This window comes from Artibeus jamaicensis, unplaced genomic scaffold (assembly GCF_021234435.1).
Source record: "Artibeus jamaicensis isolate MK-2021 breed Jamaican fruit bat unplaced genomic scaffold, CSHL_Jam_final contig_2377, whole genome shotgun sequence".
Lineage (NCBI taxonomy): Eukaryota > Metazoa > Chordata > Mammalia > Chiroptera > Phyllostomidae > Artibeus > Artibeus jamaicensis.
Window position 1 is genome coordinate 319,211 of NW_026521496.1, and position 50,666 is coordinate 369,876.

At 41.9% G+C, this 50,666-nt stretch overlaps 2 protein-coding genes and 1 non-coding gene across 3 annotated transcripts; 2 read left to right on the forward strand and 1 right to left on the reverse strand.

Moving 5' to 3' along the window:
• Positions 1-4,430: 4,430 nt before the first annotated feature.
• On the forward strand, positions 4,431-9,689 carry PIN4 (peptidylprolyl cis/trans isomerase, NIMA-interacting 4). The gene is made up of 4 exons (XM_037145451.2): positions 4,431-4,568; positions 7,853-7,926; positions 8,286-8,405; positions 8,777-9,689. Exons 1-4 carry the CDS (start codon positions 4,526-4,528, stop codon positions 8,933-8,935), a joined length of 396 nt encoding a protein of 131 aa, XP_037001346.1. The 5' UTR covers positions 4,431-4,525; the 3' UTR covers positions 8,936-9,689.
• On the forward strand, positions 7,581-7,687 carry LOC119049466 (U6 spliceosomal RNA). Its single transcript, XR_005082523.2, has one exon. It is a non-coding gene; the product is annotated as a U6 spliceosomal RNA (small nuclear RNA).
• Positions 9,690-15,574: 5,885 nt separating the features above from the next.
• ERCC6L (ERCC excision repair 6 like, spindle assembly checkpoint helicase) lies at positions 15,575-41,722 on the reverse strand. Its single transcript, XM_037145450.2, has 2 exons — positions 41,588-41,722; positions 15,575-19,586 (listed from the first exon to the last, which is right to left on the reverse strand). The coding sequence occupies exons 1-2, from the start codon at positions 41,653-41,655 to the stop codon at positions 15,920-15,922; spliced, it is 3,735 nt and encodes a 1,244-aa protein (XP_037001345.2). The 5' UTR covers positions 41,656-41,722; the 3' UTR covers positions 15,575-15,919.
• Between the last annotated feature and the right edge of the window lie 8,944 nt (positions 41,723-50,666).

Genomic DNA, 50,666 nt, shown 5'->3' on the forward strand with positions numbered 1-50,666 from the left:
GTCCCAATTTTTTTCTCCCCTTTATCCCTCTCCATCCTGTATACCCTTCAGCACTCCCGCCCCCTTAGCTCATGTCCATGGGTTGTACATATAAGTTCTTTGGTAAATCCCTTTCTTAAAAATCAGTTGTTCAAAGCTCCATTATCCCATGGAGGGCATGTAACAACATCATGGAGGGCATTTAACAACATCATGAAGGACAGAAAGTTCTTCAGCCACTGACTAGGCTCAGGAGCTGCATCTATCCAATCAGCAATATACCCAAATCCATTTGCCATAATGGGTGGCTACTTTTGCAGGTGGCTAATCTCATCCACCATGTACTTATTTTTCCTGGTTTCAATTTCCAAAGGGTGGCCTTTTTCTATCCCTGTCCCCAGAGTCTGGGACCTAGAGCTCCCCATACATTGACTACCTCTGAATGAGATCAACTAGATTGCTGTTTTGTTGCTTCAAGCAACCTTTTCAGAATAAGCTCTGTTGGGATCTCAAACGGAAAAGACACTACAGCCCTTTGGTTGTAGAGCAGATTGGGCAGAACAGTAACTCTGGGTGAAGGTCTGTGAACTTCTCTCCTGAGAAGAGAGCTGCCAGCTTCCCTTCCTGCTTTTGCTTGTTTAAGAAATGCATGGAAGAATCAGTTTGAGGAGATAATTAATAGAAAATACAACTGGCAGCCATTCCTGGCTCTGACTCATTGTGCACACTCCTGCAGTCGTTACCATGGTTTCAAGGCTGAAGTCTTCTCCTCTCTGCCCCCTTCCTGTTCTTCTGTTCATTTGTCACTCTGTTCCACAGACTCCTCCACAGTTGGCCTCCACAGACTGGTTCAGACTTAAACCTGTATAGAAGCTAGCTTCTTTGTGTTTCACAAATAACATTTATTGCCTTTTTTCTTGGTAGTAAAAAAATATGCCAGTTGACATAAACAGAATATGAACAGGAAAAAATGAAAATTAGCCACAAACTCATATTCCAGAACACAAGATTTTATGATATTTCCCTCCTCATATTTTTATGACATACACTGCATAGTTGATATCGAACATGATTTTGTGTCTGTCCCTAAAGTGATTTTAACCCCAAAACCCCTCCCACAGATTTGTGGCTATCTTTTTCTACTTTGAGTTTTGGTCCTTTAAGCACTATTTTGGGCAAATTCAGCCTCTTGCACAGGCTTGCTTATTATTGTTGCTGCTGTTGTCTACTGTACTGCACGGAGCTCTCACAATGTTCCCTACGCTAAGCACATCAGCCATTAAACACCGGCTCTTCACTGGGACCTGAACTCTGCTTCACTCCCATACCAAGACTACAGAGCCAGTGGTCTCAAAAAAGGCTGTTTCGTATGAACACCCACAAGTAAAGGGGCCTCCTAGGTGTCCTGGCTGTGGGTGAGCCGATGAACATCAGGCCACACTGCCATTGTCAAAGCCCACCCCACATCTCCCAGTTGGACTTGGCAGGTCAGTATGTGGCTTCTATGGGATCTACCTCAGAAGTGGGGGAGCAATGATCCCTTTTGCTCTAGGTATGCTCCCCACAGTTGATCACTCCCAATCTGAAATAAGGTGTACCCAAGATGTGCTTTGTCCGGAAATCACAGCAGCACAAAACGAGGGGGCTGTCTCTTATGTATGAGATGGAGGTGGGCATGGTCTCAGAAATACCTGACGCACTGGTGTCAGCACAAAACATCCCAGTCCATCAAGGCTGTTTCCAAAATCTAAACTCTGAGCTGAACCACCTATAGGTTCTGGGTGGCAGTGGAAGCTGGCACAGCTATCTTGTGGAGTAGAGGAAAAGCCCTGACCTTATATATAAATTGGGGGGAAGGGGTTGCAGGTTAGGGGAGAAAGTGTGAGGACACAAATTGAAAACTCATTTATCTTAAGCTAATACTCTATGAACTAGTCATTGTTTTATGTGCTTTATAAATATGAACTTATTTAATTCTCATAACATCTTGTAAGTAGGTACTATTGTTACCGAACAAGAGGAGGTCCGAGGGAGGGGCAATACAATATTTGGCCCACCTAGGGATGCCCAAAACTGCTATACAACAGGGGCCCCTCCCAAAAACAGAATACTAAAATCTACTGGGCCCTTCTGTCCGCCGCCAATTGGAAAGACATCTCTTAATGCCAGAGATTTGTGAAAAGGAAACAAAATGTTTATTTAATGCTACTCAGGCCTAATGCCACCACTAAAATATCAAAGTATTTTAGGGTATACACCTACACCCACACAGCGCTCCCTTCTCCCACTGTCCCAACTCCGGGTACCGTAAATCAGGAAAAGAGCACACGTCCCTTTTTCAGGCTGCTGGTGTCATCAGCTGTGTCACTGTGCAGGATCTCGAGTTAATCCAAAGTACTGTGGTACCCTCTCATGGTCCACTGGCAAGAGTTCTTTGTACCCAGTTCCAGTCAAAGTCTCTCTTGCTTTTTCAGGCCACGCGGCCAAAGGGGGCACCCCAAAGCTGCGTGGGCCTCTTCTACCAAAGCTGCAGGAGTCCGCACTCCACCAAAAGCATGTGGCTTTCTTCTTCACCTGGCTGCAGGGATCTCCATTCTGGCAAAGCTGCGTGGTTTTTCCCTTTCACCTGGGAAAGAGGGGTCCGCACCCTGCCAAAACCACGTGGCTCCCTCTTTCACCTCACCAAGAGGGGGTCCTCACTCCGCTGAAACCGCGTGGCTCTCCCTCTTCTGGCCAAGCGGGGACCCTTCATGTCCTGGAGCCAGTCTTTTCCAAGCTCCCACACAGGCCTTCTCACTCCGGAGCCCAGACCCTAGTTTCCATCTTGAGTTCCCCAAGTTCCATCCTCAGTCCCTAAGCCCTTCTCACTCAGGAGTCCAGACTTTAGTTACATCCTTCTGAGTCCCAGTCCACTCACTCAGGAGAGCAGCCCTTAGTTACATTCTGAGTCTCTGCTAGTTCCATCTTGAGTCCCCATCCACAACCTTCCCCCTCAGGAGTGCAGCTCCTAGTTTTCATCCTGAGTTTCTGCCACAACCTTCTCACTCAGGAGAGCAGCCTCTCAGTTCCCATCTTGAGTCCTCCTGCTACTTCCATCTTGAGTCCCTGCCACCACCTTCTCCCTTCTCAGGAGCGCCGACCCTAGTTACATTCTCCTGAGTCCCAGTCCACTCACTCAGGAGAGCAGCCCTTAGTTACATTCTCCTGAGTCCCCGCCACAACCTTCTCCCTTCTGCCTCCAAACTTGGCCACAGCTATTTAACATATCTATGAAACCAGTTAAAGGTTATAGATATGTTAAATAATCATTCCAGAGGTTAGCTGCAAAACTGTTGCTATGCAAAACAGCTCTCAATGGCCTGGCTCCATTCATCCCTTCCCCCTGGGGGTGGGGGCGGTGAGGACATCTTATATGTCTCTCCAATATTTCTATACACTTTGAATTCTGGACACCTTTCTAAATCTTTTTTTGGGGGGCCCCCCTGGCTGCACCCTGTATTACTATTATCAAGTCCATTTTACAGATGATGAAACTGAGCCAAAGAGACTGAAGTAACTTCACCGTCACAGAGCTAGTGGCCAGATGGTACAGAAGGGATTTGAAACCAGGCATCTGGCTCAAGAATCCATGGTTTTAACTACTATACTATGCTGCACCATTATGGCAATTTTGGAAAATACACAGGAACATACACAAGAACCTGTGCTTGCACCACTGGTCATATTTTGCTAAGTAGCCTTCCTGTCCTTTATATGCATAATTATATAGTACACTGTATACTTTAAAAAAAGGGAATATTCTATAGCTTGGTTAGTAATCTTCCTTAAAGTCATTTCCCATGTCTATACAGACAGTGTTACTCTCATTATTGTAAATGGCACACATCTTTTTCTGTGGTTGAAACATTATTTTTTTAAGCAATGTTCTACAGCTTCCAATTTTTCTTCATGAGAGTTCTGCAAGAGGAAGAGGGGTGAGAGCCTTTTTTAAAAACTATCCTTTGAACCCAATCAGCTACAGCTGCAAAATAAAACTTAGACATGAAAAATTGCAAGGGTGGGCGGGCTAGTATGTAGCGATGGCAGGAGGAGGGGCAGCCACAGAGGCTCTTCCCGCTTTCCCCTTTGTCTGGGGACCACGCGGGATTGGCTAGAGTTGGCGCCAAGAGATTGCAGAGGTCTTCGGCTTTCACTACGCAGGCGTACAGGGTGTAGGGTTGGGGAAGCCGGGAAATAGGAGAGCGGGGTTCGCGCAAATAAGGGAGTGTGAAAGATGGAACAAAAAGCGCAGAGGCGGGGTTTCCTGCCTCGCATAACTTGGGCCCCGCCCCAGCCCAAGCTTCTTATTGGTCAGACACCTTCAGCCAAGTTTGTCCAAGTGCCAAAGGTCTGGGCCTGCCCCAAGATATGCCTGCTTCCGGAGCCGCAGCAAAAAGGGTCCATTTTAATGCCGCTTTCAGGCATTTGTGTGGGACAAGCCCGGGGGGCTTGAAGGGGCTTTGTTCGGCAACTTTTACTGTGGGGAATTCTATGTCAAGTTTCGCAGATGCCGCCTAAAGGGAAAAGCGGTTCTGGAAAAGGAGGGAAAGGTAGAGTCGCCAGAGCAACCAGGGAGAAAGGGGTCGGGTAATAGGGATGGGACCCGAGTGGTGATCCCCGGGGTCCGGGACGGAGGCAGCGGGTGGTCAGTGACCCGGAAGTGATTGTTGTGGGCTTCGCCGGAAAGCTTTAATTTAAAAAACATGGAGCAGCCTGGCGTGGCTCAGTGGATTGAGCGCTGGCCTGCAAACCAGGGGGTTGGCGGTTGATTCCCGTCAGGGTGCATGCCTGGGTTTCCGGCCGGTCCCCGGTGGGGGGCGTGTGAGAGGCGGCCGCGCATTGATGTTTCTCTCCCTCTCTTTCTCCTTCCTTTCACCTCTCTCTAAAAATAAATAAAATCTTTTCTTTTAAAAAGCATAGGAATTACGTGGTAGGTAGAAGAGGACAAAGGACTAAGGGAAAATTTTGTTTGGGGAAAACTTAGGAGTGAGGCTGACGTGAAGGATCCAGTAGAGTTTCAGAGGTGAAGTTACAGAGGAGTGAGATTTAGGAGAAAACGGGGTCGGGGCAGAGATGAATCAGTTGAGCTTTGAAGAGTCCTGATGCTTGAGGCCACAAGGACAAAGATGGGGATGGGTGTGGTTGTAAAAATTGGGGCCGGAGAGTGAGGAAGGGGTGGAGTTCGTAGGAGATTGTACTTAATGGCCTCAGTTTCCTTTTTTAAAGACTTTGTTTATTTTTAGAGGAGAAGGGAGGGAGAGAAACATCCATCAGTTGCTCTCGAACACCCCTAGCTGGGGATCTGGCCCCTCAACCCAGGCATGTGCCCTGACCAGAATCCATCTGGCGACCTTTGGGTCTGTGGGATGATGACCAACCTATGAGCCACATCAGTGGCCTCAAGTTATTAATCTTAATAAAGTGGAAGGCAAGGGTAATTTTTAAGGCTGAGGGCCAGGGACTCAGTAGGAGTCTTGAAAGTGGTAAATATTTGGAATAGTCTCTGAAGGTGATGTGAGGAGGGATGAAGGACTAATAAAAGGATTGCCCTGAGGGCTGACAGCCAAAGATTGAAGGCCATGAATTTGTAGAGGACACTTTCTGCACAGTCGTGATTTACCTACTTCCAGGCAATTGGCACAATATGGGATTGAAAAGAGTTAGGTATAGCCTTGAGCCAAGGTTGAGGTTTTGTTGGGCAATGATACTAGAAGGGTAGCAACCCAAGGGAATTAATGGTGCTAGTGGGAAGGGATGAAGTTCAGACGATCAAGCATGGATTCCAGACTGGGAAGGGAAGGAGAAGTCTGAAATCGTAGGGGAACATAGCTGGATAAAGGGACTGAAGGTCGGGGTGGTTTCTGTAAAGTCAAAGAGCCAGTGTTGTGGGAATGAGGCATAAGAAAGCTGGAAGAACAGGAAGTTGGAGCCAGAGACTGAACTACTAGTTGTGAGCAGCACGGTTTCATCATGTGCCTCTGGGAGCAAGTGGCCTGGAGTAGAAACACATTTGGGAAGGAGGTCCAGAAATATGCAGTTAGGTTGTTGGATGACTCCTCAGTGTAGATAGTGAGCTCATCTAAGATGATGGCAGGAGTGAGAGTGGAAAGGAAGCCTGAAGCTGATGCCAAAGTCTTCAGTCAAAGAGAGTGAGGTGACAGTCAGAAGATGACAGCATCCAGTTGGGGAGAGGATAGGATAACCATAAGGCATCATCATTCAATGTGACTATGCAACAGATCCACTTAAGAGTTTGATGTAGACCTGGCTGGTGTGGCTCAGTGGATTGAGCCTCAGCCTTCTAACTGAAAGGTCACCGCTTTGATTGCCAGTCAGCAGACAAGCCTGGGTTGTGGACTGTGTGGTCGGGCTGTGTGAGATGCAACAGATGAATGTTTCTCTCACACACCAGTGTTTCTCTCCCTCTCTCCCTGCCTTCCCTGGTCTTTAAATTTTAAAGAGGAGTTTGATGTGGTGAAAATCCTTCAACAGTAATACATACTTCAGCATTTGGTGGTCAGTACAGTATTTTGTTTTTCAGTTTAGTTGAAATTTATTGAACAAGTGTTGTGTGCCAGGCACTGTGCTAGCCTTTGGAGCTACATGTATGTTGGAGTGTCCTGATTAAAACTTTTCAATGGCTCCCTATTACTTCAAGGATAAATTCCAAGTTCCTTAATGGGACCTAAAGGCCTTCATGCCCTAACCCTCAGCCACATCCCCTGGGCTCATCTCACAGCACTCCCACCTCAGATTATGTTTTGTCCATAGTTCTCAACACATACCTTCCTGTTCTTCCACCATAGAGAATCCCCTCATCCTTGCTTTTTCTTTACCTGGTCAGTACCCATACATCCAGGAAGCCTTCCCTGACTGGCTGAAATGTCCCTTTGTGCTTCCACAGCCCCGTGTTCATAGGTCATAGATCATTCTCCTGAAACGATCTGTTTGCATATCTGAGAGCAAATGAGCCCTGTGAAGAAAGGTACCATGGTTTATTCATCTTTATATTCCCAGTGCCTGGACCTTAGTACTTATTTAGAAAATGTTTATTGACCTGAACATTTAATCCAGCAATAGTTCTTAGGAAAATCAGCCTCTAACAGTAAGTATATTGCCATCAGCACAGAAGTAGACAATGTAGTAAAATGATATACTAGTAAAACGTAAGTTTCTGCCAGTGGTCTCTGCCAGTGGTCGTTAATCTGAATACTGATAACTTAGGAAGCTATCAATTAGCAATGTAGCAGACTCTGGGAATTTGGACATAAATGTATTCTTTAGCCAGTTATGGGTGGTAGGGAATTTGATCTTTATTTAAAATATATTCCTAGAGATTTTACATATTAGAATTTTGAGTACTCTAATATGTAGTTGCAGTGCTTATTAGAAATTTTACAAGAGATCAGGGGTTTTCACTTAGAAGGCAGGACATCAAACTGGATCCAGACAACTGTACCCGGCTTCTGGGACTGATTCAGTCACCAGCACACTCACCTATGTACGTATTTTCCAGTAAAGGATTTATGTGGGGCACAAATTTCCCATTTTAAGAGAAATAAGTGCTTGTTTCAGCAACACATACACTAAAATTGGAACGTTACAGAGAAGATCAGCATGGCCCCTGCACAAGGATGACACGCAAATTCGTGAAGTGTTCCATATTTTTGTAAAAATGGGAGTGAGTCGTACATAATTTAGCTTGGTGTAGTTAAGTGTCTGGCAGAGTTCCTTTTTGAAACTTGGTGCTGTGACAAGTATCAACTCCTGTTATTTGGACCTTTCTGTAATCAAGGTGCAGTTTAAATGAGTACTTGTCATCTCTTCTCTAAAGGGGGAGCAGCATCTGGGAGTGACAGTTCTGACAAGAAGTCTCAGGGTCCCAAAGGTGGTGGCAATGCAGTAAAGGTGAGTTACTAGTTCCTTTTTTCCCTGTTAAATGTAAATAACATATGTGCATGTGTTACTTTGGTGCACATAAAAGGCAAAGACAGTTTGCTTAACTCATTCTAAGGAAACAGGCCAACATTGATAGAAAAATCAAGATAACATACAATTGGAAATTATAGACCAATCTCACTTACGAAAAGTAATTCCTTTTAAAAATGTGCTCTGGCTGGTGCAGCTCAGTGGACTGAACACCGGCCTGTGAACCAAAGGGTCGCTGGTTGGATTCTCAGTCTACTGTGTACTGACTACTGTACTGTGAATAAATGATTCATTTGGATCTCCAGGTATTATTATACAAACATATTTTTTCCTTGTAGGTCCGGCATATTCTGTGTGAGAAACATGGAAAAATCATGGAAGCCTTGGAAAAGTTAAAGTCTGGAATGAGATTCAATGAAGTGGCCACACAATATAGTGAAGATAAAGCCAGGCAGGGGGTATGTTATTCTTATCATTTAATATAATCTGTCCTCCAACACTCAGGATTATTTCTACATTTTGCCATCAATTTTAGCCATATCTTGGTTTAAAGATCGTAAAAACAGAAATGTCCAACTTGTAAATAGTTGAATGTGGGTCACTTATATCTAAACTTAGGTATGACCAAAATCGCACAGCTCACAGATACCCAGCAACATTGTGACTGCTTGTGGATTCAGTGCAGAGTAGGACTTCTGTCCGTTTGTCCTGTCTAGCCTACTTCTTTACAGCCCAAATGAAGAAACGTAGGAACCTTAGCATTCAAGCTACAGTAGAACTGTTCCCTCTGCAGAGCCATTTGACATTACGTATCTTTTGGGTTTTTCAGGGTGACCTGGGTTGGATGACCAGAGGGTCCATGGTGGGACCATTTCAAGAAGCAGCATTTGCTTTACCTGTAAGCGGCCTGGACAAACCTGTGTTTACAGACCCTCCAGTTAAGACAAAATTTGGATATCATATCATTATGGTTGAAGGGAGAAAATAAAATTGTGTGGAATACAGAATGTATTTTATACATTCTGTTTATTTCTTTAAAAGATGTTAAATAATCCTTATATTTTATGAACTCTGTTATTGTGGTTTTGTAAGTGCAAAATTGGGTGGGTAGAGGTTGCTATACACTACAGTAGGTATTCAGTCAGTGGTTCTCAAAGATGGATCAAGCAGACTCCTTTTAACCTGTCATTCTTTTCCTCCCAGAACTAATTTATCTGATTCTCAGTATATCCATAAGTTAATGTAGAAACCATCTCTAGGGGAGTCAGGTATCAGCTCCCACTATTCACACATTGAATTGGGCAGCAAAAAGACAGATTAGCATATGAAAATCATAACATGGGTTCCTAGACAACACTTCTTTTATATGTTAGTCAACTGTGATCTGCCAGGACAATTATTAGCTCCACTGTCTTAACATAGTACATGGAACACAAATGGCCATTCAACATTAACTCCTGTGTTTTAAAATAAATGTTTATTGGGGGGAGGGGAGGCACTCAGTTCTTATACTGGGTGTTTGTACTAGACTGAGCAGCCATTCACCAAGTGTTGGTTAAAGGGAGCAAATGAGAAACATTTGCTCATCTTCAAATGTACAGTTTATATATGACCATCCTTCCCAGGACTAATGTTTTGTGTGTCTACATTTTTTAAATTTATAATTCCATATTTATATCCTCAGGCGAAGACTTAAATGAATTAATAGATAAATAAAATGAAACTTCACCAACACAACTATGTGATTCTTGATACTCATTTGACATTCCCACATTATGCTACATAGTTGCAACTTCACCTCCAGACTTAAGTTTCCCATTTTGGAAGGGTTTCTGAGCACCCCAGCAGGCTATACCTTCTTATTTTTCCCCACCGAGCAGACTAAAGGGTGCCCCTGGGATCCAGATATATCAGTATGATAGACGTATTCAAAATAGTAGGTATAAGATGAAACTGCATTAAAAACCACATTTGAAACAATGTCTCTAAATAAGTGCTATCAGCCCTGGCTGGTATGGCTCAGTGGATTGAGTGCTGGCCTGCAAATCGAAAGGTTGCCAGTTTGATTCCTGGTCAGAGTACGTGCTTGTGTTGTGGGTCAGATCCCGGGTTGGGGGTGTGCAACAGGCAACCAATAGATGTTTCTCTCCCCTTATTTCTCCCTCCCTGTCCCTCTCTAAAAATAAATAAACAGAATCTTTTTTAAAAAGATATAAGCCCTGGCTGGTGTAGCTCAGTGGGTTGAGCATGGGCTGCAAATCAAAGGGCCGCTGCTTTGATTCCCAGTCAGGACACATGCCTGAGTTTTGGGCCAGGTCCCCGTGGGGGGCCACATGAGAGGCAACCCCACATTGATGTTTCTCTCCCTCTCTTTCTCCCTCCCTTCCCCTGTCTCTAAATATAAATAAATAAGATCTTTAAAATATATATATAAATAAGGGCCATCAATTCTGAAAATCTTCAATGAAATTCTGATAAGCTGTATATGCAGGAGATGCTCCCAAGCTAAAGTCCTACCCAGGATACTAAGTGCATGCCTTTTGCATGTATGTCACCCACAAAGGAAGGAAGTTGGATTGCTAAAAAAAGCAAAGTAATTTTTGTGGCATGACAGTTACAGCTAGCTTGTGAGGAAGTGGGGTAGGAATGGGCCTCTGACACCAAGTAAACCTTTGGGAAGTTAACTTTTGACTGACAAGGTTCTGAAGAAGTTGGTAAGTGAAAAAATTAAGGATTTATACACATGGCATAAGCATTCAGTTCTGCTTTGAAACTGCATCTTTTTCATTAAGTTCAATGCTTAAAGAGTAAAACATTAAAAAACCTCATTTGTAGTAAAATAATTACAAATTGAAACCAACATGAGATCCCATTTTTAACCTATTTAATGTTGGTGAAGGTATGGGGAAACAGGTATTCGTTCATTAATAGTGCAAATGTATACTGTTATAACCTCTATGGAGAACATTTTGTCAGTACCCATCTAATTATAGTTATGGCCAGTGTGGCTCAGTTGGTTAGAGCATTGTCCTGTGCACAGAAAGGTTGCACAGGTTTGAGTCCAGGTCAGGGCACATACCTAGGTTGCAGGTGTGATTCCCAGTTGAGGCATGTACAGAAGGCAACTGATCAATGTTTCTCACATCAATGTTTCCCTCTCTCCTCTTTCCTTCCCCTCTCTAAAATCAATAAATGTACCCCTGGGTGAGGATTTAAAAAACTTTAAAACATTATGAATATACCTTTTGACCTAGCAACTCCATTTCTTGGAATTTATCCTATGGATGTAATCACATGTATAAAAGGTACAAGGATATTTGTTACAGCATCATCTGGAAAAAAACTGAATGTCCATCAATAGATAATAAATGTGGTATGTCCATTCAATAGAATAGTATGCAGCTGTGTAAAAAAAAAAAAACTAAGGCGCAAACTGTATACAGTATACTACCATTTCAGTAAAAATATAAAAACATACTAATGCTTACACATAGACTGTCTCTGGAAATGGCAATACAGAACTGGGGAAGGGACAGGTCAGAGACTTTTTGCCTCATGCCGAAGCCTGTGGATCCCTTCTCAGAAAGATTTTAAATGAATAAAATACATAAGATTACAAAGGACGCCAATTATACTGAAATATAGTAATCAAAAGTTTTAAAATTGCTTTATATATAAATATAAAAATATACATGTTACTATATTAAGTAGGATCTAGTGGTGATTTCTATCAGTGACAAAGTCATGGGTACTGCTAATACTTGTGCAGTTTGTTGTCTGCATTCAGACATCTGAATTCTATCCATGAAGCCAGTTTAAAAATTCCTGCCTTCCTTAGAGTTTGAATAGTTTACTGTGTGCAGGCATTTCCCCCACCAAAATTGTCATAATACACAAACAAGAACCATTTTGTTTTCCAGTAAGAAAGTCATTCGCCTCCATATGACGGGGAAACATCCTGAGAAATGTGTTGTCAGGCAGTTTCATTGTTGCATGAACATCACAGTACACTTGCACAAACCTAGATGGTACAGCCTACTACATACCTAGGGTCTATGGTGCAGAGTACTGCTCCTAGGCTACAAACCTGGACAACATGTCACAGAACTGAATACTGTAGATAACACATGGTTACAGTAAAATTATGGTATAAAAGATATAGAATGTTCCTGACCAGCTGGGTGCTGTGTTACAAGGCTGGGGCACATGTCTGGGTATCAGCTTCAGTCCTCAGTCGGGGTGCACGTGAGAGGCATCCAATCAATATTTCTCGCTCACATCAGTCTCTCCCTCTCTTCCCCTCTCTTTAAAAATAAACAAATAAAATCTTTTAAAAAAGATATACAGTGGTACACCTGTATGTGGCACTTAGCATGATGGAGGTTGCAGGACTGGAAGTTGCTCTGGGTGAGTCAGTGGTGAGCGAGTGTGAAGGCCCAGGGTATTACTGTGCAGGACTGTAGACTTTATCAACACTGTGCACTTAGGCTACACTAAATGTATAAAACAAAGCAGGATTAAGTCAAGCCCAAGAGAACATGATACAATCAAAACATGTAAACATGAGGTGTACGAGGCTGCTCCCAGCCTAACAACATGCTGTTTTATAGCAAGCTTTTTTTATAAGTAGCAAGAGTGCACTTTAAGATAATGGCAAATAGTGCCCTGGCTGGTGTGAGTCAGTGGATGGAATGCTGGCCTGCAAACCAAAAGGTCACCGGTTCGATTCCCAGTCAGGGCACCAGCCTGGGTTGCAGGCCAGGTCTTCAGTAGGGGGGCGTGAGAGGTAACCACACATTGATGTTTCTCTCTCCTCCCTCTCTAAAAAAATTAATAAAATCAAAAATAAATACATAAAATAATAGTTAATAGGAAATACATAAAGCAGTAACCTAATTATTAATATCAATAATTATTTACTACATATAATTGTATGTGCTATATGTTTTTATAGGACTAGCAGCATAGTAGTTTTGTTTACACCAGCATTACCACAAACGCCTCAGTAATGTTTTAGGCTAGCTGTGACTATACAATAGGGATTTTTCAGTTCCATTACAATCTTTTATTTTTTTTAAAGATTTTATTTATCTTTAGAGGGGAAGGGAAGGAGAGAGGGAGAGAAACATCAATGTATGGTTGCCTCTCATGCATCCCCTGCTGGGAACTGGCCTGCAACCCCAGTATGTGCCCTGACTGGGAATCGAACCGCAATTGTCTGGTTCGCAAGCCTGCACGCAATCCACTGAGCTACACCAGCCAGGCAGTTCCATTACAATCTTATGGTGCCATGTCATATATGCAGTCTGTCATTGAATAAAACATGCAGTGCATGACTGTACATCTAGGACTTATGCCTCAATTCCAGTCAAATGTATACAGGCCCCTAAAGTTTCCTGGCAGGCAAATAAATTGTATGAGGCTGAGGCCTTTTTTTAAACATCAGCTGATTTCAAAAAACATTCCTATGCTTGATGGAAGGAACTGATAAAGTCTACATAGGGAAAGGGGGAGCTGGATTTAGATGCCAAGTATGAATTGCTGAATCAATGTTACCACCAAGATTTTTTAATAATAGATATTCAAGCACATTACCCACCTTAAAATATTAGTAATAATTTATTTTGGTAAGAGCAAAAGTTTGCATTTTCAATATGTAACCTATTATTTAAATTTCAGCTCCTTTTCAATCTTCTGTGTATTAATATACAACATATGAGAATAGTAGTGTCAACTGATAAAGAAAAAACCATAGGCCCAAAATGGCATCACTTGTCCTAATGCCCATGATACTAAACCTAGAGTTATTAACTTACCAAACTGAAGTTTTGACTTTACCAGAAATGTAATCTTAACCACTCTGGAATTTTCTGGTCAATGCCAATGACATAATCTGTCACATGGGCCCTCTCCCTTCCCCACCCCCAGAGAAAGAAAAGGCAATCTACATAAAAACCCTTGCCTTCCTGTTTTTTAAGATTTTATATACTTCTTTTTAGAGAGGGCAAGGGAGTTAGAAAGGGAGAGAAACCCAGGAATCAAACTGGTGACCCTTCACATTGTGGGGTGATGCCCAACAAATTGAGCCACGCTGGTCAGGGCACCTTCCCCTTTCTTTTGCTAATAATTCTCCTGCCCCACTCTTCTTCCTATAAAAATCTTCCATTTTGTACAACCTGAGTACCCTTCTTGCTGGATGGGATCCTGCTCAATTCATGAATCACTTAACAAAGCAAATTAAATCTTCAAATTTCCCTGGTTGAATTCTGTGGTTTTTTAAAAGTTTATGCATATAGTTAACAAATAACTCATATATGTGTGATATAATAAAAAATAAGTGGTCTTTGTTCCTTGTACACAGCTCCTAAAACCCTTGGAATCTCAGTGGTCTTTTGTATGCTGATGACTGGTGGCCAGAGGGTCCTAAATAGCTTCACATACAAACTGGCCACAACAAAGGCCAAGACAAAATTAGAGGGTTGTAACTTTTAGCCCCACCCCCTGGCCTCTGGGGACTAGAGATTGAGTTAATTGGCAATGGCCAATGGCTTAAATAATCATGGCTAAGTAATGAGCCTTCCATAAACCCTACAGTTGAGGGCTGGTGAACACATCAAGATGCTGGGTATGGCAATTCCAGAGGGCATGGGCTCTTCACCCACCACCCCAACCCCCATATTTTGCCCCATACATCTCTTCCATTTGGCTGTTTTACAGTTGTATTCTTTATTTAAAAATTAGTGATAATAGTTCTGTAAGGTATTCTAGTAAATTCTTGAACCTGAAAGGGCAGACATGGGAGCCCTCTGTTTGTAGCCAAGGTGGACACAAGTGAGGATAATGTGAAGACCCAATACCAGCAAATGGCATCTGAAGTAAGGGCAGTTTTATGGGAATGTACCCTGACACCTGTGGAGCCTGACCCTACTCCAGGCAGTGTCAGAACTGAGTTGAATGGTAGGATACCCAGTTGACTATTTGCAGAGAACTGGGGAACTGCTTGGTGTGAAAACTCCTATATATTTGATGTCAGATGTGAGCAAAAATAGCTCACATTATAGTGGCTATAATATATAGGGAAGACACGCTGTTCACTAGGTAACACAGTTAAAAATCTATTTCATCCCTTACTATGTGATCCTGGACAAGCCACAGCTCATTGAGTCTTAGTTTCTTCAACTAAAAAAATGGAAATGCCACCCTTGACCTCAAAAGATTATGCTAAGGATTAAACAGGAAACCTATATACGGTAGCCAATATACAGTAGGTACTTGATGAATGCGAGCATTCCTGCTCTAATGACCAAGTGCAGAGTATGCTCTATTGTACTTTGTTCCTGAGAAGGAACCACATTCCTTTTCAGTCCATAACCCAAAGGTGGAATGTGCTAGCATACATCAGAACACGGTGGTGAGGGAAGAATGGCTAAGTGGTTGGCAAAGTGACTTTAGGGTACAGTACCAATGATAAAGAAGCCTAGCATCCAGCCTTATAGCAGTAAGCTGACAGCATAAAAGAGCAGGTCTTAGATTTGGAATACTAATGACAACTCCCTGACTAACTAATGAGTTTCTACAAGCATTCGTGTCTGTATCATCTCAGTGAAAGAAAGTGAATGAAAAACACTTGAGAAAAGTAACTTTAATAATCGTATCTGAACTGTGATATACAAAAGTGATCATTTTCAGAATAAATTTTAAAATGGTCAGAGTAATTTCACAGAAAAATTTTCTAGAAATAACATAGTTCTATTAGATTTATAGAGTATGCCTAAAACAATATCAGAATATATGTATGGGGGGGGCAGAAACAGTGGGTGAAGGCAGAATTTACAAAAGTTAGAAACAAAACTTGCCTTTTGAGATCTCTCTCACCTTAAGCCTGAATGCTTCATGATCCCAAAGAATCCAACTACAACAAATTACCTCATAACTCAGTTTTTCTTTGAAATACAATACACAGGTTATATTCTCAAGTTGTATTAAGTTGCTTATACAAACTTAAAGTCATGAGCATGACTTCGGGATCTGCACTTTTTATGTCAAGTGCCTTAACTAAGCAGTTTAAGGCCTCCTGTATTTTTCCACACTCTTTCAATGCTTTTCCACGCATTACAAGAGTCTCATAGTCATTCATAGCCTCTCCTGCCTTATCTTTATCCTGAGGAGAATCCACCAACTGTCCACCAGACAAAAGCCCAGGGTCACCAGGAGAGGTCTCCTGAGCTAGAGCACCAGACTTAGGTGTAGTTACACAGCTGGACTTACTTTCTGAAGACAGGGTTTCTCTGGAAGGTTCCTCTTCTGTACAATCTGAGGCTTCGCCACTGCTTTCCTCCAGATAATCTTCAGCTACCTTTGCTTTACTGCTGGTTTCAAGTTTTTCCTCCATATCTTCCACATGGTCTAAAACAACATTAATAAGAGACCTCCTAGAAGCCAGGGATCTTCTAGAGTTTAGAGACTTATTTATACTATCAGCTATTTTAGGTGAAAAGAACCTTCCAGGTGGACTGATGTCACTTTTGGGAGTTGAAGCATCAAATCGTTTCACAGGTAAGAACTGAAGGGGAGATGTGTTGAATGGATTTGTGCTTGAAGTATCTTTAAAAGTATCATGTTCATCTTCACCATCTGAAACGATCCTTCTTGTTTTACTTCTGACCTTTACATTTACTACTTCTGACTCATCATTTTCCTCAGAAAGATCCATACTGAGCCCTGCTTTGCTATGCACAAACCTTGCTCTAGAATTTGCCTCAGAGTCACACAAGCTATTTTCTTTCTCAACATGCTCCAAAGACTGACTAGCAAGATTTTGTCCGTTGTCTGCAGAGTCTTCCAAGAAAAGATTGAAATCACACATATACTGTAGTGAAGATGCTAAAGGTTCCTCTTGCAAGTTGGTCTCATTTGCTTGAGCATCCTGCAGTGCACTGTGGGATACTGACAAGTCACCATCAGTTATTTCAATAACAGATGCATTTGATTTTATATCTTGATTTTCATTTGTTATGGGATTAGTGAGCCCGGGATTACACTGATGTAAAATCTCATCGTCCTTTTGTTCATCTAGATTTGGCCCAAGATCAGCTCTAATAGATTCGCTAAGCAAATAATTAAAACTTCCCAGAGTATTGTCTTGCATTACCTCCTGTGTAGGCCCCTCTTGTGATGCTTCTTTTTGTAGGGTCATTCCCAATAAAGAGTTGGTACAGATTTCTTCTACACTTGCACACTCCTTGGGTAAAGAAGCTACAAAGTCAGCATCAAATGTCCTTTCATGTGGGTGCCTACCATCTTGTCCGATGGTAACATTCATCTTTATATTTGAAAGGTAGTGTTTCTCACTCTCTTCAGGCAGATCATCAATGATTACACTTGCCATTTGGGAACTGATTTCTTCCTCCTGGGTATGATGAGTAGTTAAAAGAAGTGAAGGCTGGGGTTGTGGTTTATTCACTTCAGGGTATTTCTCCCTTTTTTTAGAAGTAAATACAGGTTGTCTCAACAAGATCCCCTCATTTCTAGTTCTTTGTCTTTCCATTAAGAGCTCTGTATTTTGAGACTCAAATTCAACCAGGAATTGAGCTTTCTGAACCCTTTGTTGAATATAGTGAGAGTCTTCTAACTCATCAAGCTCTTCTTTAACAGATAGATCATGTGTGTACAACAAATCATGGTCTGAGATTCCAGCTATCCCCAAAGAATGCAGGTAGGCAATATGTTCATCTAGTTTCTTATCAGATCTCCTCTGAGCAGCATGCAAAGACTGAAGCTGCAGCTGGGTTGCAGAGCTCTGAAAATCCTCGATTGTGAACAGCTCTCTCAATTCTTGTTTACTAAAATATCGGAAAGGGTTCTTCTTATCCCCAGTAGTTTGTCTTACTAATGAGTCCTTGAAAACCTGTCTTCTGTATATTTTTTCCTCTACAGTTCCACAAGTGATTAGCCTATAAACCACAACATTTTCTTTTTGTCCGATTCGGTGAACTCTATCTACAGCTTGAGCATCAGTTGCAGGATTCCAGCTAGGGTCAAAAATGACCACCCTAGTTGCTGCAGTTAATGTTAAGCCAACACCACCTACTTGAGTGGTAAGCAGGAAAACAGAGTAATCTTTATTTTGCTGGAATAAGCTAATTCTTTTTTCTCGTTCCATAAGATGAGTAATCGTTCCATCGATTCGCAATACCTTAAAGTACCTATTCTTTAGGAGGCGTTCGATGATGTTTAGAATTTGTCTTGATTGGGAAAACACCAGAGTCTGATGCCCTTCATCTCGCAGTCTCTTAAGAAGGTCCATTAGAAATATCATTTTTCCAGATTCTTTCATCAGTGTATCATCAGATATTTGACCAATATGGTCCACATCTGAGGAATCTTCCTCTTCATTTTCATCTTGAACAGAGAATCTGACAGCCCCTAGATTCAGCAAATGACAAGCCCGTGCAGAGAGCAGCCTAGGATGATCACACAGCTTCTTTAGGACACCTAACTCAGCCAGAGGTGAGCGTGTCTCCATTAACAATTCCTTGATGTGATCTAGGGACACAAATTTCCTGTATATTTCTTCTTGTAGAGGTACAAGACGTATCCAAATAATTAAATCATTTTTCCTGGAAAGGGAAGGCATTTCATAAATGGCATCAGCATCTGGATTCTTTTCACAAGGTCTGACCTCTGAGCTGCTTGACTTTTTCTTCTGTACTTCTTCTTTAGTCCTCCTGAGAAAATAGGGTTTTATTATCGCCATTAAGTTTTCAGATATTTTAAATCCCAAGGCTTTTTCCCCTGGAGTTGCATCCTTTTCTCTTGCTCTAGTAATAGGATTTTCATACTCCATTTTAAAGGTTTTTAACGTTCCTAGCAGGGACCCTTGACAAGCAAAATCAAACAAGGACCACAGCTCTTGTAAATTATTCTGGATTGGGGTTCCTGTGAGGAGGATGCGGTTCCTTGCAGGGACAGCACGAGCACATACTGCTGACTTAGTAGATGAAGATTTTATTTTATGTGCTTCATCAAGGATGACATAGTCCCACAAAAACTGTTGGCCATTCAAGGCCGAAAGTTGCTGCCAATTATTGATTAACATTTGGTATGTAGTGATAATGACACCATTCCTTTGCTGAATCCGACTGAGGTTTCTGGTACGTTCATCCTTACTAGGACCATGAAAGGTTTTGACTCTCATTCCTGGAGTCCACTTGTCAAATTCTTTTACCCATGTGCTAATAAGACTGGTTGGCATGATCAGCAGCACATGATTCACAAGTGAAGCATCAAACATACCAGAAAGGAAAGCGATGATTTGAACAGTCTTCCCCAATCCCATATCATCTGCCAAGATACCACCTTTTCTTCCATCCCTGTATAGGCTGTATAGGAAAGCTACGCCTTCCTTCTGGTGTTCAAATAGTTGGTCATGCAGTTCTCGATAAAGCAGCAGGCCAGAGTTGCACACATCTGTGAATTCATCATCTCCATGATCTGCCAACTCTTCCAAGGCTTCCTGTAGCTTTTGGATTCTGCTCATCAGCTTTTCACTGGGAAAAATATCCTTTGCCAAATGGAAAAGTTTAAATGCTTCTTCCAGATCTCCATTCTTAGTTGCTTCTTTGGCCTCTTTCACATATCTTTTAAAAAGAGGTAAAAAAAATGTATATGTATTAAGATCAGAAAGAAAGAAAACAGATTGAACATTCTGTCTAAAAATACTTCAGAGTCCATTTTGAAATCCAAACTGCAGTTAGGCTTTTAATAACCTCAGTTGAAGACGAGGATTAGCACAGAAGATGCCAATGAAAGCTGGCATCACTTAAGACAAATATCCACCAGACATTGCCAGCAACACCTTCATGCACTAGTTGTGGGAAATGTATGTGGCAAAGGTTATTTGTTCCACAACATTAAAAAAACACTGCCACCCTTAAGAAGTACAGAGTGGTTTAAAAAAAAATAACCAACCTATATTGTGGGAGTATGGAAACAGGAAAGATGTATCAGCACTTAGGCCTTATTTTCCTGGACTTTTGTGATGCATTTGACACTACTGATCATTTTGCTCCTTAAAACTCCCCCCTTAAAATTCCCTCCTTCCACCAGATCCTGATAGATTCCTCCTGGTTCCGCCACACCCCACCCCCAATCACTGGCCATTTCTCCTCTGTGTCCTTCCTGGACTTCTATTTTTCCTCCAAGAGGGTTCAGTCTTGGACCCTCTTCTCATTCCTTTTACTCTCCTCAGGTTCTCCTAGAGCTTCCACTCCCACCTGTGTGCTCATGACTCCAAAGTCACTCTCTCCAACCTAGGTCTTACCCCAAGCTCTAGTCTAGACCCATATTCTAACTACCTTCTGGACATCTCCACTTGAAAGTCTCACAGGCACCTCAAATTCAGTTAACCACAAATTAAAATTATTATTTCCTCTCCCAAAACATACCATACACTTAGACAAATGAGTTGGAAATCTGAAGATCATCCTTGATTGCAACCCAAATATGAGTCATCTTTGACTTCTCCCCATTTTACCCCTCCAGCCAGACAGTCCCCAAGTCCAGTTAACTTTATTTCCTGACTATAACCTGTGTCTTTCTCTATATCTCTACCACTATTGTGATCCAAGTCATAACCTGACTTTGGCCACAAGTCTTTGGCCTGGAAACTGCAACTTCCTACTCACTGGTGTCTCTACATCCACTCTTGATCCCTCCAAATACACTCTCTACAAAGCAGCCAACGATATTGTCTTAAAATATAAAAGGAATCATGTCACTCCTCTGCTTAAAATTCTTCAGTAGTTTAAGATCAAGTGATTTCAAAAAGATGCCAAAAACAATTCACTGAGAAAAAATAGTCTTTTTAACTGAATATCCATGTACAAAAGAATGAATAGGTCCTCTTCCTCACACTATATATAAAATTTTAATTCAAAATAGATCAAAGAACTAAATAAGAACTAAATCTACAATAACTATTAAAAGGAAGTAAAAGCACAGATCTTCATGACCTTGGATTTAGCAATGGCTTCTTAGATATGCCAATCATATGAGCAACCAAAGGAAAAAATAAATTGGGCTTCATCAATATTAAAAAACTTTTGTACTTCATCTGGCTGGTGTAGCTCTGTGGATTGAGCACGGGCCTGCAAACTAAAGGATCACTGGTTCGATTCCCAGTCAGGGCACATGCCTGGGTTGCAGGCCAGGTCTCCAGCAAGGGGCACACAAGGCAACCAACCATACACTGATGTTTTTCTCCCTCTCTTTCTCCTTCCCTTTCTTTCTCTCTAAAAATAAATAAAATCTTTAAAAACAACTTTTGTATTTCAAAGGATATCGTCAAGAAAGTAGAAGGACAAGCCATGAAATGGGAGAAAATCATATACCTGATAAAGGATTTGTACCTAGAAAATACAAAGAACTCTTAAAACTCAATAATTAAAAGTCAACCAATTAAAAATGGGCAAAGGCTGTGAAGAGACATTTCTCTAAAGAAAATATTCAAATGGCCAATAAGCACATGAAAAGATGCTCAACATCATTACTCACCAAAGTAATGCAAACTAAGACCACAATGAGATTCTACTTCATACCCACTAAGATTGCCAAACAAAAGGTGAGAAAATACCAAGCATTGAACTGGAACTCTCAGAACACTGTTGGTAGGGAAGTAAAATGGTGCAGCTGCTTTGGAAATCAGCCTGTCAGTTTCTCAACAAATTACATATAAAGTTATACATAGACCCAGGAATTTTACTCCCCCCAGGAGAAATGAGAACTCTTGTAAAATCCACAGAAAATCTTGTATATGAATGTTCATAGCAGTATTATTCATCAAGCCAAAAGGGGAAATGACACAAATATCCATCAACTGATGAATGAGAAAAATGATCTATCCATTCAGTGGAATGTTATGCAGCCATTAACAGGGGATAAAATACTGATTCATGCTACAACTTGAAAACATTTTAACTACATGAAATAATAAGCCAGTTACAAAAGGCCACACATTTTATGATTCAGTTTACATGAAATATTTAGAATAAACAAGTTCACAGAGAAAGGAAGTAGGTTAGTGGTTGCCAGGAGCTGAGGCTAGGGGATTCAGGAACTGGGGATAGTGATGGCTAAAGGGTAAGAAATTCCTTTTTGGGGTGATAAAAATGTTCTAAAACTAATTGTAGTGATGAGTATACAGCTCTGTGAATATACTAAAAATTACTAAATTGTACATGTTAAAACGGTGAATATATAGTATGTCAATTATACCTCAATAAAACTGTTAACAAAAAAATCTTTATTGGCTTGCTGTGGCCTACAGAATGAAGTTTAAGCTCCTTAGCTTGGCATTCCAAAACAGCCAGGAACTGCTGACCTCTCTGCCTTAAATCTTGTCACTTCCTGCTTCAAATATTTTATTTTTTACCTCTTGTCCATCATTGCTACTTTGTGTTCTCTAAGCTTAGGCTCACAGCAACCTCCACCTCCTGGAATGCACTCTAAGATAACTTCACTGAATTCATTCTTTAAGATAGGGATGTCTCAATATTCTGCAGAATCTCCTGGAGACCTTGTTGAAACACAGATTGCTGGACCCCAGTACAGATTTTCTGATTCTGTAGTGAGGCCCAAGAATCTGCATTTCTGTAACTTTATGAGGTAATGCTAATGCTTATGGTCCACAAACCACACTTTAAGAGCTGCTTTAAGATATATATCAGGACTCAGTGAGGTTCCTCTCTTTTCTGAGGTTCCTCTTATTTAATAAGTAGTTTTTCCCAGCTTTGCCCCATTTATGAGATAGGCATCTAAGAATTAATTTTTTGAAAATGTGACCAGATTGGATTAATACTGTGGTATATTCATACAATGGGGTACTACTCAATAACAGAAAAGAGTGAAGTACTAGATGTATTAATCCATGCATTAATTCATACATGTATCAATTTCAAAAGCATGCTGAGACAAAGTAGCCAATCATAACTGTATAAGCAGTGTGACTTTATTCATATGAAGTTCTGGAGTGGACAAAACTAATCTATGGTGAAAAACATCAGAGCAGTGGTTGCTTCTGGAAAGTGGGAGTGGGGACTGCTGGGGAAGGGGCATAAGGGAACTTTCTGGGGTGATAATAATGTTCTATACCTTGACAGGGATTTGGGTTACACAGGTGTATGCACTTGTCAAAACTCACCAAATGGCCCTGGCTGGTGTAGCTCAGTGGACTGAGTGCCAGCCTGCGAACTGAAAGGTTGCCACTTCAAATCCCAGTCAGGGCACATGCCTGGGTTACAGGCCAGGTCCCCAGTTAGGGGTGTGCAAGAGTCAACCAATAGATGTGTCTCTCACATCCATATTTCTTTCCTTCTCTTTCTCCCTCCCTTCCCCTCTCTAAAAAAATAAAATAACTCACCAAATGTACAACATAAGATTTGTGCATTTTTGTATGTAAATTTTATTTCAAAAGAAACAAATGAAACATTGAAATCTAATTAATGGTATGCATGTTAAAATGGGAGAAAGTACCCTGATGCCTGCAATTAACTTTGAAATGTATCCAAAATATAGATTGGCTAAGGATATGTGATAACAAGTATACTGAAATGTTAATAACAGAATCTGGGTATTGGATCAAAAGAAAAGAAAAAAAGAAAGACAGCTTTGCCCATAGATTGCTGCCTCAGTTTGGAGTCACACCTAACTGGGAGTCATAACACACTGTAATTTGGCTTCTTACCCAAGCACTATAATGCAACTGTTTTAACCAAAAGCACCAATGACCTTCATATTGCCAAATCCAATGGGCACTTCTCAATCTTTATCTTCCTTGACCTTTCTGCTGCACTTAATACCACTGACCACCACCTCCCTTTTGAAGTTCTTACTCCTTGGGTACAATGGTACACAACACTCTCCTGGATTTCTTCCTTCCTCTCTAACCATTCCTTCTCAGTGTGCATCTTGACTTCCTCTCCCTCTGCCTGTCTCCTTATGAATGTTCGTTTTTCTGGGGATCTTTTTGTCATTGCCCTTCTGACTCTATGTATTCCCCCCTGGTTTTATCCATGGTAGTGGCTTTGTGGCAGGTTGAATGGCATCCCCCTGTGAATGTGATCTTACTTGGAATTAGGGTCTTTGCAGATGTAATCAAGATGACATCTTATTGGATAAAAGTGGGTCCTAATCCAACCTGACTGGTGTCTTTATAAGGGGTACAGTTGGATATAGAGAGACAGAGTGGAGAATTGGAAGACAGAGGCAGATATTGGAGTGATACATCTACAAGCCAAGGAACTGTAAGATGATTGCTAGCACCACCAAAAGCTAGGACAGGCAAGAACAGATAGATTCTCATGGTCTTCTAAGAAAAAAAAACTAACCCTGATAACACCTTGATTTCAGACTTCTGGCCTCCAGAACCATGAGAAAATAAATTTCTGGGGTTTTCTGTTGTGGTGAAATCTATATAAAACTTGCCATTTTATCCATTTTTAATTATACTTCAAAGAAATTACATTTAAAATGCTATACAACCATCACCACTATCTATTTCTAAAACTTTTTCATCACCCAAATAGAAACTGTTCCCCATTCTCCTCTGTCCCCAACCCCTGGTGACCTCTGTCCTACTGTCTCTAGGTGAATATTCCTATTCTCAGTATCTTATACAAGTGGAATCATACAATATTTGTCCTGTTGTGTCTAGCTTATTTCACTTGGCATAATGTTTTCAAGGTTCATCCATATAGTGTGTCCCAATGTGACTCCTTTTAAAGTTTGGATAATATTCCATAGCATGTAAACACATTTTGTTTATCCATTCATCTATTGATGGACACCTGGGTTGTTTCCACCTTTTGGCTCTTGTAAATAATGTTGCAATAAACAATGATGTACAGGTATCTGTTTGGGTCCTCATTTTCAATTATTTTGGGTACATACATAAGAGTAGAATTGCTGGATCACACAGTAATTCTGCACTTAATTTCTTAAGGAATGGTCATTTGTTTAAGGGGACTGAGGGATGGATGTGGCAGAGGTACAATTTTAACTGACACCTGAAAAAATCCAAAGCCACTGTTTTATTCACAATTCTATCTTCCCTCCATATATTTCTCCTAGGCCTACCATCAAGGTCCAAAGACCTGCTTCCACCCTTCCCATCTCCACCATGTTCTAGCAATACTAAATTCCTACACTGCTCTGAAGAGGCCATGCTTCTTGCTTCTCACTCTTTATACATGAAATTATCTAGTACGTCATGTGCATCAGCTTCTTCCCCACTCCTTAACTAATTCCCACTCACCCTTTAAGTCAGTAAAGGTATTATTTTTTTCACGAAGCCTCCTCTAACAACTCCCCCTTTCTCTCTCATGCACGCACATGCGCAGCCCAAACCCTATAATTCTGGATTAGGGATATATTTTCTGTATTTATATCTATCATATGACAATTTTCATTTGTCTTTCTTCCCCTACCAGACTATAAGGACATGTGTCTTTTCCACCACTGTATCTTTAGCAACCAGCAGTGTTGGCTGGTCCACAGGAGACATTAAGTAAATGTTTGCTGAAGACATGAAAGTCAGATCAAGACACTCAAAAGTTAAGTGAAAGAAAGCATCTTTCAGATATAATGGGCAATGTTTTGTCTTTCCAGGAGTTTGCAACCCTCCATCAAAGCTACCTTAAAAGTTCTTCCACTAACAGTATACGAGCAGACTATAACATGCCCAAAAACCTAAGACCTGGTATGTAAAACACCCTTCAAGACAGCACATCAAGCAGAATTCAGAGATCACTTCAACATTAATACAATTTAGGTGTGTTTATAAGCAGCCAAGTTTGAAACAAATCCAAAGTATCATGCTACTAGAGATCACAATGGAAGTACTTGAGCTTCGTGGTGTTCCAGAAAGTCTCTCTCTCTCTCTGAACATTCTCCTGTGATAATTGCCCAATGTTTACAGGTCCTCCATTGGTTAATTGTAACCGCTGTGGTTGCAGGACATCTGACAAACTAAAATAAGCTCCAGTTGTTCATCAAATATGTATTAAGGACTTTCCATGTGTAAAGCAGGTCTCTGCCTTCATGTAGCATATAGTACAGGGGACTGATATTTATCAAAAAAAACACATAAATAATTAGTTATAAACTTTAATAACAGCTATAAATGAAAAGGATAGAGGGCTATTAGAGCATACCACAGGGGAACCCAGAATTGAAGAACAGTGGCCCTCAAACCTCACAGAATTCTATTTTAACTCTCCAGGTTTGGTCCTTGCTGAACACACCCAAAGTGTAGTTGTCTCAAAGTAAAGACCTATAGGTACAAAGCAAGTAACAGAAACAAGTGAAGCTCCGGTATGAAAAGCAACACTGAGACCCATATATCCCATCTAAAGGGGGAAAACAGCTGTCCATCCCTAAATGACAATTGCAGTGCAAGGTTACCAAGATCATTTGATGGTTGAAAAAGAGTAGGAAATTCTAATTTTTTTATGTGAATTCTCCTGATTTTTTTTAAGTTTATTTATCTTTAGAGGGGAAGGGAAGGAGAGAGGGAGAGAAATATCAATGTATGGTTGCCCTTTGTGTATCCCCTGCTGGGAACTGGCCTGCAGGGAACCAGCCTGCAACCCAGGCATGTGCCCTGACTGGGAATCGAAATGCGATTGTCTGGTTCGCAGGCCCGCGCTCAATCCACTGAGCTACACCAGCCAGGGCTGAATTCTCCTGATTTTTAAATGGTAATTAATGCATACATTAAAAAAAACAACAAAAACACTGGGACTTCCGCCAAGATGGAGGTGTAGGTAGAAACACTTTGCTTCCTTGCACAACCAAACCTAAAAACAACAAAGTTTTAACAACAACAAACACAACCAAACCACAGAAAATCGAACAATACAGAGTCCGAAAACAACGGACCACTCAGCTAAACTGGTGAGAGGGGCAAAGCCAGCAGCAGAGCAGGTCGGGCAAAAAAGATCCCCCGACCTGGGCAGCGTGCAGGCAGCCGAGGGCACGGATCCCAGGTGCAGGGGTAGCTACAGGCGGACCCAAGGCACAGCGCAGCTAGCTGTCTGTCTGCAGTCGCACATTTGCACGCAGATAAACCAGTGAAGAGATGTGCACTGAGACAGACCGTGCAGGCCCTGGGGCAGGGCGGCAGGCTCGCACATTTGCACTCAGATAAACAGGCGCGGGCGAGTGGTGAGGCAGACTAGGAGAGCAGAGAGGACTGCCATTGCTCCCTCTCTGACCCTGCCCCCACATACAGCATCACAACTCAGCACCCTGGGTGGCCCCACCCTGGTGAACACCTAAGGCACCTCTCCTCATATGTAACAGGCACAAACAGATAAAAACATGGCTCAAGAACAACTCACAGCCCCAGAGCCAATAAATCTAAGCGATGAAGAAATAGCCAAACTTTCAGATGCACAGTTCAAAACACTGGTGATCAGGATGCTCACAGAACTGGTTGATTTTAGCCACAAATTAGAGGAACATATGAAGGCTAAACTAATTGAAATTAATGGAAATGCACAGGAAACCAATAGTAATGGAAAGGAAACTGGGACTCAAATCAAGGGAGCAGACCAGAAGGAAGGAAAAAATGATCAAACAGAAAAATACGAAGACACAAGAATTCAAAAAAATGAGGAGAGACTTAGGAACCTCCAGGACATCTTTAAACACTCCAACATCCAAATTATAGGAGTACCAGAAGGGGAAGAGGAACAGTCACGAGTCGAAACCTTATTTGAACAAATAATAAAAGAGAACTTCCCCATTCTGGCAAAGGAAATAGACTTCCAGGAAATCCAGGAAGCTCAGAGAGTCCCAAAGAACTTGGACCCAAGAAGAAACACACCAAGGCACAGCATCATTACATTAGCCAAGATTAAAATGAAGGAGAGAATCCTAGAAGCAGCAAGAGATAAGGGGACAGTCACCTACAAAGGAGTTCCCATCAGACTGTCAGCAGATTTCTCAAAAGAGACCTTACAGGCAAGAAGGGGCTGGAAAGGGGTATTCCAAGTCATGAAATCTAAAGACCTACATCCAAGATTGCTCTATCCAGCAAAACTTTCATTTAAAATGGAAGGGCAGATAAAGCACTTCTCAGAGAAAGTCAAGTTCAAGGAGTTCATCATCACCAAGCCCTTATTATATGAAATGTTAAAGGGACTTACTTATCTAAGAAAAAGAAGATAAAAAAGATGAACAGTGAAAGGACAGCAAACTCACAGTTATTAATAACCACACCTAAAACAAAAGCAAATTAAGAGGACAGCTAGATCAGGAGTGAACCATAGAAATGAAGATCTCAAGGAGGATTAGCAACAGGGGAGTGGGAGAAGGAGAAGGGGGGAGAAGGTACAGAAAATAAGTAGCATAGACAGTAGATAGAAAATAGATAAGGGGGGAGGGTAAGAATAGTATGGGAAATATAGAATCTAAAGAACTTGATACATGTGTTCATGAACTAAAGGGGGGGAATGGTGGGGGAGCGGTGTGCAGGGTGGAGGGGAATGAAGGGGGGAATAGAACAAATGTAATGGCATAATCAATACAATAAAAATATATATTAAAAAAACACTGGGGGTTATTTCTAGTTAAGATGGAGACATAGGTAAACACGGCTCACCTCCTTGCACAACCAGAGCAAAAATTACAATTAGACCACGAAACAAATATCACCCAGAACCATCAAAAAAAACTAGCTGTATGGAAGTTCAACAACCAAGAAATTAAAAAAGCCACATTCGTCCAGACAGGTAGGAAGGGTAGAGACGTGGAGATGCATGGAGACATGGAGAGGAGCCAAGACAGATGGGCAGTCCCACACCCACATGTGGAGGATGAAAATTGGGAGGGATCCAAGCTCCACACCAGACCACACAGCCCAGGGTTCTAGTGCCAGGAAGATAAATCCCCATAACTCCTGGCTGTAAAAACCAGTGGACATTGTGGCAGTGGAAGAAACTGAAATTCTCAGGAGTATCCTTAAAGGACATGCAACAGACTTAGGACTTAAGCAGACTTACTCCCTCTGGACTTCAGCACCAGGACAATAGCTAGAAGGGCAAAAAAGTGGCATAAGGAGAGAAATTGAAGTGTTGGCACTTGGGTGAGTGCCGGAAGACAGCTTCCTCCTGCACAAAACTCCAGAAGCCAGGTGGTGGCACTGTCCCCTCTCTAAGCCCTCCCCCACAGAGAGCCACAGATCAGTGACACAGGTGGCCCTGACCTGGCGAATACCCAAGGCTCTGCCCCATCCAACTTACCTGTGCACTTTTCTACAATAGGCCTCACTACTAAGACATGGAGTCGAAGCAGCTCTACCCAACACACAGAAACAAACACAGGGAGGTTGCCAAAATCAGGAGACAAAGAAATATGACACAAATGAAAGAAAAGAACAAAACTCTAGAAAAAGAACTAAACAAAATGGAGATAAGCAATCTATCACATGCAGAGTTCAAAACACTGGTTATTAGGGTGCTTAAGGAACTCACTGGGTACTTCAACAGCACAAAAAAAGACCCAGGCAGTCGTGACAGGTATGGCTCAATGGATTGAGTTCTAGCCTGAGAAGCAAAGGGTAACTGTCCAATTCCCAGTCAGGACACATGCCCGGATTGGAGGCCAGGTCCCCAGTAGGGGACCACACATTCATGTTTTTCTCCCTCTGTCCCTCCCTTCCCTTCTCTCTAAAAATAAATAAGTAAAATCTTTTTTAAAAGACTGAGGCAGAAATGAAGATTACACCAAAAAGACAAATTTACAGGGAATCATCAGTGAAGTGGATGAAGCCAAGAATCAAACCAATGATTCGGAACACAACGAAGAAAAAAACATTCAATTACAACAGCAAGAAGATAAAAAGAATTCCCCTCAAAAAACAAAGACCTGAGAATAGGCTAAAGAGCATTTGGGACATCTTTAAATGTACCAACATCTGAATTATAGGGATGCTGGAAGGAGAAGTGAAAGAGAAAGAGCAAAAAATCGAAAACTTACTTGAAAAAGTAATGAAAGAAAACATCCCTAATTTGGTGAAACAAACAGACACTCAAGTCCAGGAAGCACAGAGAGTCCCAAACAAGATGGAATCAAAGAGGACCACACCAAGATATATCATAATTAAAAGGCCGAAGCTTAAAGATAAAGAATCTTAAAAGCAGCAAGGAAAAAGCAGTGAATTACCTACAAAGGAGTACAGATGATTTCTCAAAAGAAACTATGCAAGCAAGAAGGGACTGGCAAGAAGTATTCAAAGTGACGAAAAGCAAGGACCTACATCCAAGATTACTCTATCCAGCAAAGCTATCATTTAGAATGGAAGGGCAGATAAAGTGCTTCCCAGACAAGGTCAAGTTAAAGGAGTTCATCATCACCAAGTCATTATTATACGAAATATTAAAGGGACTTAGTTAAGAAAAAGGTCAGAACTATAAACATTAAAATGGCAATAACTTTACAACTATCAACAACTGAATCTAAAAAACAAACTAAGCAAACAGAACAGAAACAGAATCATAGATATGGAGAGCATTTGGAGGGTCAACAGTTAGGAGGGGAAAGGGGGGAAGGGGGAGAATGGGGGAAAAGGTACAGGGATTAAGAAGTACAAATTGGTAGATACGAATAGACAGGGGGATGTTAAGAACAGTATAGGAAATGGAGAAGCCAAAGAATTTATATGCATGACCCACTGACATGAACTAAGGGAGGGGGAGATTGCTAGAGGGAACAGGGGGTACCAGGTGGAAGCGGGCATAATCATTAAAATATATTTTTTAAAAACCCTGGGCAGATCCTGTCTGGTGTAGCTCAGTGGATTGAGCGCGGGCCTGGGAACCAAGCAACCACGGTTTGATTCCCAGTCAGGGCACATGCCTGGGTTGCAGGCCAGTTCCCAGCGGGGGACACACAAGAGGCAACCATACATTGATGTTTCTCTCTCTCTCTCCTTCCCTTCCCCTCTAAAGATAAATAAAAATAAATAAAATCTTTAAAAAAAAAACAAAAAAACCCCAGGGCAGGGCAAACAAAACTTATCTGTGAACACAGCTCATGAGCTGCCGGTTTGTAACCTCTGGTTTATCTCAACTTGAAAAAGTACCATTGACTCTGCATGGCTCTCCCCTCCAAATGCTTTCTCCAAAAAGGTGAGGGGTAGCCCTACAGCTCTCAGGATCAGAGCCTACACAAGGTTTGATTTGGAGCTTAATACCGTCCACCTGTAAGACCAATCACTTAAAAACAGTGTATGGCTTTCTGCAGTATATACTATCTGTGTCACTGGCTTTGGATTCCACACATAAGAACTAACTGGACCAAAGCATAATATGGACCCAAAGAAATCCAAGATTCTTAGTGCTCTTGCAGGTCCCTCATACTCTGTCACAAAGAGAATACAAGCAGACAGGAAGAGCAAAGCCTGTTTCAAAGTGGGTAAAGGCAGGCAAGGATCTGGTCCCCCTTCTTTGTAACTTTGGTTGAACCGGGTAAATACCTGTCTGCCAGAATAAACAGGAAGAGAGCAACCTCTTGCATGTTAACAACATGCCCTCAGAAAACAGCTGACCCTCCTGGCTAATTACTCTGGAAAAAACCCCAGCTAATTAACAATTATGCCAAAACCAAAATTATCCTTTTTCTTTGGCACAGTAAATATGTTTTGGCATCCAGATAGATGATAGCAGCCAATGTCCTCAGCAGAAAAAAGTTTTATTATTTTGGGAAGCATTAGGTGGTGAAAATCCTGACTGGCCCTTTGAAATAAAGTCTAATTAAAATTTTTTTTAATTCTTCAAGAACAATATTAACTTCTTTTACAATAGGTATAGACTTTTAGTGCTTCAAGCCTCCAATCTTCCAGCCTAAAGTTATCTAGTTAACCATCACATTAGAGTGCAAAACCCTGGGACTTCAAGCAAACACTTATTCCTAAATTTGAACAAAGCTAGCGTTGTTTGGAAAGAACTCCTGAACCCTCATGTATGCCTTCAATTCACCTTCAGGCCACGTCAGTGGTGAAGTAGACAAGACCTTCCATTATGACAAGAGTATAAATCTAAAAACAAACCATGACCTATGTGGTGGTTACAATAGTAAGTCATTAAACTGTTTTATATTTCAAAACAAAAGTTTTAAAGAATATTACTTATGTACCCTAGTGGCCAGGGTGTAAAATCTATCACCAGAACAAAAGGTGGATTTCACATCTTGTTGAGTGGACAAAAACACACAGACACACACAGACACGCACACACAACAAAACACAACAACAACCCTAATCCCTGCACCAAAAAAATGCCTGAAGTATGGGTGTTTTATGTTGTTCCAGGAAAGAGTCTCCATGTTCAATCCTACTCCACTGAGCTCCATGTCTGTACTTATACTAGAACCACATTGTCTTGATTACAATAACTCTATAGTAAGTTTTGAAATGAGGAACTGTGAGTTCTCCAACTTTGTTCTTTTTCAAGATTGTGTTGGATATTCTGGGACTTCTGCATTTCCAAAAGGCTTTTATAAGAGCTTGTCAATTTTTGCAAAAGGAAAAAAACAACTGGGATTTTTGTCAGATATTGCATTGGAATCTGTATATTACTTTGGGGAGTACTGCCATCTTAGCAATATTAAGTCTCCCAATCCATGAACACTGGCTATCCTTCCACTTATTCAAGCCTTCTGGAACCCCCTTCAACAATGTTTTGTCATGTTCAGTGTATAGTAAGTCTTGCACTTCCTTGGATAAATTTATTCCTAAGCATTTTATTCTTTTTAGTACTACAGTAAATGGAATTGTTCCTTTAATTTCATTCACTGCTATGTATGGAAATACAAATGAATTTTTAATATTGATCTTGTATCCTGTACTTTTGCTGAACTTGTTTACTAGCTCTTAGTTTTTTTGTGGATTCAGAGGCCTTTCTATATAAAAGATTATTCCATCTGCAAATACAGATATAGTTTTGCTTCTTTCTTTCCAATCTACATGTCTTTCATTTCTTTTTCTTGCCTAACTGCCCTGGCTAGAACCTCTATTACAGTGCTGAATTATAATAAATTACAATATTGAATATAAGTTAAAAGAGCAGGCATCCTTGTCTTGTTTCTGATATAAGGGGAGAAAGCCTTCAGTCTTTCATCATTAAGTATAATGTTAACTTGGGTTTTTGTAGATACCCTTCATCAGGCTGACCAAGTTATCTTGCATTCCCAGTTTGAGTGTTTTTATCATTAAAGAGTGCTAGATTTTGTTAAATCTTTTCTACACCTATTGAGGTGAACACATGGTTTCTGTCTGTGGTTTTCGTCCTTTGGTTTTGGACAAGTTACATTACATGTGACTATTATCAAGGAGAAATGTCAAGTATGTACTTGGATACAGGAGTCTGGAATTCAGAGGAGGTCAGGACTAATGTCAAGAATGTGAATACTGTCAGTATAAAGATGGGATTTAAAGACAAGAACCTAGGTAAGATCAACAAAGAAAGAAATACAATAAAAAAAACCACAGCAGTCCAACGCTCCAACATTAAGAACATTTACAGAAGAATTCCAATTAATGAATACAGAAAGAATGGCAAAATTAGAAAATCACCACTTTGTAATCCATAATGAAGTAACTGATTTTGGGCACTGGTTATCAATGGATGAAAGGGTGATGAAGAACTAGATATTCACAGGATGTTCAGGTGTCCCCAACATATTACTTATCCATGAAAAGCAAAAAATGCAACTCTGCAAAGAAATGATCAGCCTGTGACCAATCTGAACCCATTACTTAATATTACGAAAAGCAAGAAAATCAGACACTACATGCTTCCTGCTATGATGTAATATTAAATACATTGCCTCCCCTACTAAGTATCCATGCCAAAAATATTGAACGTTAATCTTTTTTTGCTCTAGAACAGTTTAATTTTTTATTGAGGTATTATTGACATACAACATTATATTAGCTTTAGGTATACAACATAATGATTTGATATTTGTAAATATTGCAAAATGATCACTACACTAAGTCTAGTTAGTTAACATCAGTCACCATACATAGTTAGAAAAAAATTTTTCCTTGGGCTAGCAACTTTTAACAACTCTTAGCAACTCTCAAATATGCAATACAGTATTACTATAGTCGTCACGCTTTTCATTACATTTCCCACTACTTACTTATTTTATAACTGAAAGTTTGCACCTGTTGATCACCCTCATCCATTCTGCACACCTCCTATAGCCCTCCTCTAGCAACAAGGAATCTGTTCTCTGTATCCATGAGCTTGGTGGTTTTGTGTTTAGATTCCACATATAAGTGAGATCATAAGGTGCTTGTCTTCGTCTGACTTATTTTACTTAGCATAATGTCCTCTAGGCCCACCTACATGTTGTCACAAATGGCAGGATTTTCTTGTGTTTTTTTAAACAGAATAATATTCCATTGTGTATATATACCACATTTTCCTTATCCACTCATTTATCAAACCTTTACATTTCAATTACAGGAGATAAGAGAATAAGCAATGATACTACAAGGAAGCCATCGGACTAATCCAAATTATTGGCATTGAAATAAAAGTGGAAGGTGGGGAGAGACTGTTCAAGATTAACAGGCTTAAGCCCTGGCTGGTGTGGCTCAGTGGTCGAGTGCTGGTCTGTGAATCAAAGGGTTGTGGGTTCAATTCCCAGTCACAGCACATGCCTGGGTTGCAAGCCAGGTCCCCATGGGGGGGGCATGCAAGAGGCAATCACACATTGATGTTTCTCTCCCTCTCTAAAAAATAAAATAAGCAAAATAGTTTTTAAAAGATTAAGCGGCTTAAGAAATATAATCAAATTCTTTTGGGGGATCCTGATTGAAACAAATCCATTATAAAAAGACTTAAGACTGTTTCAAAATTTAAACATAGCCTATGTATTAACTGATAACAAAGAATTCGTTTATTTTGTTAGGTGGTAACATGGTATGATGGTTTTGTAAGAATATGTTCTTGTTTAGGGATGCGTACTAAAATGAAATGCTGTGATGTCTGAGAATTTACCTTAAAGTACATTAGAAGAAAATGCAATTGAGAATATGAGGAGGAATCAGTAGCATCTGAGAAGCAGCACCCAGTGAGGCAGGAAAAAAATCAAAAGAATGAGGGGTCCTGGAAGCCAAATGAATTGAGTGCTTCTTTTTTGTTGCCTCTCACACATCCCTAACTGGCTTGCATCCAGGCATGTGCCCTGACCAGGAATCGAACCAGTGACCTTTTAGTTCTCAGGCCACAACTCAATCCAGTGAGCCACACCAGCCAGGGCTAATCTAGTGTTTCATGGAAAAGTGATCTGTTCTGTCAAATACTGCTGGTAGGTCAAGGGCGATGAGGATTACAAGTTGACCATTAAATTTGGTTATATGAAAGCCTTTGGTGACCTTGACAAAAGCAGTTTGTATAGAGTAACATGAGAAATTGGGAGACATAGAGAATGGAGAAAGAGAGCAGATGGATGAAGCAAGACAGAGTGGACAACATGGAATACAAGCAAGTGGGTGACAGAGAAGGTGGCAGAGACAGTGAGTGACAGAAAGAAAAAGTAAACAACATAGGAAAGAGGGTGGGTGATTCTGCCAGTCATCATTTTTGCCTCTCAGTTCCAAATTCACTCCTCAATACCTGTTCTGTGATAACAGACAGAATTCCTTTAAGCATATACAGCCAACACAATGCTAAGTTTTCTCAGTAGAGGGCACCTGAGGGACACTGCAGGAAGAAGAGGCTCTCCTGAAGTTGCCAGCTGCTGCAGCACAGTGGGTCAGCCACACACCAAGAACATGCAGTCCCACCGTGACCTTGAAGTGTCCACCTGGCCAGGAGATGACCTTCTTGCAGCCCTCACTACATGGAAACCAGTTCTCCCAGCAGCTCACCTATGCCCTGGGCCCTACTTCTTTTGTCTGTGTAAGCTATAGGCTGCTGATGGCCTGCTCCCAACCCACACTCCAGAAGGTTGCTTCCTGTTAGCCTAGAAAATGCGGACCAGCTCATGGCCTGGGCAAGACCACATACTTCTCTGCTATCCAGTGCTCAGAACTATAACTTCTCCAAGGGGGTCTGAGCCTCAGCCTTGAGGAGAGGGCCCCCTTCCAAGTGTGACCTTTCTTGGGTTCTCTTCCATAGTCCTAGGGAACCATAATGCAATTTCCTTATTTCTATAGCATCTCACTTATCAGTTTAATAATTTATATTAAAATTCATGTTTTAACATACTGTATGGCTTCTACCTCCTGATTGGACCCAGAAAGATACAGTGACAGAGAAAAAAGAGGATATGTGAAAGAATGAGAATGTGACAGAAGTAGGTGACAGGGAAAGGGTGGGTAACAGAGAATGGGTCATAGAGAAACAGGCAGAGAATGGGTGATAGAGATCATGGGTGACAGCGAAAGGGGGAAGGGGTGACAGAGTACAGAGTGGGGAAGATGACAGAGAAAAAGAGGGTGGATTGACAGAAAGAGTAAGTGGGTGAGAGAATGGATGACAGTGTAAGCAGGTAGATGACTGTGAACAGATGGGTGACAGAAAGGAAAAGAGATGCACGACATAGAGAAGGGGCTGGTGAGTGACAGAGAAGGACAAATGGGAGAGAGCATGAGAGAGAATGTCAAAGAGGGAGAGTGAGCAACTGAGGTAGGTAACATACAGGGAGAGATAATGGATGACAGAAAGAAACAGAGACAGAGCCGGGAGGGGGGAGAGAAGGAGCATGCCAGAGAAAGGGGAGGCAATGGTGGGGGGTGCAACACAGTAGAAGCATGTGGGGCATAGAGCACAAATGGGCAGTGGGCATCAGAGAGGGTAAGAGAGGAGCTGGTGGGCTGGCACCACCAAGGGAGAGCAGACCTGACACGGTGTCACAGTTATCAGATGTGATAGCAGATGAAGATATGTGAATAAGAAAGCAGGTGTGACAGCAAGTTTCAAAGTTTTCTTTCATCTTTTAGGCAGGAGAGGCAGAAATACAGGGAAAGAGAGGAACAGAAAGGAAAAGGAGGAAGAAGGACAGACAGAAATTGTGAGAGCAGGACTGTGCCAAGGAGCAGAATTATAAACAAAATAGAAGGTAGAGAAGGCAATGCTTTTTATGCAAGGTGGTTTCAGTGTCAGGGGGATTTGGAAGAAGATGGGAGAGAACTGAGAAAGCTTAGGAGTGAAGGGAACTATGAGAGTTGAGGGGCGAGGGAAACTGTGAGAGGAAAGTATGCGCCGTGACACCAGAAGATGACTGTGAGATAAGGGGGTGACTGTTGAAGGGAGTGGAGGAGAGGCAGTTTGAGAATGTCATGAAGAAAGCTCCTGGGAGTGAGCGAGAGACAGCTGCCAGCGTGAGAGGCCATGTTAAAGAAACTATGAGAGGCCCTCTTGCTTGCTCACACAAAGGAGGGGAGGGGACTAAAGGCATAAAGCCTTTTCATCATTTTCCAGATGGCAAAACCGAGGGTCAGAAACGTCAAGTGACTTGTCTGAGGTCTCCCAGGTAGCAAGTGTCAGAGCCATCATGTGAAACACAAACGGCTCAACTCTAAAGCCAGCACTCTATCACACCACACTGCCACCCACTGTTCTCCCCAAATCTTAAGTCAAGTAACTTGGTCCAAAAATGTGCTCTTATTTCCTCTGTAAGCAGACCTATTGGCTTTCTTTTAATCCTCACCCAAGGACATGCTTATTGATTTTAGAGAGAGAAGAAGACAGGGAGAGAGAGGGGGAAAGACTGATTGAGAGAGAAACATTGATCTGTTGCTTTTCCCATGTGCCCTGACTTGGGACGCAACCTGCAACCTTAGGTATGTGCCCTGACTGGGAAGCAAATCCGAAACCTTTCAGTTTACAGGAGGATGCTCCAACCAGCTGAGCCACACTGGCCAGGGCTGGCTTTTAAGAGCCTGAAAACATTAAGTTTTTGAAAAGGGAGACAGAATTGTTCACATCCCCATTTTTTCCTTCTTACTACATAAATTTAAAACTTCTAAAAAAATAACAACTCATAAACACAGACAATAGTATGGTGATTACCAGATGGAAAGGGGGTAGGAGGAAGTAGAAGAGGGTATAGGAGGGATAAATGGTCATGGAAGGAGACCTGACTTTGGGTGTTGAACACAAAAAACAATATACAGATGATGGATTATAGAATTGTACAACTGCAACCTATATAGTTTTATTAACCGGTGTCACCTTAGTAAATTCAATAAAAGAAATAAAGTACAGTATATTGAAAAAATAAATTAAGTTAGAATTGAACCAGCCCTGGCTGGTGTGGCTCAGTGGATTGAGCACTGGCTTTCAAACTGAAAGATCATGGGTTCGATTCCTGGTCAGGGCATATGCCTAGGCTGTGAGCCAGATCCCCAGTTGCGGGTGTGCAAGAGGCAACCAACTGATTTATCTCTCACACGTCAATGTTTCTCTCCCTATCTTTCTCTCTCCTTTCCCCTCTCTAAAATAACCAAACAAACAAACAAACAAATAAATAAATAATAAATAAGTAAAATCTTTTAGAAATTGAACTATAAAAAATAAAGGGATTGGCAAGAAACATTCAAAGTAATGAAAAGCAGAGACCTATAGCCAAGATTGCTCTACCCAACAAAGATATCATTTAGAATCAAAGGGCAGATAAAGAGCTTCCCGGATGAGAAAAAAACTAATGAAGTTAATCATCACCAAAGTATTACTATATGAAATGTTAATGGGACTTATTTATTATTTTCTTAATGATTTTATTTATTTATTCTAGACAGAGGGGAAGGGAGGGAGAAAGAGAGGAAGAGAAACATCAATGTGTGTTTGCTTCTCACGTGCCCCCTTCTGGAGACCTGACCTGGCTGGCCTGCAACCCAGACATGTGCCCTGACTGGGAAAGAACCCAGCAACCCTTTAGTTCACAGTCTGGCACTCAGTACACTGAGCCATACCAACCAGGGCTTAATGGGACTTATTTCAGAAAAAGAAGATCAAAACTATAAACAATAAAATGGCAAAAAACACAAACTATCAACAACTGAATCTAAAAAAACAAACTAAGCAAATAAGAACAAAGACAGAATCATGGATACAGCGTGTTTTGATGGTTGCCAGATGGGAAGGGGGTGTGGGGGAATGGGTTAAGAGATGAGGGGATTAAGAAGTACAAATAGGCAGTTACAAAATAGCCATGGGGATGTAAAATACAGTATAGGAAATGGCATAGCCTAAGAACTTATCCGCATGACCCATGAGCATGAACAATGGTGAGGGGAATTGCCTAAGGAATGGGGGGGCAGTGGGTGGAGGGAGGCAAAGGGGGAAAATCAGGACAACTGTAATAGTATAATCAGTAAAACATAATTGAAAAAAAAAGACTTGTGCATCAAAGGACTCAATCACAGCCCTGACTGGTGTGGCTCAGTAGACTGAGGGAGGGCTGTGAGCCGGAGGGTTGCTGGTTCAATTCCCAGTCAGTGCACATGCCTGGGTTGTGGGTCAGGTCCTCAGTGGGGGCCACGTGGTGGGCAGCTACACACTGGTGTTTCCCTTCCTCTCCTTCTCCCTCCTTTCCCCCTAAGAATAAGTAAATAAAATCTTAAAAACAAACAAATAAACAAAGGACTCAATCACAAGAATGAAAAGGCAACCTACAAAATGGAATAAAATATCTGCAAATCATATAGCAGATATGGGGTTAATATCCAGAATATATAAAGAACTATAACTCAAGCCCTGGCTGGGTACTCAATTGGTTAGAGTGTCATCCTGATACACCAAGGTTGTGAGTTCAATCCCTGGTGAGACCACATACAAGAATCAACCAATGGCCCTGGCTGTTGTGGCTCAGTGGATTGAGTGCCAGCCTGCAAACCAAAGGGCCACCATTTCAATTCACAGTCAGGGCACATGCCTGGGTTTTGGGCCAGATCCCCAGCAGGGGATGCACGAAAGGCAACCACACACTGATGTTTCTCTCCCTCTCCTTCTTCCTCCCTTCCCCCCTCTCTAAAAATAAATAAAATATTTTTTTAAAAAAGAAGCAACCAATGAATGCATCAATAAGTGGAACAACAAATCAATTTCTCCCTGTCTCTAAAAAAATAAAACCAATAAATGAAAAGAAAAAGTACAACTCAACAACAACAAACTACCCAACTAAAAAAGGCCTTGAATAGACACTTCTCCAAAGAAGACATACAGATGGTCAATAGGTACATAAAGATTCTCAATATCAGCAATTATTAGAGAAATGCAAATCAAAACCCCAATGAGATAGCACTTCACTATCATTAGAATGGCTAGTAACAACAACAAAACAGGGAATAAATGTTAGCTAGCATGTGAGGAAACTGGAACCTTTGTGCACTGTTGGCGGGAATGTATAATGGTGCAGCTACTCTAGAGAACAGTATGGCAATTCCCCAAGAAATTAAAAATAGAACTATCATGTGATCCAGGAATCCCACTTCTGGGTATATATTGAAAAAAATTGAAAGCAGGATCTTGAAGAGATTATTTGCACACCCGTGTTCACAGCAGCACTATCACAATAGTCAAGAGATGCAAGCAACCTAAGTGTCCATTGATGGATAAAGAAAATGCATACAATATATGCATACAATGGACTATTATTCTGAAAGGCAGGAAATCTTGTCACATGACACGGCATGGATGAACCTTGTGAACATTATACTAAATGAAATAACCCAGCCACAGAAAGACAAATACTGTATGATTCCTCTTACATGAAGTCCCTAAAAGAGTCAGATTCACAGAGACAGACTGAAAGTAGAATGATGGTTGCCAGGGGCTGGGGAAGGGGCTGTTGTTTCATAGGTACAGAGTTTTAGTTTTGCAAGATGAAAAGAGTTCTCAAGATGGATAGTGGTGGTAGCCGCACAACAATGTTAATGTACTTAATACCACTTAAGAATGGTTAAGATGGTAAATTTTATGTTATGTGGATTTTATCACAATCTAAAAAAAACTGTAATGCTTATTCCCACATCACCATGCCCTCTCCATCCTTAGCCATCTGGAGAACAACTTAACTCATTTTTCAATACAAATCTCTTCCTCTTGTGAGGACTTCCATTCTCTCACCAACCCTTGTAGTCTGCCATTCCCTCCTTTAATGCCCATACTATGCCTTGCACATTATACCTCTTATAGAACTTATTAAATATTATCGGTTTACCTATTCCTTTCCACTACTAAATTGTAAGCAATCTGAGGAGGGGGGATGATAATTTATTTGTTTCTGTATTCCCTAGGTCTGGGGATGGTAGGCTGGAAAGACTCAAGAAAAGCTACATCTAATCTAATCTGCCTATTGGCAAAACTAGTCCTGAATATTAAAAAAGAAAAAGAAAAGCTTGATCAATTGAAGCTCTAGCTCTTAAGGAGTTCATAACGGTGAATCATTTGACCCAAAACGAGGATACTGGAGGGCTCCCCAGGCTTTATAAATCTGAGTAGGTACCTGCGCCCTACTCTGCTCCGCCTCAGTTTTAGGCGCCTGGGAGGGTCCGAGTCCCCCTCCCCTTGACTCCCAACCAGGGCCTGAGAGCTGGACCCACCCAGAGGCCCAGACATACCTCAGGTAACAGGCAGCCTGCTCTGGGCTTAAAGCCTCGGCTTCCACAAACCCCTGGGACGCCTCCATGACTTTCAGTTTAGGTCCCAGGAATCTCCGCCGAAGATTGAATTTCGCTCGCTCCCGCCCTGCGCATGCGCTGTGCGCATAGAGGGAGGGAACAGCTCCAACCGTCAGCCTCCCGGCTGGTCAATCGCCATTACCACGTTCTGGCGTCACCATTTGAGTCCTGCCCACAAAGGTCGCGCGCCTGCGCATACACGCGCTGGCGCTAGGAGGCCTTCTGCGATCCGTAGCGCGAAGTGGGCGTGTCCTCCTGTTTTGAGTAGCGTCTTCAGTCAAATCCAAATTGTGCTGACTGTCCGAGCGTGCGTGCGTGCGCGCGCGCGCGCGTGGGTGTATGCTATTCTTGTGAGTGAAGTAGACTCCGTGGTACGATCTGGGTTATCTTCGTAGCCGCTAGAGACCTCCTTCACAACCTGCGCCCCAAACATCGTTCTTTCCCTGGTCGCCACTGCCTGGCACTGGAGCATGCAATTCAAACACCCTGGGAGACATAATCCCCATGACTTAAACTCATATTTCAAGAACCAAGCCAAAGTTCTCGTTTAAGAAATAAGTACTGCTGCTTGGCTGGTGTGGCTCTGGATTCAGCGTGGGTCTGCTAACCAAAGGGTCACCTGTTCAAGTCCCAATCCGGGCATATGGCTGGGTTACACACAAGGTCCCCCAGTAGAGGGCGCCCAAGGGGCAACCATGCAGGATGTTTCTCTCCCTCTCTTTCTCCCTTCCCCTCTCTCTAAAAAATAAATAAGCAAAATCTTAAAAAGAAAAGAAAGAAGTAATGCCATCATTATGGTCGTAACCATTTCTTCAGAAGCTCCACCTGCGATACAGTCATATTTTCAAAGGCAGAGCACGTAGGGCTCTGGGAAAGGTGGGGTTGAGCTTAATGACTTGCTTAGGAGATGCAAATAGGTTGTGAAACAACAAAATTGTCCTTGCTCACATAGTGATAAAAATATAAACATTATGATTCCTCAAGGTACTGATTAACATTCAGCATTTGAAAACTCACCTATTGGCTCAGTCATACATCTACCATATGTCCAGAGAATTTTAAGTTTTTTGTAAATTTAGTAGACCCTCAGGCGTATGAAGGGAATCTTAGGAAAGACAGGATATTTTCCTGGTTTATATGACTTTAAGTCATATGTTCATATGGCTTTAAGCCCTATTATACTACTATTATCCCTGTTTTTCCCAACAGGAAAACTGAGGCTCAGAAAAACAGTGGTTTAGCCTAAGTTTACAGAGCTGGGAAATGGCAGAGCCAGAATTAAATACCAGCTTTGTATGGACACAGATCTGTGCTCATTCACTGTATCCCACTGGAAAGAAAAGGGAAGTGATGGGAAATTAGGTTGATGAGGTACTCGGAACCCAGCTTGGAAGGAGTTTGTTTACCCGGCTAAGTGTTTTTGAATCACTTCTTTTCCTGGAGGCGGTTTTGGATTGGGGTGGGTTGAGTGTGGAGGTGCTCTTGGTACCCAAAGAACGAGTGTGGTGAGAAGGGCTGGTGAGGAGAATTCCACAGAAAGGAAAAGAGAGATGGGAGCACAATAATCTTCATCTTGAGTGTAAGGGAGGCAATCTCTAGCTGTACTTTAGCTCAGTGTCTGCCATCATGACTTATATCCTTGGAACTGTTGAGAACTCAAGATGAAGCAAAGTAGATCCCCAATTACTGTCTTAGGCAGCTGCCCTTTTGTGGTCTATGGAGAAAAGCTAAAAGGAACTCCTTCAGGAGCAAGGCTGCAACCTTCCTCCTTACCAACCGGCAATGATCTCCAAAGGCCCAGTCACTGGGAAGAAATGTAAGTAACTCTTCTGCTTTCTTGCTCTAAGGCTATTGGATTTTTTTCTCAGGTGCTATTTTCACAATGCCACAGCACTCCCCCTTGTTTAAATCCTCCAGCTCTCCTTCCCCTCCATCTCAGTCCTTCAGTCATTGCCCTTTTCAGTGCCTTCTGGAGTCCTGGCTCCCGCCCCACAGTGCTAGTGACCCAGGAAACTCACCATCTAGTCCTCCTTTGTAAGTGGTCACACGCATTCACAGACCAGAAATAAGAGAGAAGTTGGGAAGGATTTAAAGTGGATAAATGGGGAAATGAAAGAGAATCAAAATAATAGTTACTACTGTTGGGTTGGTCCAAAAGTCCATATGGTTTTTTTTTCTGTATAATCAAAGACATATTTTCATTTTCACCAATAACTGTATTAGTTTGGATATTTTGAGTATCTCACCTCTCTCCTGCGTGGTAGTATGTTGATCGTTCTCAATTAATATTTTGATTTGATTGCTGTCAACTTCAACTGGTCTACCTGACAGTGGAGCATCATACAGAGAGTGATCTCCAGCACAAACTTAACAAACCACTTTTGACATGTTCAGTCACAGCACCTTCTCCATACACTGCACAATTTTTTTTGCATTTCAGTTGCATTTTTATCTTTCTTGAAATAATAAAGCACCATATGCCAAAATGTTGTATATTTTCTTTCACCTTCAATATTAAAATGGCTACACAAAAATTCACTAATTTTGATATGTTTTTTAAAATGCACACTGATATGACAGTTGTCACAATACAATCTAACAAAATTGTTTTAAATGAAGTTAAAGACAACTAGACACTACTAGACCTATCCTATGGAAAAAACCAAATGGACTTTTTGGCCAACCCAATTTATCCCATTTATGTTGTCAGGCCCTGTTCAAAGCACTTTTGGTTATATTAACTCTCTTGCCTGTTCCTCATTTCACATCTACTCTGAAATGAGGGCTCTCATTCCCCTGGCTTCTCTCATGGGAATGGGGTTTTAAAAGCCTTCCCTAATTATTGTTAATTTTTTAAGTGTGATAATGGCATTGTTGTATTTTTTAAAGTCCTTATCTGCTAGAGATACATAATGGAGTATTTTCAGGCAAAATTACATGACATCTGAGATTTACATTAAAATACTCCAGTAAGGAGAAAAATGAGAGGGGAGCAGATGAACATAGATTGGCAAAATATTGATAATTGTTGAAGCTTGTTACAGAGGTTCATTATCCTCTTCTCTCTACTTCCCTGCATGTTTAAAATTTTCCATTATAAAAAATTCTTTTAAAAAAACCCCTTGCTATCTATTCTGCAAATTACACTGAGTCACCCACTCATAGGCTGGAAATAAGATAATGAGGTCTTGTGGGAGAGTTCAGAATGGGTAAATGGAGAGATGGATTTGGTAGAATAAGAACAATAGCTATTACCGATATAGCACTTGAATGCTAGGCCTTGTACACACTGTGCAGATATTAAGTCTTTTAATCCTCAGAACAACCTTGTTAGGTAGTGTATATTATTATTATCCTCTCTTTATAGATAAGGAAACTGAGGCACAAAAAGAGTGAGCAAGTTGCACAAGTTACCACAGGTTTATGAGTGGTAAACCTGGAGTCCAAACCCTGATAGTCTGGCTTTTGACTTTTTGCTCTTCAATACTCCACTAATTAGATATAGAAAGCAGCTGACAGACGAAGGGAGGGATTTGTTCAGCTATTTACTTATTCATTTATTTAATACATATGTATTGAACTTTACAAGATGGTCAGTCAAGGATCTGGGTGCTGTGGTACAGTGGTGAGCAAAACAGACAGGTCCTTTCTATCAAGGAGTTTATGGTGGAGGGGGCGTGACTTGAAGCAATAATCACACAAGCATATGAAAAACTACAAGCCATGATGAGGGCACACAGGGAAAACTCTAGGGAGTGCTAAGAGCATATGATGAGGTACCTGACCCGGTCTGGGGGGCCTGGAAAAGCTTTTTTTAAAAAAAGATTTTATTTATTTATTTTTAGAGAGAGGAGGAGGGAGGGAGACAGAGAAGGAAAGAAACATCCATGTGTGGTTGCCTCTCACACAACCCCTACTGGGGACCAGACCCACAACCCGGGCATGTGTCCTGACTGGGACTCAAACCGGCCACCCTTTAGTTCCCAGGTCGGCGCTCAATCCACTGACCCACACCAGCCAGGGAAGGCCTGGGAAAGTTTTCTCTGAATAAGTAGCATATAAGCTGACAGCTGAAGGATAAGGAGGAGTTAACTAAATTTTAAAAAAAGGGAAGAGAAGAGCATTTCAGGCAGAGGGAAGCACAGGACCAAAGATCCTGGGGCAGGAGAGAGCTTGATGCATGTGAAGAACTGAAAGCAAATCCTAGAACGATAGAGTTCAAAGTTTTTTGGAGTCCAGTCCAATGTCGCAAGTGAGAGAACTGCTCCTTGGAAAAAAGAAAGTGACTATTCTAACGTGGCACTCTGAATCAGTGGCAAAAACAGGACTCAAAACTAGGTTTCTCAACTCCCAGCCCAGTGCTCTTTCCAGCACAGACCATGGCTTCCAGGTACACAAGGACAAGAAAGGCCAACTGGTATCAGCAAAATGTTGCTCTGGGAGACTGAGATTGGGAGAGAGTGTTTTTGGAGATAGGCATAAATAACCAAATTAAGTCTTCATGGTCAAGGAGATCAAGAGTAGGTTTAGGACAGCAAAGGAAGTGATTTGGAAACAGGAAGAATTTAATTTGCATCCCTGTACCTAGTTAGGTTTTTACCTCCCTATTTCTAGCTAGGGTTCTAAAGTGGGTATAGTGTTGGGGGGGAGTGGAGGAGGGGAATGGGACTGAGCTCTTAATCCCCTTGTTTGGTGTGAGAAATCTCTGTCCCGGGGAAGCAGCAGGTGAGGTGTTTTCTTCAGCTCTGCTCCCAGCATTGAGTCATCTCCAGTTCTGCCAGCAGGGGGAGCAAGAAACCGAATTTTCTACAAATGGCAGCTGGCCTGGCCCCTGGGCTGCTGGGTTGGACAAATTCTTACTGGAAACTAGTCAAATCAGTCTAAGATGCAGTGGAAATGAGAGAAACTGGGGTGGGAGGTAGGGAGCCAAGAGTTATGATTATCTGCAGGGTCTTTGCACCAAGTTACAAAGTCTTTGATGAGTGCCTTCTAAACCTGCCTCCCAGAGTTTGGGCTGAAGCAGGAACCAAACGGTGGGGAATCCTTTAACAGGACAGTGCTGCTACACAAAACATGGCATCCTCCATTCCCTTTGGACTACTTTATCCACTTCCAATTTTGCCTTTAGCTTAATCCTCTCTCCTGAGTTTCAGACCTAGATAGCCACCTGACTACAGGAAATGTCTTCCTGGAAGCTCACTCAACATGGCACTGAACTCATTTCCCACTGTTCCCTAGGCCTGTTCCCTAAATATTCCCCATCTCCATGAACAGCACTTTCACCCCTCCATTTTTTCAAGTCAGAAACTGAGAGGCATCTTTGCAATCCACTAGTAAGTCCTGTTGGCTCAACCTCCAAAATGCATCCCAAATCCGAACACTTCTTTCCATGTCCACTGCTGCCTTTCTGTTCTCCATCATCATCACCTCTCACCTAGCTCACTGCAATAGCCTCCTGGCTTTCTTCCTGCTTTTTATTTGTGCCTGCTCCCCACTGTCTCTGAACCCAGAAACCAAAGTGATCTTTCAAAAATGCCAATCTGGTCACGTCATGGCCCTGTCTAAGCCCTTCAGAGGCTCCTCCATTCCTTCAAAATCAAGCCTTGCCTCCTCATCATGGCTTACAAGGCCTTCCTGATCTAGTCTCTGACTGCTTCTTTTGCCTTATGTTTCACTTCCTTACAGCCTCTACACACACACACACACACACACACCACTCTTTTCAAACTGAACCACTTTCATACTCAGATCTTGCCTCTAGGCCCTCTTACATGCTGTTTCCTCTGCCTGGACTTTCTTTCCTTCTTTTTTGTCTCATTGTCTCTCCCATTGACTCCCCAGATCTCAGCTCTAGTCTTTCTGGTTCCAAGGACCTTCCACGATTCTTCCTAACAATTGTCCCATGTGACACAATGTGATACACCTTGCCTCTATCCTTGGACTTAGTCCATGGAATGTAGCTTCCTGATAACCTCTCTGACTCCCCCATGATCATGTGAGCTCTGTGAAGGACAGACCTGTCTTTTTCACAGTTACAGATTCACAGAGTTTAGCATAGTACCTACGTGTAGGAGCTGATAAGTAAATATTTGTTGGATGGATGGCTGGCCGGATGGATGAATTTATCAGTTTACTAATCCTAAAGGTGGAGCAATGGGCATCACGTTAGAGAGCTAGAATGAGGCCCTTGCTGGGACTGGTACATCCAAAACACTAATGGGGACCAGGAACCAGGGAAGGGGAGAGGTCCAATCATACCCATTCCAGCCACTCCTCTTGCCAGTGTTCCCTCTGCCTCCCCTTTAAACCTGCCTCAAGACAGACCTGCAAATACCTCAGAGAAATCTGAGTTACACCCAAGAATGGGACATTCCTTTTTTATTCCTTTCCTAAATCTTCTGCTGGGACAAAACCACCCATGCTTGGCTATCAGATGGATGGGCTCCAGCCAGTGCCTAGTGTTAGTGGACTCTTGGGATGCCCTGTACCCACTTATTCCCCAGGTCAAGGACACTTCTGGGAACTCCCCATGAATTCCTCCTCAGCTTCCTTATCTTTCTCCTGGAGCATCAGAGAAACACTTCCTATACCGCATGGACACCTCCCCACAAGATGGATTCCAGGCTCCTCTCTGGAGCCAGCTCTGAAAGGAGCTCCCAGGGGACAACTAATCTTAACCTTCATGGTCCTTTTCCCCTTCCTCTTTAGTACTGTAAGAGCCATACAGTAAAACCTACAAGCTCTTCAGAGGGTGGGGGGAGTGAGGGTTACATTTTTCTACAGCCCTCCGAAGTCCTTGGCTTCTTGCCCGGATCTGAGTCAGGAACTGTGTGTCCCAGAGAATTGGCTTCCCAGCCATCTGCTTTGAGCTTAAAAGAGCCTAGGGGCTCTCGTGGGATGCTCTGTTTGAATTAGCCTAGAAGGGCAGGGTGAGGATGACACAGCAGGAGGAACCTTGGCCCATCTAGGCTTCTGAAGATCTGGAGGAAAGGCACAGATATATGACACGAGAGCATGTTGAGGGCAAGGCAAGTTCCCAAGCAGAGAGCTACTCTCTTAGTCCACACAAACAACTCTTAGAGCCGAGACTTCATAGCTCCCCTTTCAAGAGAACTAAATGGCTTGTGAACACCTACTTTATGCCAGGCACTTCCTCCACAGCAAGCAAGAAGTTACTGTTCTCCTTTACCAGTCATAGGAACCAAGACTCAGAGAGGTTAATTGCCTTATGCAAGTTCATGCAGTATGTACAAAGCAGATACCAAAAGACCAGCACCAGTCCATTAACTCCCAGCCTCTTGGTGAATGGTTGCTGAGACTGCTAGTAATTGATTCTTCCTTTCAGTGAGTAGGTACACAGCCTGAGGACAATGGCTGGGAGGGGATACAGAAAGTCACACTCCTATGCCCAAGACACAGTTTGTTCCACTCAGGAGAAATCATATTTTTGTCCCTTTGACACACACTATATCTAGGTGGTAGGAATGGGACAGACAATAAGATCGAGTGTCAGACATGGAATATTTCATGGTGGAGACAAGAAAAGAATTACCTACAATCTCACATCAGAGGATAAGAGAACATTTCAGATGAATGGGCCTGTTCAAAGGCAGACAGACCACAGGAGAAAGATTGACAAGGCAACCCTCACTTGGAAAATCTCCCTTGTCATGAACATTCACAGAAATTGAAGAGGCAACCCTCAGGCACAGTTGGGGAGGTGCAGATTTAGGGACCCATAAAGGTAGGGAGCTTCTGAGACTCATTTTTAGTGAACCATGGATTCTCAACGTTAGATTCATGTTAGAATCACTGGGGGTCTTTTAAACAATAATTATATTTGCAATACATGTATCTGACAAAGGAGTAGTATCTGGAATATATAAAGAACCCCTACACATCAATAATAAAATGACAACCCAAAAATATGGGCAAAAGACTGGAACACATGCCTCTGGAGACAGGGCATGTGAATGGGATGGGCACATGAAAAGATGATTAACATAATTAGTTGTTAGGGAAATGCCATTTGAAACCATGAGGAAATGCCACTATCTACCCATAAGAATGGCTACAATGAAAAAGACAGACAGTACAAAGTATTACCAAGGATGCAGAACAACTGTAAATCTCATTTTGCTGGTGGTAGTGCAAATTTGTGTAAGGCCTTGGGAAAACTGGCAGTTTCAAATAAGTTCAACATAAATCCAGTAACTCCACCCCAAGAGAAGCGAGTGCATGTGCCCACAGAAAGACTGGAAACAATCCAAATGCCCTTGGATGTGTGAATGGCTAAACAAACTTTGGTGTATCCATAGAAGGGAATATCACCCAGCAATGAGAAGGAATGAACTACTGATCGGTGCAGCAATTTGGACGAATCTCACAGGCATTATGCTATGTGAAAGGAGCCAATCTCAATATGTTAAGTACTGTTCAATTCCACTTATGCACAGTTGAAGAACAATCAAAATGAATCTATAATAGAAATCAGAATGGTGGTGGCCTCTGGCAGGGATGGAAGCATTGCCTGGGGTGGTGGAAGTGGTCTATGTTTTTATTGGGGCAGTGGCTACACAGATATCAACAATTATCGTAATTCACTGAACTATGCGCTTAGACTTATGGATTTTACTGTGTGCAAATTATACCTAAATTTTAAAAATCATGCCCAGACAGCAAGCACCCCTAATTATAAAATCAAAATCTCTAGAGGTGTAGCTTGGACAAGGATATTTTAAAAGCTCCTTAGGTGACACTAATGTGCATCCAGCCTGAGAACCACTGATTACTATTACCGCCACCTTTCCCTAGCAACAGATCCTGTCAGCCTCCTGTGTTACCAAGATTTTTCGAAAATGCTCATTGGAAAAATTTCCTCCCACTATCAGCAGCGAGGTAGAGAGATGGTAATAGCAGGTAAATGAGGAGCGCTGGCTGGGGTGGCTCAGTGGATTGAGTGCTGGCCCCCAAACTGAAAGGTTGCTGGTTCAATTCCTGGGTCAGGACACATGCCTGA

What these genes read in the sequence shown, in the direction of transcription:
- ERCC6L (XM_037145450.2), bottom strand. Translation starts at nt 41,655, where the DNA reads ATGGAGGCGTCCCAGGGGTTTGTGGAAGCCGAGGCTTTAAGCCCAGAG. An exon ending in CAGGCTGCCTGTTACCTGAG is followed by an intron (nt 19,587 to 41,587) that starts GTATGTCTGGGC and finishes TCTTTTTAAAAG; the next exon opens with ATATGTGAAAGAGGCCAAAG.
- PIN4 (XM_037145451.2), top strand. Translation starts at nt 4,526, where the DNA reads ATGCCGCCTAAAGGGAAAAGCGGTTCTGGAAAAGGAGGGAAAG. An exon ending in TTCTGGAAAAGGAGGGAAAG is followed by an intron (nt 4,569 to 7,852) that starts GTAGAGTCGCCA and finishes TCTTCTCTAAAG; the next exon opens with GGGGAGCAGCATCTGGGAGT. An exon ending in AAGATAAAGCCAGGCAGGGG is followed by an intron (nt 8,406 to 8,776) that starts GTATGTTATTCT and finishes TGGGTTTTTCAG; the next exon opens with GGTGACCTGGGTTGGATGAC.